We start from the raw sequence: 72,089 nt of genomic DNA, 5'->3' as shown, positions 1-72,089 counted from the left end.
TTTAAGGACACATCAGAAATTGGAAGACTTTTGTTAAAAAAAGAGCAAGGCCCTGTCTGCCCCTTTAGTTGTGGCAAGGTGAACATCCCAGCTGTCTTCTTTCTTAACATGGAATAACTCTGTCTTGGATTAGATAACTGGGAAAACTGTTCACAGTGTTGGATCATGTAGCTGGAGGATAGGCTTCCTAGCCATGGGCACTGGACAAAAGGATTTCTTGCTGCGTTCTGCCCCAAAATTTGGCAGAGAAACAGTATCTCTGCCTTGCTATGTGGTGGACATAATTTTTCCCTTTTTCTCCCTATCCTTACTCTTTAGGCATTCAGTGGTCCTGATTTTTTTCATGCCTGGGATCAAGAGAAAGATGACAGATCACTAATATTTTATTACCGTAATGAGAGATGGACATTGGTGGGAAAATGCTAAAAGATCCACATAGCTCTCCACCATTTGTCCCTCGAGTTAAGAAGCCGTATCAACGGGAAGATGGTCTGACTGGTTCTATAATTCTCTACAAAGCTAGCCAAGGATTTGTTGCATTATTATCTTATTCACAGCTCAGTGTGCTGTTGAAGCAAATATGTTCCTGGCTTTTCTTAGAGCAGACCAGGTTCACATCATGGGGTAGTGTAAGGGTCTGTGAAACTGATCCTTTTGGCTAAAACTAAACCAGGTGACACTTAAGGAATGCACCCAGTGCATTATATATGGCAATGAGTTTGAAATCAGAGGCCCAAATACAAAATAAGGGCAGTGATTTACTTAAGTCATGACAAAGTACAGACTTCATGTTTTCTCTCTTTGCCACAGGTGAAGTCACAGTCCTTACCAAAGCTCCTTCTCTTTTGTGTTCTGTGCTTTGATGTTCCCTATTTATTTGCTTATTTTGCTTCTTCCTATGTTCTGTTCCATGCCTGATTTAAAACCTCTGTTCTTATACAAAACTTACCTCTGTCTACCTTCCCTCTCCCACTTTCACATTTCCTTAAGTCACTTCCTGTACTAAAAAGAACTTCCAGTCAAAAAGTATGCATTATGTTTAATTGACATGACTTGAACAAGTTTTCAACCAAAACAGCATTTATTTGCTAAATTTGCTGATTCATTCAAACTTACACTTTTCAAAACCTGGTAGATTATCAGTCTGTTCTGACCTTATCTGTCTTAAAAAGATCTCTATTTCCAGCACAGAATAACTGATTGCTTAGTAAACTAGAGTAATTTACGGTAAACTTTTGTGAAAGTCTGAAATGTAAAGGAAAAATTTTAACTGCTTTAATACAAATTTTCCCCCTGTTTCTCAATGTGGGAAAAATTTCAAAAAGCTGACATTTGTCCCAGCTTGAGGATGAAAAAAATAGAAATCTAGAAATATTTTGCTTAGCAGTAAAGCCATATGGTTAAGAGGAGCAAAATGCACATATGGCAACAAGATCATCTCCTGTAATTCAACCCATTAGTGTAAGAAATTTGTTCAGACAGGTATGGAGTTTGATTCTCATTTATGTTGCTGCCACCCCATTCTTATCTGGCTATAAAAAAAAGGTCCTGAAATGCTAACGGCAAATATAGCATATGCTCCCAATAAAAGGTGTCAAAATCTTCTCGCTTCCTTACACCAAATTAGTGTGTGTGTGTGTGTGTGTGTGTGTGTGTGTGTGTGTGTGTAATGTACATGTATTTGGGCAAAAGCTGAGTATATTTTTTTTTTAAAAATTATTTTATTTTTACTTTCCTTGGTCTGAAATTAAACAATTGTAGAAAACCCACAAGCTGATTGCAGTATTTTTTCAGTGAAACAGAATGAAAATCAATGTATTCTCTAACTTGTGCATACTTTTCCTATGGGAAATCCCTGTTTTGACAATTCCTTTTTGTGCAAAGGCTTGATCTCACTGCCCGTGGAGAGACTTCTTCATGGTGAGGCATAAATACAACCACAGATTAATATCTTTAGTTTCAAAGGGGTTTTTGGTAAGGATGCTTATTGGTCAGTAAACCGAACAAAAATTATGTATTTATTCTAAGTCCTACTTCTGGCTTTGAGGATGTTTCAGTATCTTTATCATTATTTCTACACGTTTATCCCAGTTTCCTGGAATACTGGTGACAATTTACCTTGACAAAGCTGAATGACTTGCTAGTTCAACTGTCTGATTGCAGAATACTATGGTTAGAGAAGCTGTGTGGCAGAAGAAATAGGAAAGAGTATCCCTCTGGTCTGATGAGGAGTCTCAGGTAAGTTCCTCCAACTCTCTGCACTTCAGATACTGTGATACTGCCTGTAACTCTAAAACACTTGCAAAACTGGTTAATATTAACGAAGAACATTATGTAGACCTCATATAAAGTCATGGTCGTTGCAGATGGCAATAGCAGTATTGTTTCCCAAAGGGTATCCTCAAACAAAGTTGTACTGCTTACAGCACGAAATATATATTTCCAATGCAACTCCCATAGATTGGGACTTCTACATACACTATCTCCAAGTTGCAGCAAATCCCTGTCTTCCAACCACTGCACAGGCAAATGGAATTGAGTTTTTATTGTTAGACGTGTAATACTAGTATGCATTAAGTAGCTTCATTTCAGAGAAAACAAATGGGAGAAGACAGAGTACTGGACAAAGTCAAATATGGAGAGCACAAGCAATAAATGATGCCACCAATGCCCCTCCCCCTCCGTGGCAACTAAACTGGTGGTTAGTTATAGTGACATAAATTTTGTGTATTTAGATTCAAAGACCAACCTTCTTCTGACTTTATATTCTCTATAATAAACTTCTTAGCTGCTGCGAAATTAAAGGCTGAGCTGAAAATCATAAGGTTTCCTAAGCTCTTTCTGAGAAAATTCTTTATCAAACATAGTTATCTTATTTAAAAAGTAGCTCTGAAATTCACAAGATAAGTGTTTAAACCCACTGCCAAATTGTTCCATAGATATATCTCATTTCCTTTTGTTTGTTATTTATTTTCATGTTCAATAGCTTACTACCATTCAGTCTTTGCCCTCAGGTTTGTTTGGGAACACAGATTAAGAAGACTGTCCCGGGAGTAGATTTTACTGTCAAAACCATCAGGATATGTGTAAAACCACTGCATATATTTTAGGGGACAAATTAACAATACTATCTAAGCCTTTTGATAATGCAATAGCTAGCAGGTATGCATGAAGAAAACCGTAAGCACTATCTGACACTATTCAGTAAATGTAGTGAATCAGAAAACGGTTGTTTAAATATGAGAAAATGATATCAAAGTTTGGCTGATTTTAAATGCCTAAGTCCACACGGCAGCTGAGAGAGTAAGTGAAATTTTTCACAGGATGTGAAGATTTTTCTGGGCAAGAGGACAGAATGACAAAACACATATATTTTGTGGGGTTGTGGAAGATTTTTACTGGGAGAGATGACGGATATTACTTCTACCTTACATGTGTGTCTATCTCTAGTTTTGCCTTAATGCAGATTTCGAGCTGCTCTGTGCCTTAAGATATCAGAAGGATGTTTACAAAGCATGTGAAAAGTCTCCCCACCAAAATGCTTTCAAATATGTTCACCACATGAAACCAATCAACTAAGAGAAAATGACCACAGGAACAGTCAATATTTAGCCTAATTTTGATTATTCTGTAAACAAACCCTCTTCTGACTAAGAGTGTCAAGAAATATTGCCATTGATCCTGTGATAAGGCACTCTGAAGGTATTTATATAACACTGCTCCCTGACTCCTGCTCTAGCCTCTGGACTATGCCAGTTCAATGCTGTTCTGCTCTCCCCTGTTGTTTTCAGGGAGCATCAACTGTGTTTTGGCTTGCTTCCCAGACAATGTTGTTCCAGAGCAGAGGTTTTGACCCTCACTAGAAAAACAGACATATGAAATAAAAATAAAAATTAAAAAGAACTCTGGAGATGAAGGCATGATAAGCAAATCATAGGCAGTTTGAATGGTAGACCTTACCATTAGTATGACATCTAAACTTGGGTCAGACTTGCATACTTCCAAACTTGGATTTGCTTTTCATGTCCTGTGCTTACTCTTGGGATGTCTTGGCTTTGAATATCAAATATTAAAGATGAAAATATTTTCCAGCTTCCCAGAAATGGTCACTTGGGTTAGTGGCAAAGGCCCCTATAGTAGCAGATTAGAGGTTCAGTGATGGGTCTACTGAGTCTAGCCCAGCTACACATGACCACAAATGTGTCTATGTTTCCAAGTGTTTTTGAAAAGACATTATGTCAGGTGCTTGAGGAGCTCTTCAGTTCAAACTGTAATGTACTTGGATTTACATGATTGAAAGCCTTAAGAAGATCTGGGACTTAGGTGGAAGTTCAGTGCCTTCCACCTACAATTTATAGTCTAAATTATATGATTTTCAAAAGGATTAAAATTGTCCCACCTATATCAGGAAGCAATATAGAGCAACTCAGGCCAATGAAAAACACTGACTGAGCAGCCCTTTAGCAAGGAAAAGTCAGTAGAATTGGTGTGAGTGATGGCCTTCCAATTACTTTTCATGGAACCCACAGCTGATCCAGTACTGGGAGTAACAAAGCACAGCATGAGCTATTTTATTTAATCTACTAAGGTACTGTATATATGTCTGAATTAATTGTCATCTCCATCAAAAGATGCCTGCTGGCACTGCCAACATTCTGAAGCATGCACATAGGGATCAGACATTTCCAGGCCTTTGCCCTTTGCTTGTGTGGCACTGATGTTAGTATTAGCAGAATGAAAGGTGGGGTTGGGGTAGAACGGTAAGTATATGGTCAACTCAAGCACACACTTAGGCTCCTAACATGTGCTTTGGTGTAGGAAGACTGAACTCAGACCAGGATTTCTAAATTTCTGATTTCTGAATATCGTTGTGGCGTAGAAAGCCATTCAGTGTCTTGTCTTTTTTTCTTCATTAGGGAATAGCCTTTGATCTTAAAAGTAATATCATCAGGAGACTGAATGATGTGAAGTTGGTTCCTTTTACAGGGTAGACAAAGGCCTTTGGTTAAAAGAGAACAGCTACAGACTGGAGAACGGGTTGGCTGAGGAATATGATGGCCTGCAAGGAATGGTGCCATTGGTTCCCCTCTTCACAAGCCACGCTGTCAGTTCTTAGTTTTCCACCTCTCCCTTTTTGTTCATTCCAGTTGCCTAATTTTCCCCTTCCTCAGTGCCTTGAGTCAATCACATAAGTTCCCCTTTGCAGCCCCTTTTGTTCATTGATCATCTCTTTGACAATCCCTATCTGCCACTGAACCCTCCAAACCTGCGTCTCTCCACCCTCCCGCTCCCACGAAGCCCTCGCTACCCCTTACCCTGGGCTGTTGGCATAATGAAGGCTTGATTTCAATACTTCCCCTCATTTCTCTGTTCACTGCTCTGCAGGTTAATGCAGATTCCAAACTTCAACAAGCAGCTGTTAAACATGTCATTAACACTGCTTCGGCTGCAAATGAAACTCTGCTATTGGGATTATTCTGGGAGCTATAGTTTTGTGATGAGCTTTGTCAATCACAGCTGACCTGCTGTGTACAGAATGAAACTCAGATTATCTTCTTTCTTCCTCAGACTCTTGTCATTTTTTCACAAAGAATTACTATTCTACTCCCCGAAAGATTGATTACTTGCACAAATAAGAGAGTCTGAGACACTAATACAAAATTCACAGGCTTTTCTTTATCTCAAACCTGCAACTCCCTCTACATTTCCTCCTGGTAATTATATTAGAATTGTGTACACTAGGAATTGCCATCTGATTATTATGAAACTAGTTTTGTCATGACAAAAATGAGCTTAAGTCTTGTTTTTTTGGAAAATGATCAGTACAGTGCACTGGATGAGAGAGAAGGAGATTAAATCCAACTTGCTTTCATCCATGAATGCTTTCATCTCTTTTTCAAACACAGGAAATGATTACCACTGCTATAAGCTGCAGTTCATATGAGTGAAAAAGGATAAGAAAATATTGAAAATTCTGTAACCAACAGTAGGACATAATATAGGTCTTTGGTACCCACTGAGAGACATGCACTTTATTTTTCTATGCTGGCAATGTCAAGGGTTTCAAATTTTAAGAGCTGTCTTCTACTGAGGTGTCATTAAGTACTGTAGAATATGTTAATTAATTTGCCGTTTCTCCAGGTTAGAATATTCTTTTATTATAAGAGAGCAAAATATTCTAAAAAATTTTCACTCAAAAAGCCCGTCCTCATCAGTCACCTAATGAACCTTATTCTTATTTCTTCCAGTAATCCTGAAGTTTTCGAATAGTCAAAAATTGAACCCAGACTGTCCTTTTTTTTCTTGGGGTGTGTTTGAAATTAGGAAACATTTAACATTGGTCTGGCAGACTGACTTAAGCTCTTTTCTTTCCTATTTTAATACCTTTATCTAAATACTGGGTTTTTTAATTCCAAAGCGGAGAAGATTGCTTGACCTCTTGGACAACACTTTCTCTTTTACTGAAGGATCAGTCCCAATGAGCTCTGCCTCCCATGATATAAAACTCAGTATTTGGAATCAGATGCATCTTTATTCTTAAAGTTGAGCTCACCTCCTCTAATACTGCAATTCAGTAAACAAAACCATTTCAAGTTTCATTGCCCCCGCCCAACAGATTTCCCTCGACAAGGCCTGTTGAGCATGTTTTGAAAAGTATCTCCTGGTATAATTTCCTCCAAATTGTCATTCGAAGCATTTGGGTTTATTAAATGGTGCGCTCAAGCCAATAAGAAATTCAAACTGTCCCTGGCATCTAAGCTAGGGAGCTGCTAAATGTAAGGACATGTTCAAAGTCAGATCATTGCCTCATGAATCATGATCACACCCAGAACAAGCGGAAAAAAAAAAAAAAGCTGAGAGGAAAGAGAATATGTTTCAGGGAAGGAGCCAGCGAGCAAGCAGAAAGCATAAGGTCTGAATCCCAGGGAGAAACCAGGATGATGAAGAGCAAAGAGCTGGTGAAAGGTGGGTTCCTCTTCACTCCTGGAACTGGAACTCGAGCTGCTAATTTTCTTCTCTTTTAACCATTCTGTCTAGAAGAGAAAGAAAGGAGGAGGACGTGAAGTGTAGAGTGAGTGACAAAACGCTTACCAAACAAAACCCCACAATTATTAGTAATTGAATATTTCATATTTTGAGTCATTCAAGCTGTATGAGCCCCAAATAGCACTTTTAAGTATTCAATTTTTTTCTCCATTGACTTTAATTAAGTTTGCCCCAGGCTGGCAATCCTGATGAACGTGGAAAAGATTTTTTATAAAGGAGTATGCTTTCTACCAGTGTGGATTTTTTTTCCCCTGAAATCATCCAGCTGTTATTTAAACTCAAACTCTTATTATGTCATCAGGTACAATCTTAGAAATATAAAATACAGATATATTAAACTGCTGCACCATAAATATTTTCCACTTGGTGACTGTGAAAATTACCATATTATTTCCTGATTCAGATATGCCTGATGAAACTTAGTATTAGTGATAAGTGACTGTACGTATAGTAACTTCTGTGTAGGGGCTGGAATGAAATGCTTTAATGATAGGATTCACGTACATACCTGCACTAATGCACCTGGTCTCATATTTTCTTCTTCTCTGTTATTTAACCACTACTACAGCCTTAACAACAAAGTATCCAAAATAACCATAGGGTAAGACCAATTGGAAGCAAGTTTTCCCCATTATCAGTGACATTCTTTTGCTGGCATATGGTGAATTTATTGTGCTCTCCAACTGTTGAACTCACTGACTAAACTGCTCTTGAGGGCAACACACTTGTGTTGTAGAAGCCATACAAATCCATGCTGACTGCATTTATCCCCCTATCTGTCACCAAAATACAGCAATTTTGGTTGCTGTGAACTTTCCCCTGAGATGTTAAATATTCTAGTGTTAAAGCATGGCCTTAGAGCACATAGGGGTCTTATGGAGGCAGTGACAAATATATATTGGAAAAGCACTTTCTTCATGTCAGTGAGTTGGATTTACTGTCTGGATTCTCTGTCAATATTATTTGCTAGACTTCAGTCCAGCTATACTGATTTATAATAGCGGTGAGTTAAATTTAAAAAGCATCGTGATCTGGAGTGCTAACAAAACTACGGTTATGACAGAGTGAGACATCAAGGGGAAATAATCCCTGCAGTCACGCCAAGCCCAGTGTAGAGACCAAGGGCATGCTGTCATACATTTGCTGAGACTGTTAAGCCCAGTGCTTACTAAGTAAATAGATGAAATGTCTTTGGGGGTCCTAGAAACCCCAAATTCCCCATGAGATCTATAGTAGTGCTGTTGAGCTATATGTTAAGACTTGTGTGCTCGGATGATTGAGAAATTCTAGGGCCAGTGCAAGATGCTGAGGGCTTCAAAGGTGGTACTGGTGACAGTTTATTGCTGGTGATTGTTCTGTAGTGAACAGGTAAACCTCAGCATCTTGCAGCACAGAAGGCTTTCTGCGAAGAACTGATTTCTCTCATAGCCTCCAAAATTATTCTCGTTTTACCTAGTTTTATGTTGAGGTAGCTCAGCAAACAAGAGAATACTTAGGCTCCTCCTGAGATGCTTCAACATTACATTAAAGTTAATCTGAATAATTCTGCCCCTCTACTCTTTCCCACCTCAGTTCACCTGCTGCAAAGCTTCAGCTCTTTCCAATTAAATGACAGGACATATCAGCAATCACTTCCTCTGGAGATCAACCTCAAAACAAACTCACTTCATTTGTGACCATATTGAATAGCTTCCTTTGGGCTTCTGAGGCTATGAGTGTTTTCTATCCCTGTATTTAAAACCCTGGACTTGCCTTTGCAATCTTTCAGGGACCCTTTTGGCCAGATTTCTCTGTTGAGGCACTGAGTCAAAAAGGGGAAATGCATATTTTCATATAACCCAGCAGTATTATCTGCAATAGTGCCACTTACTAAGAGGATCCTGAATCACCAACTCCTCCAGAAATTGCCAGAGATTTTACTGATAGAGTTTTGTTACCATGAGCCAGGCAATCAGTGACTGGGCCTCCCAAATGCTGGCTGCGTAGGATGGTCTAGCAAAAACTGCTTTCTGCACAACCCTATGTGCTTCTCATTCTGATGTGGGAGTAATCAGGGTATAGAGGCTGCGTGGGGGGTTTCTGCTACAAATCTAGCTTTCTGTTACATTAGTGGGATACAGTATTAGTAGTAGTCCAAAGCAGAATTAACTATGATTGGATAGGTTTGCAGCTCATCCATGTGAACTCAGTTTCATCTGTATACAAGTCTGAGGTGATATTTGCATTGTAGTTAATGCTACTTGATTGTCATAGCAGGCAAAGGGGTCACACCAAGCACAACATGGGGCTGCCTTGTTTTGGGGTTATCTGTGCAAGACTGTGGGTGTTTTGCTCAGAAGAGAAGTCCTTGAGCATGAAGTGCTAAAGGTGACTATGAAAATCTCACCTACTATATCTTTTTGAATATTTTTTTTTGCAGACTTTTTTTCCATGGAAATGGGAATAGTTTGTTTCCCTTGGCCAAAATAGGAGGAGTTGAATGATCCCCAAAACCTCCATTTCCCTTTTCTGAAGCATTCAGGAGCCTGAACATTCAATTTCTCATCTTTGTAAGCCTCTAAACTTTTGAGATTGAGTGGCATAGTCAGCAGCAACACAACTCATCTCCGGTATACTAGGCGGGAGGCCAACATAAGAGTCGGAGAATCTGTTGAGCAAGCAGAATTTAAATGGCCCTGGCCAGGTTGCAGACAAAAATAGATACAAATTCATTCAGTGTGAGGAAAGGTGGTGGTTTTTTTTGCTGTTGCCCCATGCTAGTTTTGGAATTTTGGGGTTACCCACACTTACAGATCTCATCATATCAAAATTATAAAATGCGAAATTATTTGACTATTTTCTATGTCAAAAAGGCAATGTATTAAAAACAAGTCACAGACAATTCTTTTCCTGTAAAGGTTAGGGATCCTCAATGTACATTCAGAGCCATACACACAAGTGCAAATAAGTCAACTACCACAGCTATTTAATCAGGAGCGTTTGTTGATTTGAGCAGAGCCCCTATGCTGTGAAATGAAAAAAGAAAACCAAATTTTCTTGAGCAATCTTGCTGTTCCTGCTTCAGGTGCTAGGCCATTTCACTAAAGCAGCTCAGACGAGAATGTCATTAGTTCCTAAGCCCCAGGTGAATTTGCCACTGTTCCACATGATTAAGCCAGATAATTGTGTGTTGATAGCGAATGTGGTTGGTGAAATACAATTTCTAGGACCTTCCTAAACAAACACAATGTAGAAGTGAGTCAAAGTGCTGTCATTTCAGTCCTTTGTCACAGGCTTTGCACTTGCAGACATCTCTGGTGAGGACGGGCAAATAATTCTGTGGCGTGTCACTGTGCTCTTAAAGGTGACCTGGCTCAGAAAGTGGATCATACATCTTTTGGCATGCTGTTTAGGGGAGGAGAGGGGAAAAAGGCCTAGCTAATGTGCCCATGAACAACGCAGACTTCTAACACTAGCCAATTTTAAACTATGCCTGCTGCAGATTGCTTTGTCTTCAAATAACTTTACGATTCCAGTCAGTACTTTCAGAAGTGATTAAAATGCCACAGCAATGTGCAATTATATATCATGAGAAGCAAGTAAGTGAAAACTTTTTAAGAGCTATTTGAAAGTGTTTCCCTATCAGGGTGATGCAGACCCAGTAAATAAACTTCTGCGACCGTATCCTGTCTCTGCTTACTTTCTCTGTAACCTTGAGTGGGTAACTAGAGATTTGATTTTTGACCCTGATCCTAGAAGGGGCAGAACACTATATCTGAAATGCTTTTTTTTTTTTTAATGTATTTTAGGTAGATACTCAATAGCAGTGATCTCTTTAGCAGGAACGGTACTGCCCTTCTGCTCTGTTGGCCACTTGTTTCTTCCCTGGTGCTGTACTGGCACAAACATGTACATGGTGATTCCCAGCTGGGGACTGACTTGGCTGAAACATAGGTTCCTCTGTGCCCAAAGAAAGGTATTTTTTCAGCATATTTAGTTCTCTGATCCTGTCTACCACATGGCTCACCAGCATTTGTGCAAGATGTAGGGGTCAGAACAAATAAACATGTTTAGGGCCCTGGAAAGAGAAAAGGGGACGGCGAGGGGGTTAATTATGTTGGCACTGCTGCCAAAAATCAGTTGTGATTTTACTTGTAAAAAGGAGCAGCTAATACTCAGGTTGGCATTGTGGGGATTATATGTTGTTGTAGCATCTTCTGACATCTCTAGATGAAAGTCGCAGTAGAGATGGAGGGCATTAGCAGACTGATTCTACACACTTAATGCTGGTTGCAAGATTTGCAAAGTGAATAATTCTTCATAAAAGAATCCACTTTCACAAAAACAAAAAAACCAGAAAGAGACATAGGAGAAGCTGATTTTCCTTTTTACCTACCTGCTGTATCTGGCAGTGCCAGGAAGAAATGTTCTTTGATTTTTATGCTGCATTTTTTCCTAGTTACCATGCTTATTGGAAGCTGGGAAAGGTGGAATTGTTTCTGAGAAAAAGTGGTGCCTCCAAAACACACTGTAAGTGTGCGTTTATCCTAGAAATGCACATTATGAGTCCACTGGACCTTGCGCAGAAGCCTTTAAAATAAATATCAAATTAAAACATGTGCATGCACGCACACGTGTATTTGCTTGTCTGAACATGCATACTTGTATCTGTATCTCACCTATAAAGCTGTGTTTGTCAACCAAAAGGAGAATATAAGCAGGGAAGGGAAAGGACTATAAGTGCAGGAAAAAAGGAAGGCTCCTTGCTTTTTTAAAATACTTTGGAAATATTTATCAGATCATTATTTTTAACTCTCTCATTTAATTCAATAAGCAGTCATGTATCATGTACAATCAGAATCCTGTAGTATTACCTGGCATTCATTGTGCCAGATGAGGAAAGGAGTTTTGTCTTGTGATTTATGATGCCATTAGATGTTGGTTGTCTATCTTTGCAAGCTAAACATTTCCACTGTGCTTTCCTTATTCCTGTGTCTGTTTGCCCCATCCATTTTCTAACACTCACATTCTTAAATCACACTGATTGTGCATCTCTCAAGACACTAAAGGAGGAGTCCCTCAAAAGATCATTTCAGTTTCATTTCATGACCTGGCTGGGGTCTCTGCGTAGTGTGACTACTGTTTAATCTTCTGAAAGTATTTTTCACCAAAACCCAAAGCATTGACTGAGAAAACTGTTCTCAGCTGCCTTCTTGGTAACTCATTAATATTCAAAGGCAAGTGAAGAAGACAGAATGTGTGTACTTTTAGCAAGCAGGTATGGCTTTATCTACAATAAGACAAACTGATTACACTGACAGTTTGGCAAGCTGGCTTAAAGCATGTGCTTTCAATTAATTTTAATTAGATTGGAGTAAAAGGAAATTTTAATTTTGATGAAATTAATGGAAACTTTGTTCTTTGTGTTTTAACTATGTTCCTTGATTCAGGACAAATGAGATTTGGGGGAAAACATTATTGCATAGGTATTTTTGAGCAAAGGTGGTCAGAACTGCCACAGGGATTGATAAGACATATAAAACATAGATAAATTATGTTATGCAATAAGTATATGTTTAATTAATTTGTGGGGGGCAGAAATAAATTTTTGGTTTTTACCCTCATCTGAACTTTGTGATCATTCCTCTTGCTGAAAAGAAAAAAAATCTTGCTAACAACAAGTCTTTCTAAAGACAACTTTTTGTTGGTAAAATTTTGCAGTGTAAGTATAGTCATCAGTGTCAAAAGAAGAATAAATTTCTGATTCTTCACAAATTGCTACTAACAATTCTCAAAGGAACAGGACAGCTGTGGATCCAAATGACCAGAGTAGAGTTCTTAAAGCAACCCCAAACAATATTAAAAAGAAAAGGAGGAAGGGAAAAAAAAAAATCCATTGTCTACACTCCTGATAGAGCTGCCCTACTGGCATCGCAATGTGCATTTTAGAAAAAGCAGAAGCAGTTCTTAACAACTTCAAATAAGTGTGTGAAAATAGCCTTGATCTCTCCTTAGACTGCTAAATCTTTTTAATGCTTCTCAAAAAAAAAAAAAAAAAAAAAAAAAAAAAAAAAAAAAAAAAAAAAAAAAAAAAAAAAAAGCAAAAAAAAAGCAACTCCAAATGGTTTAATGGTTTTAAACAGCTTTGACGAATGTGAAACTTATCTCTCTGCTTGTAATATTTCCAGAAATAGTGCTATTAAGTTGATTTGTGCATGGACACAGATCATTAGCAAATTGGACCCTTTATGTTTAAAAGGTTCTAGTCTGTGTTTAACTCTTAGAGTGGAAATCATGTTCTAAGCAGGTGTTTAGAATAAAAACCTTGAGTTCGATAAAATCAGGCATTGATCTCTCTTACTTCTAATATTCAATGTCATGGGCATTGCATGTCAGGAAATATGTTGGTCACTGACACAAACTTGCCTTTTGCTTATGTCTGAAGGCAGTTAGCATCCGCGTGCTGAGCAGTCTCCTGACACCTCCTGCGGCAGAGAGGATTTTCCCATCCATCACTGACAGTCTTTTCTGCTTATTGGAGGTGACCATATTCCTTGAATTCAGGTGGGAACCAACCACAGGACCATCCACAGCTACCATACATAAGCCCACAGATCTGGTCCCCAGACACAATTCAGAGCAGCCATCTACTCTCCTTCCTTCTTGTCTTTCTTTTAGTTACATAGTTTTAACTTTGGGCATGCAGAAACCTACATTTCCCCTTCTGTGTCTCTTCCTGAATTCTCAGAAGACAGATTATTTCAGTGCCCATCCGTATCTAGGGACCAGAGAATAACACAATCCACAGCTGCCATGTCATTCTTTTTTATTGCTGTTTAATTAGTCACTACCTTTTTTTTTTTTTTCCCTGTTAAAGAAAAACAGTCATTTGGCTTTCATAATATTTCAGCAGTGTTCCATACCAAAGCCCAATGTCACAGTTTCTTGAATATAAACTAAATGAGCTAGAGCCACAGATCTAGTCTGCTACCCTTTTGTCTAGCAGATTCAGACAGATGGTATCAACCAGTTGGAACACTCTTAGTTATAAGCCATTAAGACGAGCAGTGGGTCAGAGCCTTAAAAAATAGGTAAGTACATATTTGCTTATAAAATGAGTTTCTAACTACTGAACAGTATAATTTAGTAAAATGGAGGCAAACCGATTTCTGTTATGAAACTGTTGGAATACCAATTTCCGACTCTGGTGATCAGAACTATTCTCATTTTCAGTTAGCTTTATTGTAAGAGTGAGTGAATTAGCAGAGAATGCCTTCCTTTCACTTATGGTAGGATATTTCTTAGAGATCTGGATAACTGAAGTTGAATTTTTAAAAGCAAGTTCCAAAACTTCCACAGATTTCAAGAGGTTTTGTTTGTGTCTTTAAATGCCTCTGCTGATTTTCTTGGGTCTGAGTGAAAAGGAGAAAGAAGAGACTCTTACAAGCAAAAAGAAATTTTGTTAAGCTATATTTTTCTCTAGATTTATACTGATTTAATTCAAGCTCTTCAGGACAAAAACTATCTTTCCCTATCTGTCTGAAATGTATGTACAAACAGTGAAGTCCTGTGCTTGTTGAGGTCTCCAGCTTCTGTTATAAGGCAAATAATGAATCCTACTTGGTTTACATTTCTAAGACATCTTGGCTTGTTGCTGTCTTTTAAACTACAGGACCCTTGGGGCAAGGGCTGACTTTATTTATGAAAGATAACATAATACATGCTGTTGGAGATTAATTATGAAAAAACCCCCAAAATGTAATGAACCCCTCCAGAGCAAGGAAACAATTCTAAGAAAAATTTTGCAACAGTTTTAAATGCTGTATGGTATTAGCAGTATTAACAGCTTTCTTGTAGCCTTGTATTAACAAGTCTTAGTACAGTATATTAGTAGCAGCTGGCTCTGCATTAATTATCCACTAGTTTAAATGTGACAGCAATATGTATTTATAGTGGTCAGAAAACTTGTCATTATCTTAGCTAACTTTATCTCAGTCAAATAATTTACAGTATTCTAATCTGTAATGATAAAGTGGTGCTGGTCATTGTTATAACTACTTAGTAATACACATTATTTTACATAGTGGAGTCCAGAGTGTTTTTAGGCGTGACCACTGTACAGATACACATCATTCAGTACAACATTCAGCAATTACTTCATCACCTTTAGAAATCTGTGAAAGTGTGTCTTCCTCAGGATTGGATAAACATGATTCAAAAGCCTTTATCTTGTTGAACTAAACTAAATATTTTGTTTCAGATTTGTTCAACATTTTTCTCTGCTGCCCTGCACTGTAGCTGTGCCGTACATGACCAAGATCCATGTAGAAACATCTCATCAGTGGATTACACTTCACCAGATGCAACTGGAGGTCTTATCTGGTGATTCGTATGATGGGTGATGTGTACCTTGTGGCACACTCAGAAAATCTGTCCGTAGCAAAGAATTAATAATGCAAGGCATCTAAACTCTAGCTTTTGTGAGGTATCAAGATCATGTCAGGGAGACATACACTGATACTGAACTGAGCTAAAATGAAATGCTTTGGTTTCATTCAAAAAATGTTATTCAGTGCTGCAGTTTTGTTATATTCAGCATTTCCTTTAGATCAGAAATACTAAAGTGGCATGTTTTGACACTTCTGAACTTTGTGATTTTCAGAAGTTTCAGGAGTCAATGTTTGACTTTCTGTTCCAAATTGGGATAAAAGCAAATATGAAGACAGTGAAAATTTCAGTGGGACTGAAAACACATGTTCTTTGAGCCCTAGCTGTATCCTCATTCCACATAAAAGAGTTTCAGATATTTGCCAGGGATACTGAATTTTTATTAGTTTCACTTTATTTCCTGACAATATTAAACAGTGGAGATGCAACATTTGTACAACTGTAATAGGTGACTTTGTTTATTAGCTGGCCTTCTCAGAAATAAAAATTTAAGCAAGTGAAAATTAAAATTGAGCAATTTGAGCTCTTCTGGAGATATATAAACTTGAGCCTTTCTTCTAATGATTCTGCTTCATTTTCCTCAGGGGACTCAGTGTTTCTGTCTGTGATGTCGCTGTCCCTGCATGCTCCTCAAGCAGAAAAAAAGGGAGTGGGAGATGACACTTCTTCTGGGAATATCTGTGCCATGTGGGGATAGAGCAGCTGCAGGCCTCTGTCTTGACAACATCCTTGGGAAAGGTTCAGCCACAGGGATTCTTGCAGAGACTCAGGCCAGCTGAAAATCACTTTCTGATTAGTCTGTCATGCTAAGGTGAAATGTATAATCTGGTTTTCAGTGTCTTCTAACATTATAGAAACATGAATACTGGGAAAGAGTAGAGGTTAAATGTCTGTACTCTGTCTTAAGGGAAGAGCAAAGGAAATTACCCCATTTCAGCCTATCTACCTGGTGTGTCCCATCCACATTTACACAGAGTCATATTGCAAATAGTCAGGGTGTTGCTCTAGATGAGAAAGAACTTCTCATGCCTGCCTAAAAGGTTGGAAGGTTTATCTTGCTCCAGTAGAAAGAAGGGTGAGGGTAATACATTTGATTCCAGTGAGCTATTACTTGTAATATCTGCCATATCCTGACACCGTGACACTGAGGAAACTATATCACATCTCCAACAACCCCCATCCCATTCCTAAGACTTCAAGATACACTGTGTTATTCTTCATCTCACACACAGGACAGAGTCTCAAACTGCCAAGGGATGTACAACAATGTGCAGCATCTCCCAGTGTACTGGGGAAACCTGAGTGATTTGTTGTGCAGATATTTCATTTACCCCTGGGGCTTCACTGCTTGGGAACATTTCAGACTACACTGCAGCAGGCAGGGAGAATTCCCTTCTCCAGTGAGGATGCTTCCTTGCCCATCTCAGTCTTTATCTCATATTACTCATCTCTCCAGCATGACAGGTAGACTTCCTATGTACTGGCAGCAACGTACAGAGCTGCTCAGATGATGAGGTGCCTTTACCTTTGAAAGGCTGGAAGTCTGCTTTCTGAGGAGAAGAGGGGCAGCTTAAAACTGCCTTAGGCTGTGTTGGTTCTGATGTGAGCAGTGTGCTTGCCGTATCACTGGCCTTGTATATCTGTGGTGAAGCTGAGGGTGCTGGAGGAAAGCCCTGCGATGCAGACAACCTATATGTGTATGGGCGAGAATGCATTTTAGTCACTGGTGCCTTTTGTGTTGTTTTCCTTTATTTATTTATTTATTTATTCATTTTTAAATAAAGGGGTATATTCAGGACCAATGCTTACAGATAAAAGTGGGAGTACGGCCAGCTCAGGGTATAGTCAGCTGTGTTCCCACCTGTCTTGATCTGTGTTCAGTGAAAAGTGCTTGTAGCCAGAACACCTTCATGAGTCTTCTTGGTGGTGCTATATGAGCTGCTGTGGTCCACCTAGCACACACCTCACATTTCCCACAAAGCAGCTGCTAAATTTTTATAATGGCATGTTCTCCCTGCAGAATTTCAACATGCAAGTGTTCCAGTTGCAGAAATTTTCCTGCCATGACCCCTCTGGTAAGACCTGAGCAGCTCGCTTTGCTCTTTGAATACCTGGGAGGTTCACCAAACAAGTCAGTAGCATGCAGCTGCTGCAGGCTTCCCAGTTTTATTTTATATTATATACTGATTTTAAGTATCAAAGGGCTCTCCCCAGGTGTAGAGCATGGGTATAGCCAAACCTCAGTTTTGTTTGGAAAGTAGTTTTTAATATCCATCTGGAGTGTGGGTGAAGGTGAAAGTTGTCAGGCTGTGAAAAATGGAATTGGTGTTGGCTGACCTGAAATAGGCTGTAAAGTTCTATTCCTCACAAAGGCAAGATATATTATTGCTGTAATGCCATTATTCCGCTCCATCACTTTTAAACCTTGTTCCCATTATCTGCAAGTTAAATATAACCCTATGTAAAAACAGGAAGGACAGCGCTAAGTTGTCCAGCTTAACAGCACACACTTAAAACATAATAGAGCACTTGTTACTGTATTTTATGGAACGGAAACTCCAAATGTAAAGATGTATTAAGGAAATATCTCAAAGTTATTAGGGAAGGATATTTACAATTACAGATTGCTTTATATTATGCTTTTATGAACATCTCAGGAAATGAAATAGCCCTCAGCTGTAGAGAGTGAAGAGGGAGGTAATTTTCCTTAATATGGGTGATAAAATTAATCTGATTGAAATCGCTAGCGATTATTTCGCAGAATACTGAGTGGCAGTACAATCACTTACACTCTTTTATATTTTTTTAGTCAAAGCTCGTGTAGATGAAAGCTAATTACAAAGTAGTGATGTGAAGCGCTAAGGAAATAGTTTGTATAGCATAGAACAGGCACAGCTAATTGGGGTTTGTGATTACACAGATTGTTGTTAGGGAGAATTAACTACCAGCAGTCTCTCCTGCAAAGCTTCTCATCAAGGGAAAGTAAAAATAGACACTGGATCTGTTATTTATCTAATTATGCTATGAATATTTTCACAAGCATGTTACACACTCTCAAATGGTTTGTTGTTCAAAAACTTTCAGTCTCATGTTGCTTCTGATCAAAGTATCAATATGAAGTTTCTGACATTTGGGTTTTTTTCACTTTATATTGCACACCCAGTCCTCCCATGAAATTATGCCTGAATGAAACTGAATGGTATGAATTTAGGCATTTATACTTAATGCTGTGGCAACCAGAATGCATCAAAATGATTATTAGAAAGGTGATTGGATAGAGAAGATTGTTTGAGTGACCAAAGTGAGAGAAGCCAAAATAGGCTTGAGATGGCACTGGGAAATATTTTCTTAGCTATTATAATTTGAATCATTGTACAAACCTATCAACAACTAAAACATTGCAAATATGCAAAAAGGCAGGTCTTTGTTTTACGCTGCTCTATACAGAATGGGAAGGGATGAAGGGAGGAGGTATTCCATGAGGAGACCCTGATCTTGTAAACTAATCTGCATGGGAGACTCCTTATGCTGTATGGAGCCTCACTGAAATCACTATGTCTCTGTGTGGTGCAGTGTGTAATCAAGCTGATAATAGATGCTCATTGAATTGGTTACATGTTTTGTTTTGCTTTGTTACTGTTTTTCACTTGCTGACCTGGAGGAGCTTGCTGAGATTGAAAACTGTCATGTGATGAAGTTTCGGAGAAATCCTTAAGAGCCAACACAGAAAGCCACTTAGAGTCCTGATTTCTGGTGGATTACTGAATTAATGGCTCTTCCTTAACAATAGATTCGACAAACTCTGGTCATGGAGAGAATATCTGTGCATATTTTGGAGGAAGGTTAATGACAGTCTTAGTGGTGTGTTGTAAAGATATGTATTAGTAGTCCTAGCAAAAATGTTTGTCAGTCTCCCCAGTTCTTGGGGATGCGGAAAAAGAATCCTAAAATGCTTAGGCAGTAGCGTTGAAGGAAATTAGCAAGCATTAATGTCACTGCTGAAAGGAGCACCACACCTTCCTGTGAGCATCACTTCCTGGAATTACTGCCTCTTGGAGGAAGCCTCAGATACTCCTATCTCCATGCATATAACATCTTCCTGTAATATCCCTCAAAGAACTGCTTGAATGACACCCAGCTGCATTCTGCACAGGGGCTGATGCTCAGTATTTGTAAGACATCTTAGGAGACTGCATCAGAGAAGTATTTTCCATCTGCACAATCTTAATTTTCTGCATTCTGTAGAATGTACAGTCTTTCAGACTCAGTTTAGAAGCCTGAAGTTGAATGGGTAATTCACAGCAGTATAATAATTCATACGCAAAATAAAAGCAAAACATGCTAGAAGCAGCTTTCTGACTTTGGGTGGTCAATTTAAGACACTTGGGCTTGGATTTGCTTTGTGAAAATTCTAAATTCCCACAATCTCCTCTCTGAGTTAAAACTGAAATGCCCTGAGTCAGAGGACCATTTTAGCATGAGCTCATATGGTTTTGTTTTGCTCTTCTTTTTTCTCTAACTTTTTTTTTTCTAAAAAATCATCAGGCAACAGCTTGCTAAACTGTGGGTTGTTGTATAATCCAGGAGATTCCAAACTTATATGAACTAACAACTCTGAAGACTTCTGTCAGTGTCCAAAAATTAATCCTGAAGTGGAAATGCCCCTATACCCAGGGGTACTTCTGACTGGATGGATGTCATGGTGGGAGACAGAGCCTGTATCTTACTGTAGGCTCCAGGGATAGGCTATAATCAAGGTTCCTGGGTGTTTAGGACCAGATGACTTGGGGCTGTCCAAGCACCAGCCCTCATTGACAAGTGTCACTCTCCCCACAGCCTTATTGACTGTGCTTCTATGGAGCACAGTGGGAAATCATAGGGCAGGTGATTTATACTCCCTTCGTGCAAATAAACAAAAAAAAAATTGAAATGCAGCTTACTAACCGTCAATGTAAAAGATAGTATTTCATTTTCACAGAAAACAATAGATATACCGAGATCATTATGAAGAAAAAGTTATAGGTTTTTATACCTATGTAACAACTGAAGGCTGTTATACCTTTAAATAAAAAAGTTGGCAAGCAACTGTTTCTACAGAACCAGACTAAAATTCTTCCAGAGAAGCTTTTTGCCCTGGATAGTCAATTTAAGACAAGCTGGGTCTGATTTTCCAACATACTGGATTCCTGCAGCTTTCGCTGACTTCACGCTGAGATGACCAAAATCAAAGCAATAAATACAGCAATAAATGCCTGTAGAAATGCTGGTTCCCAAGCCCTCACGCTCCCCTACCGCTTTTAAGGAGCAAAACCACTGTCCCACTGGAGAACCCTTAGGAGGAAAACTGGATACCCATACTTTGTAGCTGGCACCCTCCCCTAAAGTCTGGGGTACGGCCTCCCGTTGTGTTCCCTGCCTGGGTCCTGGCTGGAGGGAAGTGTAAGGTGTGTGTCATAGCCTAAGTGGACCACACCCACATATAGTACTGTTGGTAGACTTTAGCATACAGCTCCCATGCCTACAACCAAGATTTGCATAGACACTGGAAAAACACAGCTTGCCCTCTCCTGCTTCAGTGGACCTGTGGCTTCTGCCCCAGTCCTCTGAAATGTTGTGCCCTCTGATGGGGGTATGTAGTGTCTTAATTAAAGGCACCCTCTCATGGAAAATGACTGCAAACACAAACATCAGACAGGTGAAGTGGAGCCTCAGATGATTCACCCAGTGCTAGGGGGGAAACCCAGCAGAGCCTTGCATTTGGTCACTTTTTTTTCTGTTCCTGTGGTACTGCCAACATTCTGCTGACCTACAGGTATTATTTCCCAGACATGCTATATGTCTGCTGTGTAAGGATATGTCAATTTACATTCCTCTGCAGTGGGGATAGGAATAGGAGGAGGAGAAGGTATACAGAAAAGGAAACCTTTTTCACTAGTTGGTTTAATTTACATTTGGAAAAGTATCAAGAACAGAGTTATAGCAGACAAAACTGCTCATGGTAGGTATAATATAAGAGGCTCTCATTTCATGTCAGTACACACAGGATATGCTGGATCAGATAAGTTGACCACCTTCTTAAGTAAAGTGTTTATTAAATTGGCTATCTTCAGATGAGCATCCTGGAAACTCTGCAGTAGGTTGTTACAGACTACTTGTCCACAGGGGAAATGTCTTCCTAATCCACAAACTCTTTTATGCCCTGAAGCATATGAATATACATTCTTTCCCTAAAGTCTTGGAATTGTTTTTTGTGTGTTTGTGTTTCTGTTTTTTATTACAATAATGGTGGATACTTTGCTTATTGCCCAGGGAAGTTCAGTATGTGCAGTATAACAATATCATGTACACCTGTACATAAATATTTGCTATTCATTCTATCCAGAAAATGTACTCAGGTATAATGAAAAATTATATATTTTTTCATACTGTTAATAATGATCTGACACTAGCAACACACTGTATTCAATACATATTAGCAGTTTTACTGCCATTATGTATGAGCAGAAGACAAAAATTATATTATATACGTGTATGCAAATGATGGAGGATCTGAACCTGTGCTAAGTAATTTTCCTGTGCTACTCTACTTTGTCCACTCGAGTGACAACCACTGAAAATTAAATGGTTTTCAATAAAAATTCTGTAACCTGAAATGAATGTCTACAGAATAATTAGAATATCTTGCACATAAAAAGTAATCATGTGTCCTTCACTCATGAAGAATCCTTCATAGCTGATCGACATTCATGTATCTTTAATGCCCATGAGGTGTAACACTCAGGTGAGGGGTGTCACCAGGTCGCACTGCTTAGGGACATATCCTTCCTCGAGCACAAATTTTGGTTTGCTTCTCTGTGCAAGCTGTGCTGTACCATTTTTTTTGTACTCCTGTACTTCATGGCACCAACACCATTGTGCCTTCTGCTTTGCTGTCCTGGAAGTCCACCCTCCCTAACAGTACCTTGCCTGGGACTAAGTGGGCCTTCCTGTATTTGGCCACCTATATCAAAAGTTCTGTCATCACTGAGGGTCTTGGGGTTCATTTGGCAGAGACAGATTCTCTTCCAGCCAACTCAAGTCTTAAGCATTTCAAGACCTACTTAAAGCTAGAATTTACAAGATGGCTTTTGAGAAAGCATAAGCCTTGTACCTGGCAGAAAACTGAGAATTCCTACTCCAAAAGCCACATGTTCATAAAACACTACACTGAGTCTGTATCAGAGTATCCTAATTCTCAGTAACACTCATACCTTGGGCTCCCATCCCAGTCATGGGCACTCTCAGCTCAGAATAAGAGCCAGAAAAATCTAAGGCTTCCCACAGTCTGCATTGCAGAAATCCCCCAAACGAAACAACTGAAAACCAGTCAAAAACAACTTTGACTTTACATTCTCAAAGAAGCTCTTTGCTATCAACTAATGAGCCAGAACTCAGTAAATCTAATGAACTGCAATATTGATATTAATTGCCATTATTCCTGTGTGTTACATAGACATCTAATTAGGAGAGTGTATGTGATATAGTAAAGACATTCCCAGAGACTTACAGTCCACAAAGGACACAAGTGAAGGATAAAGGAAAAAAAAAAATTACTATCTCATGTCATTCCTTTTAAGATGACAAACTGAGGCAGAGAACTGAAATACTTGTATTTGAGCCATTGACCTGGGGAGTCACTTTCCACATAGAGCTCAACATGTGGTACAAAACCTAAGGAGGATCAATGCTTTGATTTTTTTTTCATGTGCACTTCAGGATCAACATTTCTCACTGTTCAATACAGATAGTTGGGGTATGATTTTTTTGTCCTATGTGAAGTTCTGTGTGTTTTGGCTTTGCATGGAGGTAGCTGTGAGACCAGTTGAAATTTCTTCTAAAGTGTACTTGCAGCTCTTTTTCCACTGAATCCAATTTTACTCTGTTTTAATTTCCATGCTGGCTGACCTGTCCATATACTGACCTCTCATCTGTCTAGGGTGGCTCAGGGGAACCTTCCTGCAGCAAAAGCCACCCATTCCCAGCCAGGGGGTAAGAACATAAATTATTTTTTTCTGTCCTGGATGCTTGTCTCAGTCTTGCTATAGCTACTTTACAGGTAGTAACTGAACCGTTTATGAGCATTATAGAAATTGATGCATACACCTGAAGGATGACAGGCTGTATCCTAATGTAAAACTTTTTATGATGCAGAATACTGACTCTGTGAACATATGAACATCCAATTTATTTACACCTTTAGTTTATTTATAAAAAATTCCTTATGCATATACTTTACAACAGTACTGCTTTTAGTTCACACATATAAATTATCTACTAACTAGCACGCACCCACAAGCTCTATGGGATTCATGTTAGTGGTGAGAAATATTACAAATTGCATCCCCTGAAGCTTTGGGTTCACAATGGGCTCAGTCATGAGGTTTTGCCATGATGCTTCCAATACAATAATATTCAGTAAAAAGGAAGAAAAAGCGAAAAAGCTGTCAGTGTCTTGTGGGAGTTTCTCTTCAATTCTTTGCCTGTGGTGCATTTTGCTTGAACATTGCTGTAGTAAGTTTTATCTACATGTTTATCTAGCTGTCTACACCAGAGGATATATTGACCAGGATATTACTCCCAACCTACGTCTAGCTTTGTCCTGGCTCTTAAATCTTCATTGTTACCTAATCCCTTGACAAGCTCTACAGTGTTCAGCTCCTGAACGCTGCAATACTACAGTACACAAGAGATTTGCATACAGCTAAATCACCCCATGGAAAATTCCCTTGGTACCCGTTTTCTACTTAAACTGGTGATTAAGTACCTCTATCTACTACAATTTGAAAAGCATCAGCATGTTCCTGAGTGCATATTTTGGCTGATTGAAGAAGTAATTTAGTTTACATGTGAAATACAAAAAATATACCAAAATCTTATTGTTTTTTCCCCTTCAGTGTTTTCCATGTTGCTTTGTTGTTCGTTGTGTTTTTTAATTTTTTTGTTTGTTTGTTTTTGTTTTTCTTTAGTTTTGTTTGTTTTTTTTCACTCTGGAATAAAAGGGAGGTAAACCATATATATTTCAATGATAACAAGATTAATAAAAAAGGATAGATGGGAGAAGCGTGCCCCTTCTTTTGGGAAAAATTAAAAAATATCACACCACAATTAGCAAAAGAATGAAGCAAATATAAGTATTTCTATTCAATTCTTAACAATTCCTTTTTTTTTTTTTTTTCCTGTTATCTGTTTCTGGTTTTCTTGTCAATAACCTGTGCAATCAGTAGGAAATCTGTACCTTGTTAAAAATATCTTCAGAGAAAATTTTTCCTGCAGCCCAAGAGTAAATATACAAGATATATATAGATATATAGTATCAGAAATCTACTTATTTAAAATTATAAGCTTCATAGTTAGAAAATGTTGATCTTTCTGAATGCTAAAATTAAGACTGCACATGTATTCTTAATTTAATTCTCTTATGTATTTGCCTAACAGGACAGTCTTACACTCACTTTCATTCTTTGGCCTTTGTACCCATTCACTGGAGCAAAGCAGAAGTAATTGTGGTAGATCCAGAAAGATGAACATTTTCTTTGCCTTGAGGGAAGCATAGACAGTGTTCAAAGCTGCTCCTATTTGGTTTCCTTTTTGCTTGATAGCACAGAAGTGTGGCTGCACAAATGGGCACCATCAGGGTTCTGGTTCTGCTGATGGCAGTGGGCAGGTCAACCAGTGTGAGAATGGCTGTCTTCTCAGGTGGAGATGTTCATACCTGGCTCTGCACAGAACCATGGAAGAACATTTCCATTATATCACACACAATGCCCCTGATCCATTTTTAAGGATGATACACAATAAAACCACACTTTTTTTTTTCTTCTTATTTTACTGGATAGAATCTCACCTCAGACACAGACTTTTCTGAAAACTCAACCAACCGGCCCAAGGATAAAGACCAGCCTAATGTGGTTGGCATGCTTTTAGTACCAAAGGTAGTATCAGGTCTGGCTCTAGGATTGAAGTCTGTACTAATTAATAAAGTGACCAGGGTCTGTTTTCTGAGACCAAGTAGCTGGTAATTTCTCTACTCCCTGCCTTGCCCCTACTGTCACCTGGAAACTGTCTTTGCTCCAACCTATTCCTTGAACAGTGCCTGGTAGACTAATGGGCATGTGCCCCACACTGTGCCGAGGTGCATATGAGCAGTCAAGCAGCGTGGATGATCATAGGTCTGGTCCCAACCCTGCTTTGTAGCAGAGAGGCAGCTGCTGTGAGCCATGAGGAGTGATGGCTTACAGATGGCTTGTTGCTTTCCAACACAAAGCTATGACCTGTCTACCATTCATTTTGTACATTTTCATGGCTCAGTAGGAAAAAAAACCCCAGGATTATGACAGCAAATGAAAGCAAAGAATGAAGACTGTCTACAATCTTACCCATAACCCTAGTCTCTACCTCAGAATTTGAATTTGCCCCATGTCTTGGCCTACTTTAGGTACAGCCCATTTCTAGTTAAGGGAAGTGGAACTAAACTGATTTCCATTTCTTTCTTTTAGGAACCAGACGATCCAGCATACTAACCTGATCAGCAGAATATTTGCAATGTCAAGCACACAGAGAAGAATCTGTGTTATTTGGATTTCAAAACAATTGCAGATATATAAGCAATAACTTAGACTCCACTCAGGAGGCAGCAAGCAGCCAGTTTAGACATTGACTGGCTAGCACACTCTGGGCTAATGCTTTTTTGTGTGTAGATATCCATAAAATATTTTCCGTTTCCCCCCCACATTTTATGCAGCTGCACTGCTTTTTTATCTGTCTACCACCCACTTCCCTCTAATGATTTTTGGACCTGTTGAGTTCAACGAGGTTTTTTAATCAAAGAAATTCAAAAGAAGATGATGTCTCAAAACTATTGAAATACTTAACATTTTCATAAATATTGGCAGCAAAAAAAAAGAACATATTTAACCCCCTCTAAGAGTAAGACAGGTAGAGTTCAGTTCATACATCCCATTTGGCAGCACCAGCTTGCAGCTGATCAGCAATGATATACTGTCTAACAGCTTTGTTGTGTCTTGTCTGGTGTTGGAAAGACTGTGAGGGAAAACTGGGTTATTCAAGGCACAGCCTTAAAGAAGTAAAACACGCAAATCTATAGGAAAACTCATTTCATTAGTCTCATTGGTCTTAGACAGCATCTAGTCTAAGCTCTAGAGATTGTCAGGGGACAAACAGGTTATGTAGGACATACCAGTTTCTGGCACATTACTTAATTTCATTATGTCATTTAAGTGACCTAAGTGGTTTTATCCTGGAATATGTATTTTAATAGTTTTTCAGGAAGCGCATATCCTTTGTCCCACCAGCTTTGAAGAACTACTTTGTTGTGCACACTTGCTGGACATGCCTCCAATGCATGTAAGTGTCATATTAGCTTCAAATATGCTGAAAAGTCCTGTATACAATTGTAAAATTAATTTTTAGACAGAGTGCATATTGAAGCTATAGGAAAAGGTATACTCTGAATACAAAACACTGCTCAGTCTGGATAGAAATTATTTTCACGGCCTATTCCTGACACATACAAAAGAGCAAACAGTACTCTTAAAGAATGCAAAACTTATGCAACATTTAAGGATCTTTTTCATTTTACCCAAATCAATTGTATGCCTGCACATTGTTTAACCACTGTATAGTTCAACTTAGTGGGAAAAAAATACCTGCTGCATGTTCCTAGTCTCCAGCTTGCTTACAGAAAATCAATTTATCCAGAATAAGATTATGTCCTGCTTCTCCAAAAAGGCTATTTTCATGCCAGATTTCCATGTCAAATCTGAAACATTTAAGGTATAGGATTATTTTGAAGACTGAAAAAAATGTTTTATATGAGGGAAAACTGGATTTCCTCATGTTCAAAGATGGCACAAAACACATATGCTAGAAAGATGTTTAAAATGCCAAACTATGCCTACCCAACTCAATTAAACCCCCAGAAAGGGAGGCTGCTGTCATTTTCTGATTGACATGGATTAATCTGAATTTCCTCAGGTGTGTTAGTCCAGGAGCAGCTGAGGCTTACCCCAGTGGCTGCAGCCACAATCGTTTCTTACCTCACTCATGTGTTCGCATATGTCAGTGGGAGACAGTGTAGGCGCTATTCCTGACAGCTTTAAACCCCAGTTTCTCCTAGAGTAATTAGCTAATGTGTTATTGTGAATGAAAACCAGCTCATTCTAACATTGAAGGATATAGATGGGAAAATAGCATAAACACTGTTTTGACCTCAGCAATGGAAAATTTCAGCCCACACAGAAGCATTTTAATATGCTCCAGTGGGGTTGGCTAGAAAGCAACAATTCAGTCTAATGAAAAACCATATCTGAATATTTAGTTGATTTTTCATTGGGATGAAGCCCATCTTGGACAAGTCAGAGAAGAACAGCTCTGAGCTAGGGAGGTTGCAGAGCAGCAAGTCTGCTTAGAGAGAATTTGCCTTCCTCTCTGCAGGGTGTTTGGCTGCTTCAGACCTTGTGTTTGTGGGGACTAAATCAAAGCTGCATTCTGGAGATGGGACTGTTCCTGTGACAAATGTGTTGTTTGTATAAACAAAAGCTGGAATTTGAGTAGTATTTAATCCCTAAATGTCTCTCACTGTGACCAGTACAGGTCAGGATCCAAAATAGTCATGGTAGCATAGGTCCACAAAAGAAAACTTCCCAGTTAATGATGAGATACATTTTGCCTCTACAAAACCTATGTAAAATACAAGCTCCAAGCTTGCTTTTTAGAGGTGCAGTAGACCTATCACAGGTAAGTTCATAGTTGTGAGATAGGCCCGTGATACTTGTACCTCATCCATTGTAAAGTGCTGTTTGCTGCTGCTGCTGATTTGTGGTCAGGTAGAACATGTGTTCAAATAACATTTTGTGCTTCTGCTAAAGAATTCGTTTATATAATTTCTGGTTTAGCCTTCATTTCTCTTTTATACCTTCCAGGCTATTCTCTAACTTGCAGCCAGGCCTCAGAACATCACCCATGCACATATTAAGAAACGGTGTGTCTGTCTGGTATTTATAATCCTGCTCTAAATGAAGGATTTAGGGTTTTGTCTTGGCTCTGCATTCTTACTACTAATTTTACAACCTGTCATTGTGTCATATCAATTGTGATCAAAGAGTATCCTTCTGATAATGCACTATTAATAGCTATGCATTAATGATAATAAACCAATAGCTGAAATCATAGTAGTTTTTATCTGCAAATATTCATGCATCAGCAAGCTAGAATCTCATTTAATGATTAATATGAACATTTCAAGCAAATGTAAATAATCATACAAGCACTCAATTGCAAAAGATGAGTACTCTGTGGTGCATGCAGAATTTAGATACACAGTGTTTTATTCACAGACATAAGTTATTTTAAATAACCAGAATTCTGAGTATGTATGCCCACTCATTTTAACAAATAAGTTGATGAGGATTTCCTCATATACTCTATGCTACTTAGTAACCAGAAAAGAACAGGAACTACAGATGCCAGCTGCTGAATGTTAGTCTGTCCACACTGTTGAATGCAGAGGCTTCATACCAAGAAAATGATCAAGTACAATACTTCTAAAAAAATGAAGTATTTTACTATTCAAATGAGAGGAAAACAGGCCATAATGAATAAAAAATACATACCACTGAATTGATTTTTAGTATCAGGCAATCTAACCCAGAGCCCACTTCATTATAAGTCACAGGCCAAGTCATTGCTTCAGATATATGTGAAATTATTTTTGTCTCTGGAATGAGTAATCATGGTTTACCATGGTACACTGTAACTTGGGAGCTGCTGTTTCATGAAATTTGTGGGTAAGATTGAGCTGGCTTCCTCAGGGTTATGGTTACGGTTTTATTACCCTCCTGAAAATGAGCCCTATTAGGTTGGGATCTTAATAGACTTAATCTTCAGGATGGAGATCTGATGTTTACAAGAAAACAATAATTTCCATCTTAAATAAATTTCACAAGTAAGCATGCAAATGAGGCCATAATAGTTTGGAAATATGTCTTATGTCACAACATTAGGCATTTGGATAAAGTAAAAGGTGTTCTGCATGGTGAACATGTGTTTGTTTCCTGCACTGTTTGTTGAGAATTCACATTAAAAAGCAGACTTCTTGGTACTCTAAAGTAGAACATGAATATATTCTTAGCCCATCAATAAATAAAAGAAATTAAACCCATGTTAGATGAATTGATTAGAAAAAGTTAGAACTTACAGAAAAGCTCAAGTGCACATATTTAGCCATTGTACCATTGCCTTCTGGAAACTTGAAATCAGTCATTATGGTGAACTGCACTAAGAAACTGGGCAATGAAATTACTGTGCAGCTAAGCTGTACTAAAGAAAAAACCCTAACTAAAGAGTACTTGCTCATAACATATGTAGTGAAATACTGTTGTATGTCATTGCAAATTGCACAACTGAGAAAATAAAGGGTTAAAAAGACCCAGTAATTCCTCAGTTGAAAAAAAAAAAATCTTCTTTTCTGTTTTACTCAGTAGGGATGTTTGTATTTAGGATTGCGTGCAATGAGTATGCATAATATTTAGCTTTATTCTTGTCGTTGTTTACAGTGTATGCTGCCTCTGTGTTGGCAAACTATATTTCCCATTTGGGACAAAACACAATCGATAGCACAGAAAGAAAGGAGTCAGTCTGAGTTTATCATTACATATAGATTGGGAAATCCCATGACCCAGTGCTTTATTTTATTTTTTGGTTTTTTTTGGTAACCTTTTTAAGTCTTCTACCAGGCAGCAGATTAGATTAAACCAGGTAGAGAATTTAAAGAAAATCCTCTGTTCCACTTGCTCAAGTTGCTGGCCGGGTCAAGGGAATTTTATGGGGATTGAAAGGGAACTTCCTTTGGAAGCTTTCCATCTACTTGTGTATCTGCATGTGTACAGATGGTAGGAGTTCTGGAGCTCTCTAAATATTTGCTGATTCAAACACACTAAGGCAGCTCTGCTGTGACAGTCCTCCCTAGGCTACAGCTGGACAGAGCAAGGTTTCTCTTACACTGCCCCAAATACCTACGATTCAGTAAGATACAAAAGACATCCCCAGGTGAGTCTGGTAATTCAGGTAGAAGTGGAGGTGCTTTGGCAGAGTGAAGACTTCTAAGTAACCTCTTAGACTGCTGCAACCTCACTGCAAACCCTTGCAGTTGGTTGGGGTATACCATCACAGGGGAAATACCACACTAATCCATCCATTGTGCCACCTGCTTCAGAACACTGAGGAGCTTTCAAACCACTGAGAGTCAGTCTGTGCTCCAGAAAAAACTTTATTATCTAACCAGACAAAATCAACAGAAACGGATGTAACCAAAGAAGCAATACGTGCCAAAGTCACATTGCTGGCCTATGCAAAGGCAGAGAGACCTTACAGAGTGGCCAAGACAATCCTGCCTGCTCAGTCACACTGTGCAAACAGACAGTGGCCACAGTCTATCAGAAGTACATTTCTGCACTTTACACTATTTCAGTAATAATATTGCGTCTTGTATTCAAAAAAACCCACAAACAGCTGAGGTATTTGCAGCCAGATATTTCTAAGATGGATATCTAAAAAATTAGATTGAAATTCTCTGATTTCAAAAATGCAACTTTTTTTAAGCTTTCGGAAGAGACACTTAGGCAGTCACTACCCAAGAAAGATGTGTATTCTGAAGAAATACGCCTTTCTTCCTATGGAATTATGCTATATAATATAAGTGTTCCTTCCAGCTTACTTATGCACTTGCACTCTCACAGTTTCCACAAGTTTGGTCTGCAACCAAAAGCAAAGAATTAATTCACAACTTGATTTGCGTTAAACAATTACATTATTTAAATAGATAAGGTTTACTTGTTAAGGAATCCTTCAGATCCTCTACTGGAAGGGAAGATGACCTTGTAAAAGCACGTAGATACATTATACAAAAGGGCTGAATTTGTCTCCCTTTTCCTCACAGAATTCAGTGGAAAAATGCAAACTGCTGTAATGAGGGTTATAAACTACCATTGCTCAAATCTGACTTTAAAATTTGGTTTATTTAGAACATAGAAATACACATGAAATTTAATCAGCATCTCAAGTCACATTATGTACTCTCTGCTCGACAGGAACTGAGCACATAAATTAGCTGAACTGGGAGCTAGTCCCAGATCCATCTCTACTTGACTACAGCACCTCTTGCTAGGAACTTCCAGCAGGGGAAGCTCTTAGCACATCAGTATCTTCACACTTCTTCAGGCGAGAGCAAAGTTTAGTTAAGACGGGGCGGGGTGGGGGAGAAAAGTGAGTGAGGGGGAGGAGGGGGGCGAAGGAAAGGAAGAAAATAATCAATAATGTCATAAATAGTTGTATTAGAAAATTAGAGAAAAAATATTGTTTTTATCGGATGCTTTTGTTGCAGCTTAGAAGTGTAAATCACATATAGACATGGTATGTAAGAGCAGAGTGGCAGAGTATTTTTGTATGAAACTTTGTGGCTTACAATACTCCTTCTGTGAGGGAACGGCGTCCAGTTTGGGACTGACAGGCAGCCTACAAGCTTTGTGCCAGCACACTAATCCCTTGTCTGTGGGTTACTGAAAAAATACTTGCATTTTTGTTCCCAGTTCACCTTGGTGAAAAAAACCAATTCCACATATGATAAATCCAGCGTCTGCAGAAAGGCAGTCACCTAATTGCACAGTGAAGCAGAAGAAAGCCTTGCAAATGGTATACAATTTTCAAAGTGTTCCAAGCCTTAGGCAAAAGCCTTTCAACTATGTCTAAAACTGAATGATAAAATATGTTGTACAAATTATCTGTGAACAGGAAACATGTGGTAGTGGCAGGGGACTGAAATGTAACACTTGTAAAGAAATGGGAACTGCCAGTCATTTATACCCTTTTACTTTTCCTTCAGTCACAAGTTCCATCATATTTTTTTTCACCATCAGTTGATGTTCAAGTTTATAGTAAGACATTTATCAGATCTCACTAGGCCAATTACAGCTTTGTAGCAAAAACAACAAGAAATAATACCCCATATGAAGCTAAAGGTTTAGTTTTGTCCCTTTCTTCATACTTTTATAGAATTTCTGTTTTATCATTGCGAGGATGTGTGTGGATGGAATTTTGAAAGAGTTTCAGTACTGCAGAAATGCCTAGGATGCCAGTCATCTGCACGTTAGATTAAAGTAATTGAAAGTTGAGAAAACTTTCTAAAGTCCTGTCTATAGAGCAGTATTAAAAAATGAAATAAAGAGAGAGAGAGGATTAAAAGGGAAATGTAAAATTACTGTTCAGCGGGAATAAAATCCTGCACCAAAACATCTTCTATTTGGAAAGCTCATTTCTGCTTCCTTGCTCTAAAGTTCCTGAAGTAATGGTGTATCTTATACCTTCTGTTTTTTAAAAAGTAATCTTTATCACCAATACCAACTACTGTGCACTTTGGTCCTCATTGATGGAATTTTTATGGATTACCTCCAGAAGAACACTTTGAGGGGGAGACAAAAAAACTTTTTACATTTTGCTTCATCTTGCACAACAAAAGGAAACAATATTGCCAGGACTCAGGAAATGTTTTGGCATAAGTTAAACATGAAATTTAAATGTAGTGCTTAAAAATGTCACCTGTAAGCAGCTAGAAAAACAAAGTCAAAAACCACAAAACAACAACAAGATTTTTATCCATTACATTTTTTTAGGTAAGAAGATATGTTTATGCCTTAGTTCTTAAAAATATTAGAACACATAAATACATAGAAAAGTGTGTGAAAGCTCACCAACAAAGAAAAACTCTTAACTGACTGAAAGACATTCTAACCCTCATTTAAGACTGTATTACTTCTGTGTACTGCTGTCCTAATTAGACCACATTAGGTGTCCTCGGTTTACTGCAGGGCCAGAACCATTTGTGCCCATTGTGATAACATGGCTGGTGTAATTCGGTGAACTGGTGAACATGCAACATTAGTGTCTGTCAAATTGATTTCCTGCTGATATTTCCCGTAATGTATATAACACAGGGAAGTACTTGAGAAAATAATTAAAATTTTGTTCGTATTTGAGATAAAAAGTCTTTCTTTCAAGTTCTGCTAAGAGAATCTTTCAGAGGTAAAAGAATTAAAGGTCTTGCAGCATTCTGAGAGACTAATGAAGAGGCTGTGTGATTTGAAGGTTAGCTCATTGGGTTGGGAATCATTAACATAACTAGGCAAACAATCAGGTGGGGTTTTTTGATTCAGTGATCAAACCCAAGCACTGAAAAAAATCTCAAGCAGATCTTTCAAAACAGGTTTGTAGTTAAAGCCAATCCACAGCAAAAATTTAAAACAAAAAAAAATTTGTGCTTTACTTCAAGCTGTCTTTTTTTGAGTCATTCTTCCTGGAAGACTGGAAATAGAAAATTTTAAATAGAAAGGGCTAAAAATTTTATTCTGGACTACTTTATCAGTTTTCAAATAAATGTTTAATTTTAAAATAATGCAATTAAATCTTTGCAACCAACCAATTTCAGTGTTTACCCTCCTGTCCTACTTTTTGGCCATGAATACTTATTGCTGAGAATTTGAAACTAGTTTTGCTCCCTGTAGCTGTGCCTGTACTGCAAACCAGTAAAAACTCCTCAGCCTTGGTCTCAAGTCCAGGCTGGGATCTGATAGAGAACATAGTGTTTGCTTCCCATGTCTGGATTTACTTTGCACAAAAACAAGGAAAGCATGGTGTCTGTTTGACTTTTGCATTGAGCTAGACCCAGGCAAATCTGGGAAGCATTCCTGGCTCCCCCACTATCAACCTAAGCTTTGAAATATTGGGATGTTTGTTTAGCAGCTTTATTATTAAGATAAAAAATCCTACTTTTTGAGTTTTGAAATAAATGTCCAGTTCTATTATGTGATAGCTGCATGACTTCTGGTCAGTATCTGTATATTTCTGGGCTTAATTTTGTCTGTGTGTTCACCGGGAACAGTAATAACAGTTTCCTTTGAACAGAGCTTTGAAATCTTTGGAAAAAAAGGGTCATATAACTGTAGTTATACTGGTCCAAATTATTTGTGCTTTTTGTCTTACTGCTGTTAATTCCCTTTTAAGTCTAATTTTTTAAAAGAACAGAGTAACATTTTTGGCTTCAGAAAACTTTATGTTCTAACTACCTCTTTCATTCCCTAGACCTAAGTTCCTAAACTTATGGACAAAAAAATCCACTGAAGACTATCAGATATAAAAATATCACCTTTAGTTTAGGAAATGTGTGAGCAGTTGAATGCCTAAGTCTAGAAGAATATTTGGACTTGAGTTTTGATGCTCATGTTGTTCTGGTACTCTTCTCTCAGCATTTCATAGTCTCTGCTTCCTTCCTTTGTAAAGATTGAGCAAGAGAGTATTGATGTGTTGCATTAGAGACTGGAAGCACCATGTAGATGTCCTCAGTCAAATTTCATTCCCAACCACCCAAACTTCCACCCAAGTAAGCCTTTTCCTTTTAATTTCAGAGTAAGCCCCTCTAGTAAAGAAGCAGCATTTCCGGAAGATGCTGGGATTTGTCCTCAAGCTGGTGCTTTGCTGGAGTGGTAGGCACCTGAAAGCATGCTCCAAGCATCCCTTTACCAACCCATATGCATGATGCTGCTCTTCTGCTCCAGTTTTTCAGTGAACTCACTGGCTTCCCCTTTCACTTCCAAAAACATTTGTCCATTGGTCTTTGCAGGAGCTGCTGCACCTTCATCTACCCACAGTGAACCCGGGATCCAGCTTTAACTCTGCATTGAACTGTCTGGAAAGGAAGTACAAATTGTCCTCCTTCTGCAATAATACTGTCCACTTCTTGAGACAGGGTATTGGATTTGTTGATTCTTGGCTCTGACATGGTATGGATATTCTTATCCTCCTTACATCCTTACCTATCACTGGTGGGTCCTCTAGGGAATGGAGATAGAAAAAGCAGAACATTTTTCGCTTGGAATTTTTAATATCTAAATTTATCCCTCAATGCACATGAAATAAGGGGTACCCAAGTCGTGCTCTTTCTTTGCAGGCCTTCTTCACTTTAAAAATATCATGTCTTAATGATCTTAACAAATAATCTCAAAGTAATGACATCTTCATGTAGCAGACTGTCTTTTCTTTCTCCTGAGGAATGCAACTACTTTCAAGCAAAAAATCAGCTTTGTGCCACAGGGAGATAAGTAGTAGTAAAACTGCAGATACAGTACAATTGCTAGTGATTGGTTGTTAGAGTCATTTTAAAGGCCAAAAATATCTCGCTTGGCTTCTGGTTTCTTGCGAAGTGCAGCACATCTCTTTCTACCTTATCTACCAACCTCATTAGGGCATTTCTAGCACCCTGGATATTTATTTTTTTATACTTTGCAGTATCCTGTTTTGTAATACAATACCTAATAATGATTGTCATTTGTTTGGGTTATTTTTTTTTTCCATGGGAGCTCTCAAACTGTGGCACATGGACCAGTTCTGGTCTGAAAATCACTTTTCAGTTATTATAATGGACCAAAGAACTGTTTAATGTTGTCTCTTGACCTTGTTCCAGATGGTAAGTGTCACTAAAAACATCCAAAACCTCTAAATACTTGCCTAATACCACAATTGCTACAGTTGCTAGTAAGACGCTGTGTGAGCACAAATGGGAAGTGAGCTGGTTCAAGACTCAACCTCTGTAATAGGATGTGTCATTGCTATGATAAATTCCTGTATGGTGTGTCGTATGTCCAGTGAAGTGAAAAATATTATGAATCTATTTTCTGGGGTCTGCAGGTGTGAGGAATTTCCTTGGTACTGGTGAAGATGGACTAACACAAGTTGTCATAGAAAAAAGGATAGCTACTTTAAGTGGGATTTTCCAAATAGATGGATAAATTCTGTCTCATGCAGACTCTGCTGAAGGTAAATGGAGAAAAGTGTGTGTGTCACTAGAAGGGCACATCACTATAAAACAAAGACTTTTTGTAAGGATGTGCCATTGCTCCAACTTGTCACCATGTCAAAATGAAAAGAAGGAGTCCCATGGACCCCTGTGGGATCTGTGCTAGGCAGCTGTTGTATATTCCAAGCTGTCCTAATTATGAACAGCCTACACTGCCATTAGGCAATTCTACAATAGAGAATTTCTCTTTTGCAAGGTGGCAAATTTTTCCTTGTGAGCCACATATTCCTGAAATTTTGACCCAAACTCTCTCAGCAACCTGAACGAGTGCTTTTGTTCTTTAAAGGTGAAAAATACTCTTCCAAAGCCCAACCATAATCATTTAATAGCTGAATTAACAGGCCAAAGTATTGCTAATTCACTGACTCAGAGGGAAACTAAATTCAGACCCAGTGAGGCAGACATCTCATGCTGTGGATACTATTTACTTTTCCTGGGTGCTCCTTGCAGTGCCTGGAGTATCCTGCACTAACTTTAAGCATTCTCTGTTGGCTGCTTCATATATTGTAGCATCAAAATGGTCTTGCTTCAAGCTCAAAAGGAGCTGAAGCATTACAGGCCTTCAAGAGGAAAGGGGAACTAAGAAACAGGAAACAGTGGTGCTGCATAACCAAGAAACTCCCACATGAATAAGATTAACTAATGTTTTCCCCAATTTCTACCAAGTGGCTTTGATAAATGACTAAATACATAATGTCATTTGATTCAAGCTAAATTCCGTGCTGTTTTTCAAATCCCAGTGTGAAAGAACGCTGCTTCTGAGAATGCTACATGACACAGTGGGCCAACATATTTTTACAATAATAATAATTTACATTTTTATTAAGAATTTACTTTTGAAGTATCCCAAAATACTTCATAAAAACCATACATAGAGTGCTGCAGATTTGCTGTCATTGGAAGCAAGTTAGGGCAAGGAGGGAAAACTTTGTGAATAAGCTTCAACAACCCCTGTTTTATGGAAAATATATATGGTCTTGAGTGCTTACATAGGCAAAATGAGTTCTCAATTCTTTAATGATCCAATTTTTTTAAGACCAGTGGAAGATGATAAACTAAACCAAATCTATTAGGAAAGGAGTACCCTTCTTTAAAATTACTGCTTTGAGGTCAGGAGCTTGTGCTTTAAAAGGAATATATATTCAAGCTTGAAACAGAGGCTTATGGGCTAATGTTTATCCAAAGTTTCCTGGTAGGAACAGCCAAATTCCTAATCCTTTTGTTCTGCAATGTTGTACTGAAGGAGAAGAAAACAGGTGTAAAGTGATATTTTTAGCTTTGGATGAAACAGTGCAGAACAGACACATGCTTTGCTGCTGCTGTTTTAAGGCTCATCCTCCAGCTTCTTGATGAACCCATAGAGGATACCATGTGTAGATGTAAAAGATAGATATTTAGACTACCTTTGAACTTTGGCAGGAAAAGAACCTATCTGTGTACATTTTGCATCATTCCACCAATTCCCCATGAGCATCCCAGAATATCTCCATGCAGTTCTGCTCTTTATCCATCATATGTGTGACCCAGGATGCCTGCCCCATGCTTCTGCTCATGTAAGGGACTCTCCTACATACACACAGAATCCTCCTTTCAGAAGAGTTTGCCAATGTGATTTCCTCTTTATTCAGAAAAAATCTCACTGAAGTCCCAACTTACATAAGAACCAAATACAAACTGGTAGCGAGCTAATATCTTCCTGGGAAACCAAGTTCTCAAAATCCTGAATGGAATGAAGATCAGCGTAACATCTTATGGATTCTTTCAGCCAGCTGTACACCAGAAAAAGAAAAGACAGTGTTGGTCTATAAGTAGGGTTTGTTCATCTAGCTTGACCTAGATCTGCTCCCACTGCTTGGCCCCAGAGCTTCACAGCTGTAGCAGCAAAGTTGTCCTGCCAGGGATTTCTGAGGGACAAATTGCAGTAAGACAAATTGCATTGTCTACAGTGGCACCTGTGTTGAAACCCAAGATGTAAGATTACATTGCACCTACTAGTGGCCTAATGCTCTCAGACTTCTAGTCAAAACCACTATTTCTCACTTGCCTATGTTTTAAATACAGGTTGTGTAGCATGGAGGATGGAGTAAGCCTACTGTGTTCTGCCCTGTCAGTGGCTGCATGCCAGTCCCTTTTTTTGTGTGTGATCCTCCTACTTGCTTGCTGTTATAACTGGTGCTATTTCTACGGCAATGCTTTCCACCATTTCTGCTGAAAGGGTTTATCAGAGTTCCCTTCAGAGTAAATCACTCCTCTGTAACCTCATAAGGTTTTAAAAATATAATTTAAAGCTAAAGCCTAGAATCGTATTGCTGTTCCCATCTACTGCAAAGAAGCTGTCAATTAGAGACACCAGGTGGGAGCAAAGATCACTGAAACCAAAACTGAATCAAAACATGGATTTTTCTGCCTGCTGAGGAGCTGGCGAACATGTTTACTATTCTTCAGTTGGCATAACTGATTTAGTGTAAGGGGCAAACTCTTGCACTCTTAGAGGTTGAAGAAGATTGTATATTATATTCCCATACAATGTTATCTGAGAGAATCAAAGTGAAGGTCTGAGGGAAACAGGGAGTACCAACAGCTTTGCAGTTTTCTGAGTGGAATGGTTTAATGCCCGTGAGGGCTACCAGATGGCTCTGGTTTGGCCCCCAAAAAAGATGTGACTTATACTGTAAACTGGCAGAACTAGTTCATCTGCTAGGATCTCTATTTTCATTTCCAGGATTTTGTTTAGCAACTCCATTAGTTACACTAGAACACCCTCAATTTTGGTACCTGTCACAGCTTCCTCTGGGACAGTGTAACTTCGCAGCAGTGCTGAAATAGTGTCTTACACACACACACACACAAAACCCAACACAGTGTATTTTTTTTCAGGTTTCCAAGACAATAAGGATAAAATGACAAAATATCCAGAGCTATGAAGCTTAGTAATACCTTTGTAAAGATTTCCAGACTCTCTTCCCAACTCCTCTGTCCTAACAGGGAAAAGTGTTCTCTGATCATACCTATCTTCTTCCCTGTCTGTATCTACTCGCTTTTTCTCATGTGTGTTGACTAAGACTAGGTAAAAATCCAGTGTGTATAGGTCTAATTCACTTAAATTAGTTCTTTAGAAAGTACAATTCCTTTCTTATAGGCTGTAGCTTTTGGAAAAATAAATAAACTATTTCAAGTCTAGATGAAGCATTGTTCATTGTTCAGCCATGGTTATCTTAACTCCATCGTTACTTGTAATTTTCTATTTTACAGCTTCCTTTGAATATTATTGCAAATGTAGAAAGACTGATGCATTTTACATAAAGTGAAATAAATTCATATTATTCTGATGCATGCAAGATATATTTAATACCAATATAAAAATAATGCAAATGTTTCCTAGATGTTGCCAATATGTTTGCTACAAATTTGTTTTCTTGGGAAGATTACTGATAGAGCTGTGCCATTAACAAGCAGCATAGGCAAGGTTTTACTTTTTTTGGATCTAAATTATTAGACTTAAGCAGCTCTTGGAAGGGGAAAAACAATTCATCAATTTTCGCAGCCCTCAGTCAGGAAATAAGTCATCAGGACCAACAGATATCAGTTACAGACAAGACAAAAGAGATGGCTCATGTAAAGCTTCAAGGAGAGAGAGTTCCACTACCCATTGTGGAATGTGTTCACTCTTGAGGAAGAATAAAATTTATTAGGTCTTTCTTATGCTGAGATAGAGACAGGAATAACTACAGAAAACACTGCTAATGATGCACTCTGTTTAGGGATCAGAAGAACCCGAAATATGATGCATTCAGTAGGCTCCAGTGGCAAAATGGGAACTTCATTTTCATATGAACAGTAAAGAGTTTGTTAAGCAGTTACAACTGTGAATAACTTTTAGTATTTGAATAGTTCGACTTGCTATATTGGGATGAATCATGTGAGTGATGTTACCCACAGGCATATTTAAAAGTATTGATCCTAAGGGTATATCATGAATTATTCCACTAATGCATAAGCTGATCATTAGAAAGTAAATTTCTTTCACTGATTTAAGCATGGGTTTTTAAACACAGCTTATGAGTGAACCTTAAAGGAAAAACTTCTCTAACTTTAAATCTAGATTAAAACAAAACAAAACAACAAAAATAAAATAAAAAAAAAAAAAAAAAAAAAAAAAAAAAAAAAAAAAAAAAAAAAAAAAAAAAAAAAAAAAAAAAAAAAAAAAAAAAAAAAAAAAAAAAAAAAAAAAAAAAAAAAAAAAAAAAAAACAAACCAAAGTAAAACACACAGGGGAAAAAAACCCCCAAACCCCAAAACAATGAAAAAATCTGATTACTCTTTGGGTTTTCCCTTCCATTCCTTTCTTTACTGGAATAAGTCTGTAAGTTCTGTGGAGCACCTGAAGATTGATGATATAACCCCAGAAAAGCTATGACTAGACTTGCAGCTCTTTCCTAAGCAAAATGGAGAGGCCTGCCACAACATACATTATTTAGTATGGATGAAATGTTCTGGACATTACTTAGACTGATCTAATGTTCATCCAGAGTCACAACGTTGGAGAAGTAGTAATCATGAGCATTGGTGCATGGAGAACTCGTTTATCACTGCAGAACCACAAAAGAAAGAGCCCATTTGAATCTTATTTTCAAGTGTGCTTTGAAGCGCTAAGGTTAACAAATCCTTTAGTCACATACTGTACAGCCCTAATCGAAGCTCTTTCTACTTGGTCCTGCGAAGTATGTCTTTTTGAATGAAGCCCCTACAGAAATAAAAGGAACAGTATAACTCTGAAACTGCACTTCTGTTTGAAACTGATTTACCTGCTTTTGAGACAAGTAGTTCTATGACAACCACAAATGACACACATGATTTTCTTGGTTGTTCAACATGTGCGTTTGATATGTCTTTCTATATAGTCAGTGTCACCTTTTTCCTTGATAGTATATGTCTTTTGCTCAGTGACCACCGAGAGCAAACTTATTTTAAAAAGTCAATACAGGAGCACATTGACAGAAAGACAGCAGGGAAGGCATAGACCTACCTGAAATGATTTTCTTTTATTATTCACACAAACTTTTACCTAAAACAAAATCCAAACCTCAAAAGATCTGTCAGTTTAAATTTTTTTAAACAATGTTCAATTGAATCTTTTTTACAAGCTTTGCTTCAGCCAGAACAAAGATAGTATTGCAAGAACTCTGTAATAAAACTTTAATATTTAAATTCCCTCCTCAGTTCTTTCAGATCAAGAGGGCTGACTAACATCTGAGTGTTTGGGGCTGAAGTCACAGAAAACCTTATTCGTGCTCCAGACTTCATTCTGCTTTTAGTATGCTAAAAAGTCATATGGTGTCACTGATTTATTTGCTTCCCCTCTTCTGTAGCTGAGGATATTTAGCAAAGCAAATATCTTAGAGGGGAAAAAAAAAAAGAAACTCTTTAATGTGCTTTGGTCAAATTTTACATGTAATTGAAATTACTGGCTGAGAGTGTCAGCAGTCCTTGCCTGGCATTATGTTATATACCTTGTGCCTGAAGATGACATCATATTGGTTTTATTTCAAAAGAATTGTACTTAATTAGTCACCCACAGATACAGGACCATAGTCTCCCTTTCCTTTTCTTCCATTCCTTTCTCCCATCTCAAGTACTTTTTTCTCCTTTCTACTTCATTACTATTTTTCTTCCTTTTAAAGACATTATTTAATGTTTCTCATGTTATTCAGTGCTGATGAAATATGTATCTTTGAAGTATTTATATACCTAGTAATCAGGTAGGTTAGGTGAAAGGGGCACAGTATTTAGTGGGAAACACTCAAGGGTGTAATTCGGGCGGGACGACTGCGCATGTCTGTGTTCAAGAGCTTTTGGTCAGACTCTCCTTGTGAGTGAGACAATGTGTTGCTAACAAGCTAACAGGCTCTACAGAAACACTCAAGGTGAGGGCTGACTCGTACTCATTCTGATAGTGTGGCTGTGTTATCTGGGGAATCAAAAAACCCACTTCCATTATAGTCCTGCAAACCCCTCATTTCAGAGTTTCATGGAAAATAGGTTGTATGAGCTTTTGCACCCTGAAATGGTGTCACTTTACAAGTGGCAATATAATTAATGTTAATTGTGAGTGTTTTGGCTGTGCTCAGAAAACATAAAAATTTATATAGATGGTAAGTATCATTAAGTACTTTTGGAAGCATTTGTTCTCCCTGGGGTTGTCTCTGACAAATAATTTCTTGGGGCACATTTTCAACAAGCGCCTTTTAGGACAGCTCACTCAAAGAATAAACTGAATCTGAGCTTCAGAGCTAATAAATCCTCTAGAGAAATCTATACTGAAGAGGAGCTTTTTGTTTCTAGAAAAGCAAAAGGGCATATCTAGCCATGTCCCAGCCAGGACCGTAATGCTAGCATCTCTAAACCAACAAATGTAAAAAGAAACACTTTGTGAATTGTAATTCTGCTTTCTTTTCAAGGCAGCAACATCCTCTGACAAAAAGAGGGTATCACCAACCTGCATTTCAAGGTTGAACAACCATAAGAACACTTTAAGCTGGAAGAGATCATTTAGTCTTCTCTCTTATGTATTACACACCATTAAGTTTCACAGAGTAATAATAACTGTCCCTTCACTGAGCCCAACAACTTGAGTTTCACTGAAATCGTGTCTCCAGAAGAGAACAGGTGATAGCAGGGTACTCACAATGCCTAGAGCCCTGTGATGCCAGCTGATTAAATGCGTTATACTTGTGCATTCCTACCAAAGATGGGAGTATACCAGTTTCTTCACAAATAAATAATGTTATCTGCATGTGGGCTAAGTACAAAAGCTTCCACAGAAAAGTAGATTTAGTCCATGCAGTTGAAGGTGTCCAGGGAGATCTCTGAAGAGGCATCTACTGACATTTGTCAGCTCAGCTATGTATGTCCTAGCCTCCCTGAACTGTCTGGTTTGGTGGAAGCGTAGAGGAAACTAGTAGCTTACATGTAGACACATATATTTAAAATCCTAAACCCCATAACAATCTGAAGACAATTCTCTGGGAATTCCATACTCTGTGTTGCAGAGAGGAATAAATGCAACTAATACACACTTCACATAATCATGGAATCCCTGAGTTGGTAATCCCTGTGGGTCCCTTCCAAGTCCAACCCTTATCCTTGCATAGGACCATCCCCAAGAGTCACACCATGTGCTTGGGAGTATCATCTAAATGTTTCTTGAACTCTGCCAGGCTTGGTGCTGTGAGTTCCCTGGGGAACCTGTTCCAGTGCCCAACCACCCTCTGGGTGAAGATTTTTTTTTCTAATATCCAGCCTAAACCTCCCCTGACACAACTTCAGGCCATTCTCTCAGGTCTTGTTGCTGGTCACCACAGAGAAGAGATCAGTGTGTGCCCTTCTTCTTCCCCTCACGAGGAAGTTTTAGACTGTGATGAGGTCTCCCCTCAGTCTCCATTTGTAGAGAAATACTTTCCTTATACCAAGTCTAGCAATCCTAGCAAACCCAAGGATAGGAATATATCTGGCCAATTGACAAGTCCTTCCAGGCTTTTGGAGATAACTATTTGTTCCTACCAGCATGAGATTTCCTTGTAGTTTGTGTCATAAGGTAAAGTAAAAAATGCACTGTCCTGATGATAGTGAAAATCTTCCCAATCTATAAAAAAGGGAAAGAAGAAAGAGTTTCACAAGTGTCTGTTGACAGGTGTCAAAGGTGAGAAGAGTAAAAACACAGCCATGTCATCAGAAAGCTCAAGCAGATTTTCTTGTGGAAATATTATTCAACACCAGCATTTTGAAAGACTAATTTTGGAAGATGCCAGGCATTGTTGACTCTACTTATACCTATTAAGCCATTCCAGTATTTAAGTATCTTATCCACCAGGATACTGAGTCTTATCTCAAGGCTGAAGCTAATATAATCTTCCTGCCAATATATATTTTAATATCTCCATTAGTTAGATTGAAAAGCTCCTAACCAGCCCCAATACTGTATATGTTTTTCTATAAACAGTGTTCAGTTCTTTCTTATCTGCTTTTTTGATAAATTGAGTAGGTTGAGCTGCTTGACTTCTCATTGTAGGAGATATTTTCCAGCTGATTAATTTTTTTTCCTTTTACCTGGTAATTTTATTTAATATTACTTTTTCTCAGGTAATCAAGTATTTTTTTAAAGTTTTCTTAAAAGAACTGCAGTAAGTCTGTTAGTGACATTTTTAGGATCTGGGTATTGGCAGTTGGGTTTGCTAGCATTTGCACTTTTATATTTATTAAATTTATCTGTACATATGATAATAATGCATTCTATGAAATAATATAGGATGAATTGATGCTGTGGCTACCACATCTCTATTTTTGTTGTGTAATAAAGCACACATATCCTGTGTGTAAGAGTCTGGTAAACTCATTGTATAACTGGGCACTGCTGCAGATTATGAGTGGAGACTCTAGTAGTTCTGTGTGAAATACAAAATACTCAGTCATTGCTTTCTACTGCAGAATAATTTCCATGTTTATTTTAAAGGATAAATAAAAAAATAAAAGTCAGTAAGTAGACTGCAATGTATATTAAAAGTTTACTATGTTTGTATTTTCAGCATCAGCACCCAAGATCCTGGAATTCTTTCAAATGATTCAGGTAAGCAGAAAAGAAATTCAAGCTGAGATTATTTTTGCAAATATTTTGTAAACATTTTAAAACGTTTATTTACTGTCATAGAAGACTCATAATATTTGTGTCTCCCCAAATAAAATATTATTTCCCATTTCTACTAATTTTTTTCATTATTTCTCAGATATAGTACTTTAGACATTTGGGAAGTGTTATACATATATTTATATTTATATATATATATTTATATATGAATTTCATGAACTCAATGAACAGAGTCCAAATAGGGTAACCTACCTTTTCAGATGTCTAAAATAAATAGTTAGATCTATTTTCAGCAGGGTTTTAGTAGTGACAAAAAGTTATTAACTTGGGTCTGGCCATTCTGTAGAATAACTAGATGGATATTTCACTGTAATTTTGCATCTATGTAGAAAGAGTGTAAGGGATAGCCAAATAAAAATTAAAGAAAAAGCATAGCAGACAATTGAGAAATAATTCAGTCATGGAGTTATTAACTGACTAGATGATATAAACATCTATTAAAGCAAAAGAAGGTAAATCACAGCCACAGTCTCTTTTGCACTTCAAACAACTAAAAGCTCTTCTGTGTAGAGAATAGACTACTGGCTCAGAACTGAAACACAGGAAGAACTTTGTCCATTAGTTTTCTTCACAGTCGAGAAATTATGAAAGCTGCATTCTCAACTAGGTTGTAAATCAATCTTTATTAGACAACATTAGGAGGAATTATCTGTAACATATATGGAAACCCCCCCCCGAAACCAATATTGATGTCTAGCGCTCTGGTCATGATCCCACAAATTCCCATCTGGTTCTGACTTGCTTTTGCCAGGAGAGGAATCTAAGGTTGACATGGACAAGAGGGAAGCAGCTGAACTCCTCTACCAAACTTAGTGGGTTTAGATAATCTTCCATTGCAATGAAGTGGATACTTGTTAATATGGTTCAGGCAATGCATGCATGTGCTCATGAAAATAAAGCAATAAAGTAATTCTAAGGGTTGATAGGAAGTCTGTGTTTCATGGTAACAGCAATTACTAATATAACGCACTTTAGATTAAGCCTCAGCTACCAACTTTGGTATACAGGTTTATTTCCACTAGTGAATATGTAAAGCTAATGATGGAAGCAAACATTTTTCCCCTCATATTTTGCTTATAAAGAACAAGAGTTTGCTCATTAGGATAATATGGAAAAAGAAAATAGCTTGATAAAATGCCCAGGGACACAGAGATACAAAATATGAAATCTCTCATATGAAGGGGAAATTTTACCATTTTTCTGAAGGAAAAGGAAAAACAAACACTTAAAACTCCATAGAAATAGATAGAAATACACATGAAACTTATAGGGAGAGTAAATTGGTCTGTTGTGCCATAGGATTTCATATCTGCTTTGCAGATGCCATGCCTTGGGATAAGCTAAACTTGGAGCTCAAGTATAAATTACACTTTTGCAGGAGTATCAACCTTCAAGCCCTCATGTACAGAACAGGACTGAATACAACAGTATATTGTGTAGTCAGAAAAATAGAATATTGCTGAGCTCGTGCAAATAAAAACAAGACTATATACAGCTTCATTGTTTATAGCAATCACAAGGGATAGATAAAAAAAGAAATTCTGGCCTCAGATCAACAGAAATTGATTCAAAAACCTGTCTCAGAGCAGTAAGTCTTGTCTCCAGTATAGAAGTAATTAACTAGTCAAAAGTAAAACAATCTTTATGGCAGAAATTTTTGGAGGTTTTAAAAGTGTTCCAGGGTTCTGAGACTGTGGCAAAATGTGTCATCTGAGGTTGAACATTTGATGGGACCTGGTGAGATCAAAGAACCAGAAAGAAAAAAACTACACTGAATACATAGAAATGAGCTCCAATTACAAACTAGACAGTCCTTAAGCTTAATACAGCTCAAGCACAGCTGTAGATGGAATTGCTGCTCCTTACTTTCGGAGAAACACCACCAAGATGTCTTGAACTGGAGGCACAGGCTCTCGAGATTCAACTCCACAGGCCTGACAACATGTGGTGTGTCAGGATGAAGCCTATGGAAGTGCGACAAAGTGAGGAATTAATTAACCAATGTCATGCTGCTGCTGATCTCAACCTGCTTCTACCAACACTTGACTGAAGGCCTCAGCTTGCAGCTGCCTATGCCTGGTTCCTTAATTTCTGTTCAAAACAGTTATATTCTTTCATTAGGAGTGAGCTAGAAATTATGAAATTCAAGCTCTTAGAAATTAGTTTCTGAACTGAGTAAAGGCATTTCACTTGATAAATCTTTCAGTCTATTCTGACATCTATAAGCACACAAAACCCAAGGGTGCAGTCTCCCATTCTGTCCAGCTAGTGCAGGTGCCGCTGAAAATGACAGCCCAATTTCACAGCCTCCCTTCATGTAGATTCTCATTCCCTGAATCTGTAGCAAACAGTCCAAAATAAGACTAGGTAATCCAGCCATTTTCATTATCACCATGTAGAAAATAGAGGAAACGCCTGGCCCAAAAAGAAAATTATTAGAGGAGCAGGAAAAAACATCCTCGCCCAAGTTACGGCAAACTAAATAGAGTGCAATACTGTAACCTGACTATTCACCTGCTTCCTTAAAAAATGAGCAATTATGCAAGCTCATTTGTATATATATCAATAACGAAGCCATCTTCAGACCAATGGCAACAAGTAGCTAATACCTTAAGTGACAGTGCAGGACTTGTGCTGTCCAAGACAAACAAGTGGGCACAATCAAATGCTGGATGTGAATGAATTGCCTCATTTTATTTTTTTCCCCTCTGTGTAGTAAGAGAAGCTTCCTCTCCTGTCTAAAGGAATTTCCCGGGGAGAATTTTGAAGTGTCATTATCTTACCAGTTGAATTCTTGATGGTGTCCTAATCAGTGAAATTATGTGGATCATCAGGTCTTGTCACGCTGAACCTAAATTTGCCATAACAATGTTGGTTGAAGTGTCACATTTGTACTTTGATGTTCGGGCCTTTTTGTTTATTGGAACCCATTCAATTGTTATCAGGGATTTTTCTATCAATATCCATTGCAGCTGGAAAGAGGTGTGAGGTTAATTCCATGTTTGTTTCAGGCTAATAACATATATGTATAATATAGTAAACATATACTAAAATATAGTAAATACTAATGTCTGTGGGCTCAAAGGATCTGCAGTTTTTGTTGCCCTATTGCTCTTCATAAGCAGAAAGACCAAAGCCCTCATCAAAAAGTTAAAGTTACTTTAAAGAAAAAGCAATTTAGCAATATTTCTAATGCAGAACTTTCTAATACAGGACCTCAAAATAAAACTGGTCTAGCTGAAAATGATAAATAACATTGTGCTGAATATTGCAACATTTTTTTTTTCTTGCAGAAAAGCAATTATCTTTAGAAGCTGGCTGACGTTAGACCACCTGATTATATTCATTTTATAATATGCGAGTAATTTACATAGTTGGAAGGTTGCACATAGAACTCAATATTGTGTGATCTTGAAATGTTAACTTTTTCAAGCCATGTAGCCACTCTGTATGGAGAGGTAGGTGATATTTCTGCTCTAGTAACCTTCTCAAGACTCAGCAAATAGACTCGGCAGGGGTTAACCTGCAGGATGTCCAGAACTGAGCAGAATTTCTCCTCATCCGTAGTGATAAAAAATCAGCAGAATTTTCCCCTTTTCATATGTAAGGGAGAGTGTGAAGTCTTCAAAAAAAAATGCATAAAGACAGAAGGAGCTGGAGTGCAATAGTCTTTGTTATAATTTGTCCTCCTGTGCTGCATGAATGTAATGCTGAGTGACTGGCAGATATTTTAAGATCCACTTCTTTTTTTTTGATTAGAAGAAATTGTACATGGCCTTCCTTAGTATACAGCCCTTGATTTCTATCTGCTTAGGAACTCTGGATCAGAGAAAAATTTCTTTTTAATAAAGGCTTTAAGGATACCTCACTTGTAAGCAGCCTAAGAGTAACCTCTATTCTAAAGTTGTCTTACAAGCACATTTTCATTTCTTTTATTTTGCTAAAGTTTCTTGTGGCTTAAAGTTTCCAAGATTTCTGCCTGACTTAAAATGATAGGTGACATGTATATCTGTATACACGTACACCGTCGGAAAACTTATACTGCTTATGGAGAAATTGAATTCTCAGCCTTAATGATGAATACAGAATTCCAGTCCAGAATGCTGGAGAGAACATGTATTTGTAAGTAACCATCCATCAGGTCTACTATGAAGCTTTGCCTATGCTATTCTATTAGACTCTCACTATATTTACTGTTTGCGATAAAACTGCTTTCCAGATTGGGACTCTCTAACTACAAATACAGAGACAGTCACGATTCCTGTTCTCCAAATACATTTGGTTAGACTTCAAAAATTACACACTGGCAGTGCAAAACAAAGAATAGATTCACTAGCATATTCACAAATTTCTTCCTTCTCTGTAATTTCTATTTGCTAATCTCAAAAGTCTCATAAATGGTTATGAGCCAGAAAACTTACTCCAGGTGTAGAGTATTTATTAGTTAGCACTTTTCACTTACTTGTTGTTGTTTTGTTTTGTTTTGTTTTTTAAATAAATTACAACAAGAAAAGAAAAACTATGACATCTGCTTATGATGGCAATTGATACATTATAATTTTCTGAAGAAATTGATTTATGAACCAGTGTTTTTCTAGGTCAAAAGAGGCTTGTCCAAGTATTTGCTGAATACTTATAAGTAATGAACATATTTGCAGAATTCAGGGTTGCCTCTTGAATCATTTGTAAGCAAAATAAAAAAAAAAATAAACTGGCTAAATTCACAATGAATAATATTTGCAATGAATAATTCAACTAGTACTAATTATTTAGCACCTGTAGAGGAAAGACAGGGAAATAGATATGCTAATATAGTGATGCCTCTTTTCTGCCTAACTATCAGATATTGATGTAGAGAAGGGCAAATGTCTGTCACACAGCACACTTGCTGGCAGATGTGTTATCAGCAAGGGAAGAGGATTTAATTTGCCAAAATTATCCATCTATCTGTCTATCTGCACATTTATACAGAAAAACCTCACATATGATTGCTATATACTTAATAAACCTATTGTATGTGAACTTTTTAGCACTGCTCAACAACTTCAAAATGCAGATGTTGACTGTGACATGCAGGACATATATATTAAAGCCAGATGCAGACATCTTTTATGTACATTCTAGGAGAGGAGATTAAGGGCCACATTTCTTCTGAAACGGCAAAACCTCAGTTTCTTCACATGTAATTAGGTAGATGCATGAGACAAATCCTTATTTGCTTCAGTCACCATATTTCAGGTATCCAGTACGTGTTTCCATGTAGGACTATTCTGCTTGCTTTGTTTTAAATATGGGGCTTTATATTACAATTAGAAGGAGAATATGAAGGACGAAGATCTCAATGATCTCGTGAAATAATAATTAATATTTTTAACATTTCTGTTCTTTTACATTGTCTTTATACAGTATAAGCGTTTATTACATGACAGCACACGCACATATTCTACCTTATACGCCTTAGTTTCTTCTGTGGTATAATACTGGATTTTGTAGAATGAGATAAGGTGTCAGCGGTTTTTTTTGAAAATGACTAAATATGTTGTGATAGACAATCAGTGGACCACACACTGTTCCCATTATAGTTGGCATATGTATGGATTGTTCCCTGATGTTTTTCAACATTTTGCATTCACGCAGAATTCTGCCATGCATTTTCACTAAAGCAGCACACAGAGAGTAGTACGTTTTTATTCTCTTTTGTTAGGAATAGAATTTTTGTTTGATCATGTTACTCTAAAATACGAGTTCTGCCCTTGGCATCCTGTTTTGAGAAGTTCCAGAGAAAGAGAGACTTAGGTTACATAGAGTGAGAATTGACCATTTACGTTGCAATAAATATGTAACCTACATAGTAAGAGGAAGTATAGGTCTTTGTTTGCTCTGGACATCCCAGTAATTCATGTGCTGTGAGTCTCTCACATAAACCAACATACTGGGCTTTTTTGCCTTTTCTTCTAAGCAGTTGGGAGCTGCAGTACAGCATTAGGATGCACTAGGATAGGATTTTCTAAACCAGATGAGGATTCCTTTAAATGGCACTGGCACTGTGTAGCTGAAAAACCTAACCAGATTTGGAAGACATCTTTTTTTTTTTTTTTTTTTTTAACCTGGAAAATGAGATTTCGGAAACGGTTATGTGGAATTGAGAAATTGATTATAAGAGGGGGGAGATGGGGATGTTATGAGGAATTACCAGAAAAAATATAGAAATGAATTATCAATTGCCAGGTAGCTCTGCAGGATTGTATTCCCACAGTTCCAATACCAGAAATTAGGTATGAACTACAGCTGAGAAAATTTAATCTCTTCTCACATAACTTTCAGTATGTTTGCTGTTTTTCCTCTCTAATATCTGAATCATTGAGAAGAAAAATTGGCCCAAGTTCTCTGTGAACACAGGTTGAGTAATTCAGTGATCCTGTTATGTTTTTTTGCCAGTCCTTAGCAACTTCAGAGTATCTCTAAATAAAACTGGATGGCTATGATTTAAAAGGGAAGACATAATGCTTGATGACTGCTGAAAAGTAGAGCATACCAGTCATGTCCCTATTATGTCTGTTTTCCAGATAGAAACTCCTTGGAAAACAGTACTGAAGAATGCTTATCCAATCTGACTCACAGGACATGAAGGTCTGAAACTTCAAATTTTTGAAGCTAAGGAGACAGGATCCATCAAAGCTATGTTGCAGCTCCATTGTGCCAATCACCTACATGCATGAAGTAGGCTCTGGCCCTGCATGCTTCATTTTGATTCTTTCTTTTTATTTTCCTTATTCTATTGCCACTATTTTAGCATATGTTTCTTGTTTCAGTACAGAGCTGAGCTTTCGCAGATGCAGGATGAGTCCTGAGAAATGAAGCTTTCACAGTATTGCTACACTTATTTCAGAGCACGGACAACCTCGTGGTTATTCTGTGTTTGGAACTGTCAGTAAATGCAGCAACAATGAAAGCTGTAAAACAAGACTGAAAAAGATATGCACTTCCTTATGCTGAGTGCTTGGCTTGCTGCTCCAGGTGACTTAGCATAGACAAGGGTAAATGGCTTAAGAAAACCCTTGATATAAAAGAGATTTACAAGTACTTCTATCTTTTCTGTTTTTATTTTTCTCAGACATATCATATCTGTGGACCATCAGGGAAGCTTTCCTATGACTTCGGATTTCAAAGCTACAGGTGGTCTGCAAGCATGGCACTTCAAAGTGTGTTTTGATTAAATGAAGCAATGTTTTCGTAATATGGATCCCAGATCTTTGAACTTTTTTCAGATCAATTCGGCCAACAAAGATTCAATTAGGTGAGATCAGAAGATCCGCTTCCATCCTTTGTTTTCATCTGTTGTTCAGCCCAATCTTTTCAAATAGCTTTAATACAAAACTGGGGCAAATAATTTATTTTAATGAGGAACACAATCATAATGATGGTGGTGGTGATGATGGTCCTTGTAGTAACAGTAATAAAACACATTTACAGCTGGCAGTACTGGTTGCTTAAAAAAGCCCTACAAAACCCCCAAACCAACTTGTATAGCCTAAGTAGTATTTTAACTAAATTAGCACATGTTGGCACAAGCTGGGTCTGTATCCGCTACTGAAGCTTATTTAACTGTATGTATCTTGTGGGTTTGTGGGTTTTTTTCCTTCAGTGAAAGAAAAACTGATCCTAACAGTTTTAAACTTGTTAATTCAAACCATATGTCATAAAGCCAGTCTCCATATGGTGCAACACCACCTTATATTTACAGGGTGCTGCTTTTCCAAACATTATTCTAAAAGCTTTATTTGCCCCAAATGTAATAGGTGGTACTGAGATCCTGAATAGAGCTTTTAAAATACCTCAAGTGTCTAAATCTCATGCTGATATAGCAAAAACACTCCAATTATTAAAAGGCAATTACAGCCTATTTTTTAGGAAAAATGTGCTAATCAAATCCTTGACTAAGAGTGCATGCTTAAGAGAAGAAAAGCATGCTGTCAGTCCTCCATCTCCACACATGGCAACAAAAGATAGGTGTAGAAAAAAAAATCCATCACCTAGTAGAAAGACTTTCTTCCATGGTTGATTGTTCAAAACTATGTCTGAGTTAGAGGGAAGAGGTAGCCTCTGCTCTTTCTGTCCTTAAAAAAGGGAAAAAAAAAAACAGATCTGGATTTCCGAATCAAAATTAAAATGTAAAGTATGAAGAAGGTTAGAGAGATTTTGAGTTTGATGATTTTGGTTTGCTTCTATATGCTTCTAAAAGAAAATTATATGGAAATGTCTTTGAAATGTCTGCCTTCACTATGGAAAAAAGCTGAAGAATAGCACAGGGTGCTTTTTGGTGTCTGAGGTCTATACAACTTTAGTGTGCTTATTTGATTTCACCCTTCTTTCTGGCACACTAGAAACTGTCAATATTCTTACCCACCTATCTTAGTACCAACCCACTCTCTACACTGCCGAGCTCTAGGGAAGAGGTAAAAGGGACATAGATGTGCATTCCTCATTAAGCTTTCTTTGGGTGAACAAGGGGGACATTAGCCAGGTTTACCTGATAGATAATCTGAAAATGGAGCTTTAGGCAGATGTCATATGGTTATCTAAACTTAATTGCTTGATCTATGTAGGGAAGAGTTGCTATGTTGAAACATATGCCACCCATAACTTGTTCTAGATCTGCTCTTTGCATCCAGTGGCAAAAATTACTCTGTTTTGCTGAGTTTAAAAGAAGAATGGTGTGCAATTTCCATTTCTTTCCAACTTGCTCAGTAGATGCTCTATCCAGATTCTGTATAAACTGTAAGACTTTATGTTGGAAAACATTGCAGAGTGTGTTACATGCATCAGTCTGAAAGGAACCCTGCAGCCAGAGTGAGGATGGTAGATTGAAACCATTATCACTCATTTCTCATATGTATAAGCCTGCCTCACAACTACTCTCTCTTATATTTTTTTTCTCTTTTTGTGCTGTGTGGTTAAAGTGAGACTTTCTTGCTCCTACTAGGAAGGTTCTTGGCTGTCTGATTTTAAAGGCTATACAAGTATATAATTTTCTGAAGAAGGACCCACAAACCACAAACAAGCCTTAAACTATTGACACATGTGAAATCAAATTCTCTGATCATTTATACCAGAGTAACTAAATCTACCATAGTGAATCTAGAATAGCTCCAAATCATTCTGTGAGTCTATGACTCTATGATTGGCATCAAGGGAGTTACTTCTGGCTTCTCACTGGTGAAGCTGGAGGCAAAACTTGACCATAGAGAGAAACATTATTATTTAGCTCATTAATCACCAAGGAAACTTTCTAGCTGAACAATCCTACTGGTTTTCATTATTTCCTTTATAATCTTATTAGAAACAGAATTCCAAATTGCATGCAGAGAATTCAGTGGAAAGAAAACAGACAGCATTTAGCAAGCACTTCAACCTATTTCCAGTCTAATAAGTTAATAGCAAGATTCTTACAGAAACCCATGCAAATAAAAGCAGAATACAATAGCATTCTGAAATTAAAAAGGAGAAAGAGAAGCACGTAAATGAATGAAATAGTTCTGTGTATAATGCCACTGGTTAAAAAAAATGCGTAGTGTCTTCAGCAGACTCTGACTTAGATTAAGCCACCAACTAATTAACCTATTCAGAGTACACAATGCTGCCTTAATACAATAGTCGTGAATGGATCAGTGTAAGAATGATGCATTGTCTGTCATTTGAATACGAGAATAAACTCACATACAGAAACTAAACTCAAGATATAAACAAAATATAATGTTAACATGTGCCTCCTTGCTCAAAAGGAAACCAAAGTGCCCACCACATGATGTAGTGCCACAGATACTTGAAGATGACCTCTAATGAAGACCAAAGAACAGGAATATGCTATGATTTATGATGGTAGATTAGCTGGGTGATTATTTCAGTCAGGAAAGGTGTCCTTTCTGATAAGAGCTCTGTGAACTTTCTCCTTGTGCAGTATGCATCTTGCATGTAAGTTTTGTTAGTTTTGTTAGCAGTGAAATCAAGAGGTTTGATACTTATGTCACTACTGATAGAGAGCAAATCAGCACAGTAATGTCCTACAGACTGCTCTTATTTTTTTAAAATTCCTGCTTCAGACTTTTGCAGATTATATATATATATATATATTTCTTTTTTCCTAGTCCTCCACTATTTTCAAAAACCTATAGAGCTTACTAAGGTACCAGGAAAATAGTTCCATTGTAAATCCTGATGGCTTTTTCACTGGATTTTTTAAAAGAAATGGTTATTTCTTTACATCCTGCTCAGACTTTACACCATATCAGTTCTCTGCATGATACTCAGTTCTCCTATGAGCAAGCTTTTGTCCCTGAGAATAGATGGTAAAAGTGCCCAAACCAGGCAAAAATGATCCTGGATTTCAGACCACAAAAGTGCAACATGAGATGTCTGTGGTGACTTGCTGTCTCTACCACAGACTTCCGTTGTGCAGTTCAGCAAGTCGCTTGATTTTTCAGAGCCTTGGCTGCTCATTGATGCCAGGAACACTAAGTCATTTATCACACACTTCGCTTATCTTCTGTATTTAGTTGAAAGTGTTACAGGATAGTAGGATAGTAGCTGTGTCTGCAGAGTGAGTATTACAATGGAGGCTCAACTTTCACTGGAGCCAGTAGAAGCGACTGGAATGCAAATGGTAGCAGCAGCAATAGAAATAATAATAAATGGGGGAGGGGGGAAGAAAAAAGGATTATTGGCATGATTTACACATGGACTGTTTATTCCTAACTGTTACATATCCCACATGCCTTTTGCTTTATCACAGCATGATATTTCCTGAGATCTACATCCTTCAATCATGGTTTTACTTTGAGTTGAGGTATCTGATTGGTAGTCTGCCAGAAAAAAACCAAACATTATCTTGCCAAAATCATTGATATGAGGAAAGGGAGGCCATTTCCCTCATCTCCCATTCAAGCTTCTAGATCTGTGGGTGAAGAGAGATGCATTTGTTTAGGTTGCTTAGTATAGCTATTTAAAACTCTGGAAAGTTTAATGATGTACCGCAACTTTGAACTGTTGTATTTGCCATTTTGGTTGTATAAATTATATCCTTTATGAAAACCAAAACTGTGATGCTTTACAGGGTAGTTATTACAGAGAAATGTGCAATTAGGAGGAGGTGGTTTTGTGTCTCAATTTGGCAATGGAGAAACCGGGGATAAGGAAGCCTGCGGCATGTTACCAATAGATCCTGGTAGCATAAATACAGTTTCCTCAATAAGCAGAATTTACCAAATTGCTCCATGTAACACATCAGTCTACTGTGCTTGATTCTTAACAGTTAACTCTCCCTACCCAAGCAGCCCTGTGCCTCTGGACTCTGAGTCCCTGGCAGGGACAGAGAACCTCAAGAGTGGCCTCTTCCCGGTGCCTGGGACAGCTGGCTCACAACACTGCTCTTTGCAGTCTCACAAGACTCCTGAGCAGCTTGCATTTTCACCTCTGTGAGACACAGAAGGACTCAGGGGTTTGAGCTGTGGCTTCCTGGGACAATTTAGCTCTTGCGGGAAAGCTGATAAATTATCTTTTTAATAAGCTGAGTAATTTAGGTTACATTAGGTTAACTGTCCATCAGCATTTATTTTATAATATAAATTACTTATATTGAATTGATCCAGAGGTTTTAGCATTTGATAAATAATTAAAAATAGAAGAGAAATAAAATGGAGAGGTTGCAGAATGCTTTTTTTGTTTCACAATTTCAACTAACTGCCTTTTTTTAAAAAAATACAAATCCTCTGAAGTTGCAGTTATGATTATTAATGATGGGGATAATAAAACATTAATCAAATCTTTACAACTTTAAATAAGAAATTGTGTCTCATTAAAGTACATAACAAACTTAAATGTAATCTTACTTGCACGGCTTTTCTCTTATTTCTTCTTTAATTTTAATCATATTTGTCTTTTAAGACTTTAAAATTTCATTATATATAAATGAATACACTTGCATATCCTTGTTTCACTTTAGGCTTTAGCTTAAGAGATGATTGTCCTAATGTGCGATTCTCTAAAATAACAAGAGGAACAGATTGATGTGATAAATGCTACAATGAATGACCCGTACAGCTGCATTCCACTTTACCAATACAGAAATCATTCTGCATAGTCCATCAAGTAAAAATATGGTTTTATGTAAGGATAAATAAGGCATTTGTTTATTCATTTTTTAAATAACACGATTTTTAAATAATCAAGATAAAAAGGTCACATATTTATTAATATGTAGCACACTTCTCATTCCTCTGGTAAAATTATGCAACTGTTGCCTTTCAGCTGCCAGTTCTTTGCATTCACTTAATGTGCTCCCATATCCTTGTATGTGTCAAATGTTACTGTGCTTTTTGTTTTATTCAAACTGAATATATTAACCTCTTCAGGACTTACTAGAAGGCAATGCTTTTCCTCCAGAATCTAGAAGGAAGAAGAATCTAAAAGCAAAAAAAACCCAAAATAACCCCCCAAATTTGCATGGCCACCTCAGAAGCTTCTTTTTAAACTCACTTTCTAAGTGGTAAATTTTACATTGGAATCCTGATATTTTTTTATCTTAAAAATGCTTAAAGGCTCATTAAAAGTTTATGTTTGAGTCATTATTACTCATTCAGAGACCGGCTTCTCTCTCAAGAGACTATACATTTTTGACAAGGGATATACATGCAAACATGGCCTTCCCTGACAACATCTTGGGTAACCTTAATAAGCTAATGATTATGATATTTTACTTTTAGCTTATTTCCAGAAAAGAAGTTTATATTTCAGTGAGGAACACATCTCAACACTTGGCACCACTGGTTTGACATTACTCTAAATCCCAAGAAAAAGGTTTACATGGGGACAGGACGACTGGAAAGAGCTGATGTTCTTGTTTCTGGAGTTTCAATCTGTGAGGGATGCACAGGGATGTAAATGTGTTGCATGGATGCTTTTAGACGCAGTGATATTAACGGACTTATAGAAAAGGATGCTAAAGGTGAAGCATATCATTCAGGTAGAGTAATTCAGGTGTAAATCACTGAAGTGATGAATTGCATCATTTTCCATAACAAAATTTGAAATAAGATAACAGCATTTGGGTTTGCTATGATTCAACTGCAAATGTTTGTTAGAAATATTTTTTTAATCAACCATCTTAAAAAACACAGCCCTTGTAAACAGTTGGTAATGATAAAAATTAAGGAGGCTAATAATCTAAGTCACACTGGAGCTAATGTTGTCACAGACATATTTAAACTTTCTGGACTCATGGTGAATATTGCCAAGGATATGCCAAAGACAATATACTTCCTCAGTTCTGGAAGCTGTCTATAAGTTGTTGACTATACAAGTAATTACTTTTTAATGTTTTTACAGGAACAGTTGAACATTTCTTGAATGTATCTCTCACCTCCTGATCTTTGCCATCTTGTCTAAATATGATCAGTGTTACTGCAGTTTGAATATCAGATATTAAAGTGGAATAGCTGAGAATATAAGGCTAAGAGGTTCTCATATCTTTGGGTTTAGATGGGAACAATGTGAAAATCTTCTTTAACTCTAAAGTGACATGCTACAGAATTTAACACCATGATTCTATACTAGGTCAAATATCTGGCATCTGCTGGAAAGTTGTCACACCAAGCTGCAAGCAGTGCAGGAGTCTCTTGGAGTACACTGAGGATAACCTAATCCTGAAAAGCTCAGCCAGAAGAGATATTTTTCTGGAGCTGTTGCTCACCAGCTCAGAGGAACCTAAAGGAGAGCTCTGTATTCATGGTAGCCTGAGCTACAGTGATCATGCCCTGGTGAAAAGTATGATCTCATGGGATACAGGCCAGGCAAAAAGTAAAGTCAAGATCTTAAAATTTCAAGGAGCAAACTTTCAGTTCTTTAAGAGAGGAGTAGCTGGGAGCCCTCAGGAAATTGCTCTAAGGAATGAAGAAGCAGAAGATAGTTTTGTTTTTCTTAGAGCAAAAGAGCTCTCATTTCCCATTTGCAAGAAATCAGGCAGCGAATACAAGACATCGGCTTGCCTGAGTAAGGTTCTCCTGGTCAAAGTGAAACACAGGGGAAATCCATACACAATAGAAGTAGAGATACAGTAGTCTTGGGAAGAATTTGTTTAAGATTTGGGATGAATAATAAGAAGGGCTTCCATAATTATCTTCATCAGAAAAGGAGAACAAAAGAAATTCTACCCCACTAATAAATAAGACAGGAAAATGCATGGAGAAGGCTGTCAACTTTTTTTCCCCAGTTTTCTATGGCAATTGCATTTCCCATATCTCTCAGGTCCCTGAATCTCAAGGTAAGGACTAGGGGAATGAAATCCCACTCATCATGGGGAAAGATCAGATTCATGACCATCTGAGACACCTGACCATACACAAGTCCATGGGATCCAGTGAGAGGCAGCCCGGGGTCCTAAAGAAAATGGCAGAATTAGTCACTAAGCTTTTTTCCAAAATATTTGAAAGTCATGATGGTCAAGTGAACTGCCTGGTGACTGGATAAAGGGAAACATCACATTTATTTAAAAAAGGGTGAAAAGGAGAACCCTGAGAACTACCCACAAGTCAGCCTCACCTCTGTGCCTGGTAAAATTATGGAATGGATTCTCCTGAAACTATGGAAACTCTTTAATATTCTTTAATTCTTTCCAATAAATACTTTAATATCAGGTAGGTGAATCACTAGAACAAGTTGGCCAGAGAAGTTGTGAATACCCCAACCCTAGAACTGTTCAAGGACAAGTTGGGGAGGCTTTGAGCAACCTAGTACAGCGAAATCCACCTCATCCATTGAACCTTGTTTAATTGATAAATTAATCTTGTTTTTAAAGAAATTTGCCTTATCCACAGGAACTCATGGAAATTAAAATTACAGGGCCTAGAAGTTCTCTTTCCTTTTGGTGACAGCTCTTCCATAAATACTGAGATTTATTTCTAGCACATGGCAAGAGTTATCCAGACACTGATCTTGATGAATATTTAATTCTACAAAAGAAAGTATGGGTTTACTAGGTGTCTTCCTTTTTCGGGAGGCAGACTACAAGCACAGTTGTACAGGGAGTAGAACCTGGTTAACCAACGGGAAGCAGCAATTTCTGATGATATAAATAGCCATGATTTTCTCTGTAGATATGAAGTTATCTGTTTTGGTCCTTGAACAGCCACAAACTGTGCACTGTAATGGACCAGATTGTACAGGTAGATAATACCAATACCTCGTTGATCTACTTTTTTTGATGAAAAACATTTATTAAATGAAATGGATGTTGGGTAAGAACAATCTTTTAAACATTATAACAAATGGAAAACAATTCATCCTCAATAAAAAGAAAAGTAGATTTAGTGTCAATTATTAATAATAAATAGATAAGTTAATTATAAGGACTAATACTTTTCAGATTATATCAATATAAAAAGAATTCAAATTTGCCAGCAGGTTGATAATGAATATTTAAAAAACTTGTGTTCAAAATAAAAATGTTTATTTTTCTATGAAATACAAATTTCATAAGTGTACTAATGATATAAAGAAAGAGAACTAACATCAAAACTACTAAAACGGGTGAATAAAAGCAGCATCTTGATACATTGTATTTATTAGAGCTAGGAAAATAGATTGAAATTTGCACTGAAGTTAATAGAATCTGATGTGGGCTTTTTTCTGGGACTTAAACATGCTATTTTTTTAAATGTTAGAGTAGTGAAATTAAAAATTACTTTATATAAATAATATCTGAGATATACCAAATCATTTTACTGAATTTACTGATCAAGAAAGATTATTTCGAACTTTTACAAGGCTATCTGAAGTCTGATGTTTATGTCATTATGTTTACAGGCAGTTTACAGAAAAAAAAAACAAACCAACAACTAAAGCAAAAAAACCCTTGCACCTAGAGTTTTGTTTAGAATTAGGTAGATATACCTTATCACATAATTTTGAGAGAAACCGAAATAACAATGATCGTTTGTATGACTGCACAGCTATGCAAGGGAAACAACAATCAGAGCAAGAGAGTGTTGTTCTGGCTGAGAACTAACTGAGAAAGATGACATTTGCAGTGGTTGAGAAATTAGCAGCCTGGTGATGACTAGACACAGCGTGGCTCCTTTTTTTTATTGTGGTTTTTGCCTTGGCCTATGATTACCTCTGTTCTTTGCAGGAAAGGAGGTGGCTTCTAAAGGCTTCTGGAGCTAACCCTGCCTGTATAGTCCAGGTACATAAAAGAGCTGCTCAGAAGCTTCTTCAGGAGGTTTTGTTGAGTACTTACCTCTTTAGGTGACACTTTCTGTGCATCAGTTTCAGACCATTGCCTATTGATTGGTACTACAGAGAAGAACCAGGCTCCATTGTCTTAACACCCTCCCTTCAGATACTTATGTACGTTGTTGAGGTCTCCTCTCAGTCATCTCTTCTCGAGGCTGAACAGGCCCAGCTCCCTCAGCCTTTCCTGATAGGAGAGATGCTTCAGTCCCTTAATCATCCTTATTGCCCTTCACTGGACCCACTCCAGGAGCTCCACATCTCTCTTGTACTGAGGAGCCCAGAGCTGGACACAGTACTACACATGTGGCCTCACCAGGGCTGAGAGGCAGGACAATCTCCCTCAACCTGCTGGCAATGTTTTTCCTGATGCTCATGCCTTTGTTGAACTTCATTTGTTCATTTGCCTAGTTGTTCTCTAAACCAATACCCCATGCCCAAGGGAGTCTTCCCTCCAAGATTCCTTTACCCTGATCTCCTGGATCAGAGATTCCTGAGGCTGGCCTTATTGGTGAAGACCAATGAAAAGAAGGCATTCAGTAACTCTCCTTCCTCTGTGTCCTTTGATACCAGGGTCTACTTAGTCATGGCCCCACATCATCCTTTCTTTTCCTTTTGTATTTGAAGAAGCCCTCCTTTTTTTTTTCATTGACATCCTTGGCCAGATTTAATTATAAATGGATTCCTTCTCCTTTAGATTCAAATGACTCAAGGACTGAAGAATGAAAAAAAAAGCTGTTAGGGTGTGCCTAGTCCTTACTACTTTCTCATAAGGTACTCATGGTAAATTAGAGGGCAATACTGATGAGCACCAAAAACTAATTAGCAAAAGACTAATTGAGCATCATCAAATTTTGCTAAAAGTAAATCAAGTGCCAATATTGTTGTCATCTTTAAAATTAAGTGAGGTGACTGTGTAGATGTAAAGTCTAAATGTTTGAGACAAAAGGATCATTAGTATTAATGTCTATCATTTATTTTGCATATGTAGTGAAGTATCACAGTCAGGATGAGGGTCCCATTTACTTGGTGAGGTACAGATAGAAATGAAAATTTAATTGCTGGTGTAAAGACATTTTGGATTTAGGCCAACAGGTACCCTGGAAAAAAACTCAATCATGTCCTAAAAATTTTACTCAAGTGAGTAGTCCTGGAGACTCTGAAGAGGTGATTCATCAACAGAAGGAATAAAGAGAAAAGTATATGCAGAACTGAATTATAATATACAGCAAAAGACAAGTTAAGGGTCATAAGCAGGAAGAAGAAACTGAGGGTAAAGGCCTAAGAGGCTTGTTAGAGAAAGAGTAAGACTTCTCCTTACCTAATATGCACCCAAATCCTGAAATGACCTGTGTGTGGGCTACCCTAAGGGCAAATTCCTTTCAGCTGACCAGACTGATCCTTCAAACCATTCAGATCTCCACTGGGTTATGAACAGCTCTGGAACCAGAGAATAACACTGATTAAAAGGGACTCTTTTGGGTCAGCTAGTCCAGCACCCTACTCAAAATAGTAGTGATTTCAGTTATAGAGCAGGTTGATAGGGACCTGTCCAGGTGAGTTATATCTGTAATGGTGTGTCTGTTTCACCACACTCCTTGGAGTAAGTTTTTCCTTAAACCCATTTGGAAACTCCTATCTTACAGTATGTGTCCTTTGCTTCTCTTCCTCTACCTGTGCAACAGCAAGGAACATTTGGCTCCCTTTTATCTCTTTTGATAGTTGAAGACAATAATGAACAGCCTCCAAAGCTGTCACTTCTGCAGGCCTGCCAAGTCCATGTCCCACAGCCCCTCATTTTCCCCACAAAAGTTTGGACCACATAATCTCTGCAGGTCCCTTCCAGCCTGGGTTGTTCTCTGATTCCACATGACATAAGTGCTCCAGTCCCACCAATGAAGTCACAGTGGTATATCCAAGTCTTTTTTTAACTCTTCCTTCCTAAATACTCACTTCAGTGCAGTCATTTTGTACGTACCTAACATCTGCAGCAAAAGGCTATGTAAGAATGAGGCCTCACAAACGACCACCCAAAACTGAAAAGGTAGTAATATTCTTGCATCATAATTATGAGTGACATTCAGCAGACAGATGGCAGCACCAAAAAAAAGGCTGGGTCACCTTTATTTTGCATGAAACCATGACGCTCTGAAGAGACAATGGTGAAATGTTCAAGTAAACCCTGGCATGGAACTGGTACCTCCAGAAGTCAAAGTAGATTTCTAACTTTTCACTTCAGTGAGTAACCCCATTTCTTCACAGCATCACAGAATCATCAGGGAGACCTTTAAGAGACCTTTAAGATCATCTAGTCCAATCATCAACCCAGCACCACTCTAATTACCCATAAACCATATCTCCAAGTACCACATTTAGATGAGTTTTGAATGCTTCCAGAGATGGTGACTCCACCTCCTCCCTGGGCAACTTGTTCCAATGCCTAAGCACTCTTTCAGTCAAAAAAGAAATTCCAATATTTGTCCAATTTTTTCTAATATCTGTTCATGTCCAAGCATATTACTGAGTGCTCACAGGTACAAAAATGAACAAATGAGAATGCAATTGCATACATAAAGAAAATGTGTTGGGAAGGTGACAATTTCAAGCACTCGAAAGTCAGGAAATAACATTTCCTGTGGTAACATCATCTCAGCCATACTGAATATTTTATGATATACCTTATATTTTACCACACTTAAAGGTAAAACATATACTTACAAAGAAAAGCAGGAATATAAAAGACTACATTAAGAAGGTAACCTTTTCCATATCCTAATTTTTAGAAGTTTCAAAGGCTAACCTTAATGTGCAACTTAAGTTTCTGTCTTTAATATCCATTTTAAAAGAAAGAGAAAAAGAAAGTACAAGACAAAGTAATTTCCAAAGTTTCAAGTATTTCTGCTGAGATATAGATGGTAACTGCCTTCCTGTAAGTATACAGTTTTTGTAACTGTAATAAAAAATAAAGTAAATAGGACCCTCATCCCTCAGAAAATAAAAGTTTTACGAAACAAAATCTCTACCAGGTGAAAAAGGCATACCAAATTTTATACAACCATTTAAATTATATTCATAAATACTGAAATCCGAGTAAATTTATTTTCTGACATACTGATATTGAAAACAATTTGGAATGGTGGAGGAAATTCGGAGGGATGAGGCACAATAGAAGTGTTCTGTCAGTACCTTAAAAAATTAAGTTGAACAATCTAACTCACTACAAATTTCGTTAAGTTGACTGATCACAACCTAAGTCATGAACAGAATAGGCAGAAATGCAATTGGGAATGAGGTAAAAGTTAGTAGCCTAATGAGAGTCAAGGTGGATTTATGTAAAAAAGGTCATGTCACATATCTGATACAACTGTCTGATTCAATGCTTGATCAACATCATTGACTTTTTGAAATATACCTCTAAATTATTTTCCTTTGGGGACTATACAAAGTAAATTCATTAAACACTCAACAAATGAGATCTTAGAAAATGTTATCTGGAAATAAATAAAAAGTTCTTGCTGGTGAAGTCTACAGGTAATATGAGCTTCTGTGGTATGTTAAACAAGAAAGAGACATTCCAGCAAGAGACCTGAATCGTACACTCAGGCTCACTTACACAGCAGTAGTGTTTTTCAGTTAAATGAAAGGTGAGGCATTTGGGAAAACAAAAAGGTTCATGTTTTTAGGATGAGGGGGTCTTATCTGAAAAAGGAAAAAATACAAAATAAAACAAAATGCAAATCTAGTATACAAAAGTTACCTCAAGGAGCCCAGTAAAAAGTGGGCTTAGCCTAGACATCCAGTGTTCAGGTATTTAAACATCTAATGCATAGGCATGTATAGATAGGTGAGAAATGTTAGCTTAAGCCTTATAGATTTTTTATCTAGGCTTTTATTCCATCCAGTAAAAAGCTTAGTAGTGTTGCCATACACTAGGGTTTTTTTGTTGTTGTTGTTGTAAGTATAAATTTGTAGTTTGAATATTGGACTTCTTCATTGTCTGACAAGCCAGTCAGCTGCTTTCCACCATGTGCCATCCAAGCTAGAGATCAGAATGACAACGATTGTTTTCAAAGTGATACCTTGGAGTTTTGATGGTTTTGATTTTTAATTTTTGTAGATCTTAGAAGTAGTTATGTAGTAAATGTAGATTTTAGAGTAGCAACATATTGCCTCTTTACCCTTAACACACCAGCTCAAACCCCTGTTACCCATTCCCATATCAATTCCCTAAATTCCATAGCCTGTTTAGTCTCTTTTTCAATGTAGTATGGTAGAAGAACATCCTAACCCTACGGAACAAGATATAGCCGTAGACCCAATAACCTTCAGACCTAGAATTCTGGAAGGCCTCCAAGGACATTACGTGCTCTGAGGAAGATGAAGAAGAGGGGGTCCCAAAATGCCCCCAGACCCAATTTCCAAGAGGCGTGGCGGGGGCAGAACCTAGGTGGTAGCTGGACGGGATTGGGTGAAAATCATTATAAAACTCTGAACATCTCGATTTCGGGAGCGCACTGGTGGTATTCCAGAAAACCTGGGGGCTCATTAAAACCTTTGTATCCTTATCTTATCTCCTACCTAATTTGGCTTGGAGTCTTTTTTCCCCCATAGCCATTTAGGCAACAAAAGGAGGACTGAAGGAAATGACTTGTAAATGAGGGGAGTAGATTTGGATTTTTTTTTTCTTACTCCTTCCATTTCTCTTGTTATATGCTTTCTCTATTCACTGTACTACCTAAGAAAATTCTATATAAGAACCAGAGCTCTTAGTGGACTTTACTGAGTGATTTATATCCTTATTTTTCTTTGGAACAGGTTGAACAGATTTTATTGGTTTTCTTTCTTGTGTTTATATTTTTGGTTTTTGGTTATTTTTTGTCATTGTTGCCTATTAGCAATCATCAAAACTCTCAAAAGAGAATTCTACATGTTTTGGTCATGAGTGTTCATCTAATGTCTGGAAGGGGACAGTCTTTAGTGAAATAAAGTTTTTTTATCATCCTTGCCACTTCTCAGTGCAAATGTGTTCTTGAAATCCAGGAGAGAAGTCTATTAGGATTGAACAGTATATTATGGAAGAAATCAATTTAAAATGTACATCTGAATATTTTTTGCAGTTTTTGTTTCGGTATGGCAGATTTGTACAAATTTGCAGCCATTATATTTGGATGCCTTTTTTTTCCTCCCTAGTTAGAATTTTCTATTTAAATTTTTAGCTTTAAAATGATTTAGCCAGCTCAGGAGACTCTCTTTAATTCAAAGAAACTACAAAAATGATTGAACACTATTATGGAATAAAATGAAAGAAAGAAAGTATTAAGGGGTGAAGGAGGTGTTATTGATGTGGAAAATGAAATGGAGACCCTTTTCCAAAGACTTCTTTAAAGAACTGTCCTTACAGCCTTCCTGCCATTTCTACCTTTCCCCAAAGATTTGTAGGTAAAACCTTGTCTTGCAGGTGTTTTTTTACCCATGAAATATTCATCAGCTCTGCATTTTTCACTTAAAGGAAGGAGCCAATAAAAGAAAAATACTTTAGATATTCTTATAAGAAGAAATTTAGTGCCGCCTAACTTCAAAAATTAGGTGCATTTGAGAAAGAGAACTATGTCACAGTCTTTAATATATTAGCTGTCTCCCTATAAATCTGTAGCTAATGATCCAATGTGTAACATGAAAATCATATTGGATTTATATTCAGTTCCATTAGGAATATGACCTTTTCTCATTTGGAGCAACATGGGTACTCCTTTTTTTTTTACTTGAAATGGGGCAATCAAAACAGAGTAGCTTCTGAATCATAGCGACAATGACTGATGACAATTTTAGAAATAGTCTGTCAGGGAATTGCTGGTTATTTGAAATGGAATAAAATTTTGTGTGAAAAATCTTGTGTGAACCCTTTGTCTACTGATGAAACATGGAGTCAGGTTGAAATGTACCAAATATCTTTGTTTCACCTTCATCACTGTTAAAGTAATAACGATAAATCTTCCAAATAAAGCAATCATTATCATATTTACAAAACAGGTATATTTAATTGAAAGTGTTTGTTTTCTGAAATATCTCTCAAAAAAATATGAAAAATGAAGCCAAATACTGTTATTTGAACTCCAAGTGTGATATTCAGTGCACGTTTTATTTGATTTCAAAAAAAAACTCCCCTGAGATCACACAAGTCATAACAGTTTTCTGCCTTTTTAGTGCTTTTTTCCAGGACCACCAGTAAGAGAAAACATTCATTATTCACAAAATTGTACCCTGTACCTATCATTTCTTTTGGTGTCAATGTCAAGAGTGGCATCAGACTTAGAAATGAATACATGAAGGCTATAACTACATTTTCTTTTCTCACAGAATCACAGAAACACAGACTGTTCTGAGTTAGAAGGGACCCACAAGAGTCACTTTGTCCAACTCTTAAGTGAATGGCCCATATGGAGAGCAAACCTGCAAACTTGGTGTTATTAGCACCATGCTCCAGCCGACCCATCTCATCTCATCTCCTCCAAAAACTTCCCTACTCCAAAGGAAAAAATGTTCATAGGGAAAATTATTGTGGCCTAAGTCAAGTTAGGACATGGGTGGTGACTAAGAAGCAGAAGTACAGGGCCTGTATGCAGGTGATCATCCCTCACAGGTAAAACTTTGAAAGATCCTTCCAAGTTTGCAGAAGGGCAGGACTAAAGATTCCCTACCTGAAGAACAATTGAGTAATGGGAAGGAGAGCTCTGCAGTGGTATTTACAGGAGCTACTTCGTCAGAACTTACTTGCTTTTAACTTGGAAAAAATGACACAAGACATATGAGATGAGCATGTGAAGATAGCTTCCAGGGAAATCAAAGTCACATTTTTCACTGAATTGTTTGGGATTGCTTCTTTGTGATTTCTTTTCCCAAGTTCTTTTGAGAAAGGTTGGATAATCTAGTACAGATTATCACAGATCATCAAATTCATGTTTTTAAAACCCTTTATGAAATGGTACATGTGTCTTCATAAACTAAAAAGGAAAGAAAATGATGAAAGCTATCACTGCAAAACTGAATCAAAGTACAAAGATATGACAATTGAAAAAAGAGGAAAGCCTAGTTAAAAAAAAAAATTATTAAAACTCAGACTAATTTTAAAACTACTTTCAGTTACTTTTGAAACAACAGTTTTGTTGTCTTACACTCTGAACTGATGCCAAGGGGTCAGGTTGAGCCGCCTGTTCATTGATGCATTTTGGTCATTGGTTCTGATGCCTCACTGGTTCTGAAGCCTCATTGCAGAACAGCTGGAAAATCATCTCACAGAGATGAATGAAGAGTATGAGGTATTTGAACTTCAGTTCTCTTGAAATACCTCAATGATATTTGTAAATCACTCCTTGTGCTTTGATCATTAGGTTTAAGGTTCCTTTGCACTGTTTGTGATGAGAATTAAAAACATCTACATGAAAAGAAAAAAAAATCAAATGTCTTCATTAATGTGATACGATTCTTAGGTGATCATAAATCAGATATAAATCATAAAACAGATGATGTTTTAAATCTGTTTTTCACCTGCCCTTCCCATGTTGTTGATTACCACAGTTTATATCAGAAGAAAGGCTTGCCTGAAGTAAAATAATACTGAATTTAGTCAGGAGACTAAAATTACATGAGTAGATGGAGAGAAACATCAAGATAACATGTTTTGCCAAAATATGTGTGACTGCTGTGTGTGAGCTGTTTGCAAACTCTGTTTAGGTCTACCACTAAGGCAGGAACTTTTTCTTCACCAAATGTTGGTCAGGCTAGGTATGAGAAATCCTCAGGTCAGCATGACTTCCCACTCTTCTCACTAAACACAGAGAAAACCTTGAAGACATACTTTCACTAGACATTTGCCTTCAGAGGGTTTCAGTTCAGTGAAGGGAATCCCATCTACTCTTCCGTGAATGTTGAACAAGAAGTTTTGGTTTCCAGGATTTCATTTTAAAAAGGTTGTTTAATCTATCTTTTTGTAAAAGATTGAAATGAAAACCACTTTGCCTTGACTGAGACATTTGATTCAGTCTTAAATATTATTTATGATTATAGCAATCCAGCTTTAGTAAATTATACTTTTTCATAAACTCAGGAAATTTTGAGAGAATAGTCTGAATCTTTTCAGCTTCTTCCAGACTGCTTAGAAGTAATTTACAGATCCTTGCCATCTTTCCTACAATGCATTCAAATCTCTACCCATGAAAGAGTATGCACTGCCATGAGTTCTGCTGAGTTGTAGGGGAGAAGAAATTCATCTATCAGAGCCTGGGAATGTGTTCTTACATAGGTGCCTTCCAGGACTTCCAGTTATATTTCAAAACCAGGCAAATAATAACCTGTTTATGTGGTTTGCTGAAATCCCACTATTTAACCATGACACTGCTCTTCTCTTCCCCAGTTCCTCACCCCCTCACTGGAGACAGAGCTTTGGACTCTCACCATGACAGCATTGGGAGGCTGGTATTTGGCAGTCCTCTGTGGAGTGTAAGCAGCATATGCTATGGACAGTCCTCAGCCCATTGTTGTGGAGTCTGAATCTCTTCCGCCTTGGGACAGAGGTTAACCCCTCAAGGAGACAGGAACATGTGCTTGGGATGATGGGGTGGTCCTAGTGTGGCAATTAGGAACAGTGAAGATGGGGTACATAAACCATTAGGCTGCCTGAGCCCAGGAAGTGTTTTGGCTTGGAGCAGAAGCTTTTCAACACAGCAGCAAAGTTTGTCCCCAAGATATTTGTGCCATGTGTAATCTAAGTTTATGTCTCACCATAAATCTGTTTTTTTAAGTTAAGAATTTTCAATCATTTTCTAGACCAAGAATAGCAGAGTAAGACCCAAGTAAAAATAAAAATGTCTGTTATTTGAAAATCTTTCTAAAGTGACAGAAGAAGCCTTAGATGAAAATTATTGTGAATTGCTGATGAAAATAAATTAATTTAGATTTGAGAAAATTTACTGCTGTGAGAAAACTACAGGATTAAAAAAAGAAAAAAAACCAAATAAAAACAAAACCAACAAGCCTTCTTTTGCTCATGTAATGCTCACTAAAAGAAAAATACCCCACTGATAAATATTTTACACGTCATCCAATACAGCTATGATTTCAATAGATGTCTTTGTAACTACATATCTTGGCAAATACTAGGGAAATGAAGTCTGTTACTAAAATATTTTCTGCGGAGTGTGGCTACTACAATTTTCCGCTAAAAAAAAAAAAAACACCCTTAACACCATAAACCCCCTCCTCCTAAACCCCAAACTCCACTAGCGGCCTTTTTTCCTCTGTATCCCTTTTTCATATATTCTTCTGTCTATTTGTCAAGGTAAGTTGTCCTCTGAACACGCTGTGCAGTATGTGTTCCTTTTCAGAAGAACAGCATTTGTGTGTAGTGGATGATAAGGCAGAACACATGCAGCTAATTCATATCCAAAAAAAAATCACGATTGTATAGCACCACGATAGGCTTCTTAGTACACAAAGGGTTAGCATGTGTCATTAAAAGAATGAGCAAGCTTTTGATTTTAATTGTAATTGTAATCCTCTCCATTGAAGCCTCAAATGTATCATTTGAAAACTAGTGGAGACGTGAGTTTTCACTGCAGCCACTTTACATTTGTGATACATTAAAAGGTGTAATCCAACTGAAATGTAAATCACTGTTCTTGAAAACAAATTACAAATGAAGATAACAGGGCAGCAGCATACTAGCATAAAGCATCCGAGAGCCCATCTGAGGCAGTTTTCTTTCAGATCCAAATTGCAGCAGCCCTGTTATCACAGGTAATAGGGTACTGCTAAGGCAGGTTGATTACAAGGCTATGGTAAACAATCCTTTTAAATGCAGTGCTTCAGTAGATGTGCACATATAACATTAATCAACAGAATTCAAACAGTCACAAAGGGAAGTGGTGGGGCAGCCCCTGGTGCTTTAAATCACAGAGTAAGTGGCCAAAGTTCAGTGCTCACTTGCCACATAGGTGTTTTCCATACCTTTGTATTCAGCACTAACTTGCAGGAAATCTTAAATGTTAGCCCTGTGGAAACCGAGACAATGAACACGATGTTTCTTCTTGGAAAGGGGTGCTATTTTATGCTTCAAGGTATAAAAATTTGCTTTGCTTAGTCAGCGGCCTCCCTGGGACAGGGCTGGCCTCTGCTTTATGTGTTTGCCCAGCCCACCAGGGCTGGATGAAGCACAGGATGGGTTGGCGGGGCAAGTTCTGGCCAGTGGTGCAGCCCCAATCCTGGACCACCACGAAGTGTTAATCCAAGGAGAGGGCAACCTTCTCCCTGCTGAGGACTTTTTCCCATAATAAATCCACCTTTCCTAATAAACACCCACTCAGCCACACAAATTGCATTAACAGCAGACATTTGTTGGGTTTTTTTATGTTACTGGTTTCCTTCTGAAATTTGTCATAACTCTGTTTATTACACCTCTCAATCTCTTTCAAAGGTTCATGCCTTTATAGCAGGTACTGCCAAGAAATCTCCTCTATAACTGGAGATTTTCTTTAGCAAAGTTTCTGCAATACGGTGAAGAGAATAAGCATCTCTTGGAAGGATGTTGATGCAACATGAGAAAGCAGGTAAGTTACAGAAAGAACAAGGTGCAATTAATACCTTCTATTTAAAAACTAAATACAGTTTAAGTCTACCTGA

The 72,089-nt window shown here is 37.7% G+C and overlaps 1 long non-coding RNA gene across 1 annotated transcript; it reads left to right on the top strand.

The window, feature by feature from the left end:
* Positions 1-37,962: 37,962 nt before the first annotated feature.
* On the top strand, positions 37,963-52,425 carry LOC114066037. The gene is made up of 6 exons (XR_003573090.1): positions 37,963-37,986; positions 39,311-39,500; positions 45,016-45,056; positions 45,886-45,946; positions 51,701-51,764; positions 52,249-52,425. It is a non-coding gene; the product is annotated as an uncharacterized LOC114066037 (long non-coding RNA).
* Positions 52,426-72,089: the final 19,664 nt, after the last annotated feature.

This window comes from Empidonax traillii, unplaced genomic scaffold (assembly GCF_003031625.1).
Source record: "Empidonax traillii isolate 1590-97213 ecotype Southwest subspecies unplaced genomic scaffold, ASM303162v1 scaffold725:size316836, whole genome shotgun sequence".
NCBI classification, from domain to species: domain Eukaryota; kingdom Metazoa; phylum Chordata; class Aves; order Passeriformes; family Tyrannidae; genus Empidonax; species Empidonax traillii.
This window is presented reverse-complemented; position numbering and strand designations above follow the sequence as displayed.